Source organism: Akebia trifoliata, chromosome 9 (genome assembly GCF_017979445.1).
Source record: "Akebia trifoliata isolate Shusen 1 chromosome 9, ASM1797944v1, whole genome shotgun sequence".
Classification (NCBI taxonomy): Eukaryota; Viridiplantae; Streptophyta; class Magnoliopsida; order Ranunculales; family Lardizabalaceae; genus Akebia; species Akebia trifoliata.
This window is the reverse complement of record NC_141383.1, coordinates 796463-857410: the sequence shown is the minus strand read 5'-3', so window position 1 is coordinate 857410 and position 60948 is coordinate 796463. Positions and strand designations below refer to the sequence as shown.

The following is a 60948-nucleotide window of genomic DNA, read 5'->3' as shown; positions in this document are numbered from 1 at the left end:
GATAGTAAATTTGTGTGCAATTGTTCGCATCAATCTTACAAGAAGAAACTTTCAACCATGATTGGAACCCTAATGGATAAATCATCGAGTGAACAATTGGGGTAGTTAGAAATCCAAATTCAAATGCTACACTAAAAGGCTACTACCACATCAATGGATAGTAATATAATATTATTCAATTGCATTTTTGAGGGTATACTTGTAATTTTCAAAATTTATGAGGGGTATACTTGTCCCAAATGCTACACCAAAAGGCTACCACCACATCAATGGATAGTAATATAATATTATTGCAATTGCATTTTTTAAGGTAAATTTGTAATTTTCAAAATTTATGAGGGGTATACTTATCTCAATCCCGTCATTTTGATGGTGTTTTGTGGCTCCAAATAGTTTAGAGAAGTAGCACCATCGGTACTTCATGAAAAATCACTAAAATGACTCCAAAGTAAAGTAGTTCTCTCCATGAGTTATTTATCCAAACACCCTTAAAGTGCTTTTGACTCTCCGCAAGAGTCAAAAACACTTAGAAAAGTCCATCCACACAAGCTCTTAGATTTTTTTAAATATTTTGAGATTATCTAAAACTTTCAATGCTTTTTTTTTTTTTTTTCTAAGTCAATGTTTCTAGAAATAACTTTCTATGCAAGTATTTATCTTCAGAAGTGAATCCTTTGACGCAGGAGTTTCCTGTAGCAATGTTTGAACCGTTGTAAGTGTGCCACATCAGTGAATCAATTAAATCCAACACCTAAAAAATTTGGAGTTCAGTAACCATTCATTTTTAAAGACTTGGATCTAGCGAAAAAAGAAAAAAAAAACTTTTTTTTGAATGTTTTTTTAAATCAAATCTAAGCCATGATCACACGAGGGCTGAGATGTTTTTTTTTTTTTTTTTGTTATATATCTCTCTCTCACACACACACACACACACACACACACACACACATTAGTGGAGAGAGTGCTATAGGAAACTTCTGTTACAGAGGATCTGCTTTATACTTGTAAATAGGAGTAAATTATGCAGCTTTAATTAATGGCCCACTGTATTATGTAACAAATATTTGCATTGTAAAATTGTATACTCTTTTGCAAAAAAGTTTTGTGTGCATTTCTTAATGAAATTTGCATGGACACACAAAAATTTGTGGTGATTTATGATCCACGAAGGCAACTCGAAAAATCCATAAGTAAGAATGTATTCGAAATTTCATTTTATTCTAGAATATTTCAGCAAGGACATTTAGAATAAAAATTCCATAGGTTTATAACAATGGAAAAAAAGAGCCAATTTATTTTTAAAACTCAAAATAGGGCTATTTCCTATAGTAACTTTGACAGAAATGCCCTCACCTATAACTTCTCCAAAAAGCCCTTAATAAATAATCTTCTAAATTGTAATTTCCTCCTTCTCAACATTTTATACTATCAAATAGAAAGAGAGATTCATTCTCTATCCCAAAAAGTCATTGGAGTATACCAAAGAAGCTCTAGATTTAAGGAACTGTAGTGAATCTTGTAAATTTATACACTCTCATATTCGATCCACAATCTATTGAAGATTTTCACCAAAAGTTATCAATCTCTCCTCTATTTTTTTCATTTTTTTAAATCGTTTATATTTTCTTGATACATTTCTCTTCCATAATTATGTAAATGGAAAATGGCAAAGAGAAAAATATATATTTTACGAAAATTTTGCAATTTTGTTCATCAAATTTACTTAGTATCGACCTTGACGTTGAAATATTGTAGTATAGCATCGAGGCTCAATGGTACTTGTTGTCGAGGTTCAATGCTATGGACATTTTTCACTTATAGAAAATTTTGTTAGCTAATTTTGTCGAGATTCGACAAAGGGTACCTTGAACCTTGGCATTATAATACAGTACAGTGTTGAGATTCAACACCGGGTAAGTTTTATGAACAAAATCGCAAAACTTTCGTAAATCAATTTTTCCTATCATTTTTCATTTATATAATTATGGAACATAAATGTATCAAGTTTGTAAGAATATATAAATTATTTTAAAAATGAGAGACTAATAACTTTTGGTGAAAATCTTCAGTGAATCGTGGATCAAACACGAGAGTGCGTAGATTTATAAGATTCACTATCGTTCCTTAAATCTAAAACTTTGGTACTCCAATGACTTTTTGGTAGGTTTTAGTGGGGAGAATAGATCTCTCTCTCTCTCTCTCTCTTTCTATTTCGATGGTATAAAATGTTGGGAGTGAGGAAGTTACAATTTAGAAAATTATTTATTAAGGATTTTTTTGAAAAATTATAAGTGAGGGCATTTTTGTCCAAAAATATGATTCACTATAGTTCCTCAAATAGCCCTATCTTAAGTATTAAAACCCTTTTTTGTCATTGTCATAAACCTATGGAATTTTTATATTAAAAGTCTTTTCAGAAAATATTTGAATTTTCGTGGAAATTACAATGATTATTAACTTTAGAAAATGAAATGCTTCAAAATGTCTCCAATAGTTTCAATCAATATGTATTTCATTTTTTTTTTTTCTTGATTGAAACATTTCTTCGAAATTTTCAAACTTTGATTCCTAATTTAAAACAAAAATTACTCAAACAAATCCAAGGGTTTAGGAATTATCAATCGCGCTAATTAGGAGTAATCCATTACATTTTGCTAGGAATTATTACAAACTTGACAACCCCCCCCCCCCCCCATGTCACTATTTCACTTGATGAATATCGAAACATGAATATTAATGAATAACACCAAAATTTTCCTATTTATTGATTTTTCACAATAAAATTTATTTTTAATACATTTTTCTCCTAAATTTGGTAAGAAAACAAATATCACAATATTACATGGATCCAAACTTAATGTTGATTCTGACTTTGCCCAAACTAAATCATGGTTTCAAAAAACAATCGAGATCGAGATGAGTCGTTTACTTGAGTTATCTTGGTATCTTTCATGAACAAGATGAGATCGCCTAACCTGAGATTTACTTACTTCTTCTAATGTTTTTGTTGTTGTTTGATTCTTTGTCTATTATTTTCTGCTTTGACACTTATGGATAAAATCTCCCGTCTTGTATGAAATAATCAAGATGTCTCATCAAGTCATCTGGGCATCATTAAATAAGTAGATGAAAAATGTCATAATTTCACCTTAGTATGTTATACTTGGTGAACCTTACGGCCGAGCCATGGCTACTCGGTCGACGCCTCGGTACCACTACATCTCCCCTCGAGCAACATACCCCGGCAGTGTGCTTTAGCCAAAATCTATTCAATTTCTTCCTCATGTTCTTCTTCACAATTGTGTCACTCTCTGACGGAGACGACGATATATCCCTCCAGTGACCTCGATCTGACACACTATTATAGCCACCACTATTAGACTCGATTAAGCTATATAATTGCCTTGAAATTTCCTCGATCTCATATCGATCAAGTAAAGAATTTTCTGAATATTCTTCCATACTATCATATGTTATCCTCATCGCTTCGTGCTTGAATCGAGTGTCTTTAGAGGCTCTTTGGGTCCGTGTGAGATCAAATTCTCGTATCGACTTCCCCTCCGAACCCGATCCTTGCTGGTACCTGGCCCACGCCGTGGCTCTTACGATGGCAAGTTCATCATCTGGGCTTGATTTGTGCTTCTTCTTCTCCATGGATGGATAGGAGGGAGAGATGGGTAGAGAGAGATCTAAAGGCTTAGTAGTTAGGGAAGTTGTTGTTCTATGATACCTCCCTTTGTTTTGTACCCTTTCTCAAAGGAAGCTTGTATTCGCCAAAGATAGTTAGGCCGCTTCTTTCAATGTATTGAGATTTCGTCTTGTATTGCTGTCAACATAGCTTCAAGACTTATCAACGGTTGAAAAGTACTTAAAAGGTTATCTATTTTACAATAATCCATATTTTCCTTCTCAAAACCAATCGTCTTCAACCTCTTTGTATAAAAAATTTAACCCTTATCATCTATCTTAAGATTTTATCTTTCTCAACTCTTTAAGTTAAGTATATTTCTTGAGAAAATATAAATGATGAGATTTTGTAGATTAAGATTTTCTCTAAAAGGAAGTAAGGTATAAAACAATTTGAAGCATATCTGGACATCACCATCATAAAAGACCAATAATTATTTTTATTTTTATAAGATTTATATTTCTCATTTTAACATTTATGTAGTATTTTATGTTGTGTAATTTCTATTGTACCCTTATTAGCATGATTTATTAGTTGCTATGGGCACCCCGACTTTTACTCATTACATCCTAATTCAAATTATAAAAATAAATCAATGGATTGTGAAAAAGTAAAAATTGGGGTGCCAATAGAAGCTCTCTCTCCTTTTGTTGGATTTAGCTTGAACCAAACTGTTGTAATCTTTGAATGATGTGTGTTAATTCAAGGTGTGATAAGAGTAAATGATAATCTGACTACCCCACGTGGCATACTCACAATACTCTCCTGACGTGGGACGTGTCAGAACCATAGATATTCTTTCATCAGGATAAACAACTGCACATATTTATGGGGATGTCCCATTGTATATCCCGAGGCATAAAGTCTATGATTCCAGCACATGCCACATCAAGAGTATTTTGAGTATGCCACGTGGGGTAGTCAGATTATCAAGACTCGTGTGATAAATAAACCCCTAATGTTATATAAATGCCCTATAATTAAACTTGGTATATTTGAGCAAAAAATACAATGTAATTTACATAATTTATCACATTTTATTGGATTGGGACTTTATCAGATTAAGAGATGGTCAGTCCAAATTCGATTTAATAAATTAGCTAGCGAATCAGATCCATATCATAATTTAATCCTTAATTCAGATCCAAAGTTATTGGGATAAGATTTAAAATCTCGTCTCAAGACAATATATTAATGAAGAGAAAAGTATATATCGATTGAGACAATTTAAGATTTTTCAAAATATTTTGAGATAATCTTAAACTTTCAATGTTTTTTTTCTAAGTCAATGTTTCTATAAATAACTTTCTATGCAAGTATTTATTTTCATAAGGAATCCTCTGACGCAGCAGTTTCTGTAGCAACATTTGAACGGTTGTAAGAGTGCCACATCAGTGAATCAATAAAATCCAACACTTAAAAGATTTGGAGTTCAGTAACCATTCATTTTTAAAGATTTGGATCTAGTGTAAAAAACTTTTTTTCTTCAAATCAAATCTAAGCCAGGATCACACGAGGGTTGAGATTTTTTTTTTTTTTTTTTTTTTATGTCTCTCTCTCTCATTAGTGGAGAGAGTGCTACAGGCTTCTACAGGAAACTTCTATTATAGAGAATCCACTTTATGCTTGTAAATAGGAGTATTTTATGCAGCTTTAATTAATGGCTCATTGTGTTATGTATAACAAATATTTGCATTCAAAAAATTTATACTCTTTTGCAAGAAAGTTTTGTGTGCATTTCTTTATGAAATTTGCATGGGCACACAAAAATTTGTGGTGATTTATGATCCACGAGGCAACTCGAAAAATCAACAAGAAAAAATGCATTCAAAGTTTCATTTTATTCTAGAATATTTCAGGAAGGACATTTAATTAGAATAAAAAGTCCATACGTTTATGGCAATGGAAAAAAAAAATTTAACTCAAAATAGGGTTATTTACTATAGTAACTCATGTTTTTGATAGAAATGCCCTCACCCATAATTTTTCTTAGAAACTTTTTATAAATAATCTTCTAAATTGTAATTTCCTCCCTCCCAACATTTTATACCATCAAAATAAAAGGGAAAGATCCATTCTCTATACCAAAACCTACCAAAAAGTCATTGGTGTACACCAAAGAAGCTCTAAATTTAAGGAACTGTAATGAATCTTGTAAATTTATGAACTCTCATATTCGATCCACAGTCTATTGAAGATTTTCACCAAAAGTTATCAATCTCTCCTCTATTTCTTTCATTTTTTTTAAAAAATCGTTTATATTTTCTTAATACATTTCTCTTCCATAATTATGTAAATGGAAAATTGCAAAGAGAAAAAATTGGTTTTAGGAAAATTTTGCGATTTTGTTCGTCAAATTTACCTAATATTGAACTTTAACACTGAAATATCATATTATAGCATCAAGACTCAACGATACCTATTGTTGATCAGGTTCACGTTATGGACATTTTTCACTTATAGAAATTTTTGTTAGATAATTAATTTTTTTGAAGTTCGACAATAAGTACTGTTGAGCATCGACATTATAATACATTCTAGCATCGAGATTCATCATCGGGTAAATTTTATGAACAAAATCGCAAAATTTTTGTAAATCAAAATTTTCCTACCATTTTCCATTTATATAATTATGGAACAAAAATGTATCAAGTTTATATGAATATATAAATAATTTAAAAAAAAAATGAAAGAAATAGATGAAAGGCTGATAACTTTTGATGAAAATCTTCAATAAATCACGGATCAACCACAAGAGTATGTAGATTTATAAGATTCACTATAATTTAGAACTTTGGTACTCCAATGGCTTTTTTTATAGGTTTTGGTAGAGAGAATAGATATATATGTCTCTCTTTCTATTTCAATGGTATAAAATGTTGGGAGGGAGGAAATTACAATTTAAAAGAATATTTATTAAAGATTTTTTAGAGAAATTACATGTGAGGGCATTTCTATCCAAAACCATGACATAATGTATCAAATAGCCCAATTTTGAGTATTAAAAAAAAATGAATTTTTTTTTTGCCAATGTCATAAACCTATGGAATTTTTATATTAAAAGGTTTTTCAACAAACATTGGAATTTTCATGGAGACTATAATGAATATTAACTTTAGAAAATGAAATGCTTCAAATTGTCTCAAAATGTTTCAATCAATATTTATTTCATTTTTTTTCCTGATTGAAACATTTCATAGAAATTTTCAAACTTTGATTCCTAATCTAAAACAAAAATTACTCAAATCCAAGGGTTTAGGAATTGTCAATCATGCTGATTAGGAGCAATCCATTACATTTTGCATGGAATTATTACAACTTGACCCTACCCCCACAAGTTTTTTGAAGCTACGAAGAGACCACGTGCCACATGTCACTATTTCACTTTGAATATCGAAAGATGAATATTAATGAATATCATCAAAAACTTCCAATTTATTGATTTTTCACAATAAAATTTATTTTTAATACATTTTTCTCCTAAATTTGGTAAGAAAACAAATATCACAATATTACATGGATCCGACCTTAATGTTGATTCTAACTTTGTCCAAACTGATCAATCATTGTTTCTAAAAACAATCAAGATCGAGAAGAGTCGTTCACTTGAGTCATCTCGGTATCTTTCATGAACAAGATGAGATCACCTTACCCGAGATTTACTTACTTCTTCTAATGTTGTTGTTGTTGATTGATTCTTTGTCTAATATTTTCTACATCGATACTTAGGGATAAAATGTCCCGTCTTGTATGAATTAATCAAAATGTCTCGTCAAGTCATCTTGGTATCATTAATAAAGTAGATGAAAAATGTCATAATTTCACCTTATGTCACTTGGTGAGCCTTAGGGCCGAGCCATGGCTACTCGGTGGACGCTTCGGTACCACTACATCTCCCCTCGAGCCACATACCGCGGCAGAGTGCCTTAGCCAAAATCCATTCAATTTCTTCCTCATGATCTTCTTCACAATTGTGTCACTTTCTGACGATGATGACGTTATATCCTTCCGATGACCTCGATCTGACACACTATTATAGCCACCACTATTAGACTCGATTAAGCTATATAATTGCCTTGAAATTTTCTCGATCTCATATCGATCAAGTAAAGAATTTTCTGAATATTCTTCCATACTATCATATGTTATCCTCGTCGCTTCAAGCTTGAATCGAGTGTCTTTAGAGGCTCTTTGTGTCCGTGTGAGATCGAATTCTCGTATTGACTTCCCCTCCGAACCCGATCCTTGCTGGTACCAGGCCCACGCCGTGGCTCTTACGATGGCAAGTTCATCATCTGGGCTTGATTTGGGCTTCTTCTTGTCCATGGATGGATAGGAGGGAGAGATGGGTAGAGAGAGATCTAAAGGCTTAGTAGATAGGGAAGTTGTTGTTCTATGATACCTCCCTCTGTTTTGTACCTTTTCTCAAAGGAAGCTTGTCTTCCTTCGCCAAGGCCGCTTCTTTTAATGTATTGCTGCCATTATAGCTTTAAGACTCGGTTTTTTTTTTTTTTGGACCGGATTATCAACCATTGAATCCGGCTCTCCCAACCCGGTTCGAAGCACTTTAAAGTTTAAACGTTTATTGAAGTGAAAAGTACTTAAAAGGTCATCTATTTTACAAAATTACCGTTCCTGCCATCTTATATTATATATAATAAAAAATTAGAGAGCTGCTATTGGCACCCCAACTTTTACTTATTACACTCCAATTCAAATTATGAAAATAAATCAATGTGTTGTGAAAGTTGGGGTGCCAATAAACACACACTCACTCACTCACTCACTCAATCACACACACACACACACACACACTCTCTCTCTCTCTCTCTCTCTCTCTCTCTCTCTCTCTTAAATATATATATTTGTTATATTTAACTTGAACCAAACTTTTGTAATGTTTGAATGGTGTGTGTTAATTTAGGGCGTGATAAGAGTAATGATAATCTAGCTATCTTAGGTGGCATACTCACAGTACTCTCTTGACGTGGGACATGCCAGAACCATAGATTATCTTTCATTAGGATAAACAACTGCACATATTTATGGGGATGTGTGGTTGTATATCTCGAAGCATAAAAGTCTATGATTCTAGCACATCTCATGCTAGGAGAGTATTGTAAGTATGCCATGTGGGGTAGTCAAATTATCAAGACTCTGTGTGATAAATAAATCCTAATCTTATGATTTTAGGGGCTTATTCATCCTCCCATGGCTTCTTTTATAACTACCTCTATTTAAACACTAATATCTATTTAAGCTTTGTTTATAAATTGATAAAAGTCTACGTTTGGATCTTTTCTCTTGAAATACGATGATCACTGATCAACTTGAAGTGTTGACATAAATTCCAACAAGTTTTTTAAACCTCACAATGACTTTAAAATCGTCAAAAATGTGATGTTTGCAAATAGATTAAACTACACAAAAATAATAGAAAACAAAAAATAATTGATGTGAACATGGTTAGGGAAGAAGAAGAACGGAATATTTTTTTTCTATTATTTTTGGAGTGTTATCATCAAAGAGTAATTTTTAAGTGATGAAGTGTGATTGATAATGGTTGGTGTGCAACTAGTCGGTCTCTTTTTTTTTTTAATTGAAAACAAGGGTATGAAAGTAAATTTAGTGCAATGTTCTCATAGTGGGTATCGATTTTGGTAAAAATAAATAAATACAAATATGAGCATATGACCCCTTAGATAAATATTTAAAAAATAAAGATCAAGGATCACTAATTTGGCAAAATATATAATTATATATTTTAATTATAATTATAATTTGGATTAATGTGTCACAATCATTTAAAATATTAAAAATCATTTCTAAATACCAATTAACAAAAAAAGAGTCATGCTGGAGTGACCTCAGGGGGGACACCTTGACGTGGTGGCGCGGGTATGTCCGTAGATGCATTTTACTCGTATCTCAGAGAAAACACATCTATTGGCATGTGTGTGCCACCACATCAAGATATACCATGCGTGTCCCCCATTGAGGTCACACTAGCATTAATCACACAAAAAACCCGACTCAGCTAAGTTTTTTTCAAAACTTGCCAAGTTTTCTAAGAACTGGGATGAATGGACTCGATTATTGGACGAGTCAATGAGGCGAGATATCCAGAATGGAAAAACTCTCCGAATCCATTAGCCAAGTCACCCGGCTTTGAATAAATTTTGTGGTGACTCAGTGATAAAACACTTTTGAACAAACTACTTGAGTTGAGTCAAAATAAAAAACCTAGCCGAGTTGCTTGTAAGTCAATATATCTCTTAAGTTTTAAATTATTTAAAAATATTATTGGGATTACTAATGGGTTGGGATCCATCGACTCCTAAGAATGACTCATGAAAAAACACATGATCTCAACCCTTTAAACACAAAAGCCAAGGGTTGAGATTTATGAGTGATAACACAAATCTCAGAGATAATTATCGTGAAGATAAATCTCAATCATTGGATTTTGCATTTAAAGGGTTTGGATCATGTGGTTTTTTTCATAAGTCATTCTTCGGAGTCAAAAGACTCATTAATAATATGGATATTTTTTTGTGAAATATATTTTTTGGAAGTATACCATGAACTCTATAATTTTAAGAGGCAACATATATAAAAAGGAAAATGTTGAAGTAACATTAAAATTGGCATTGATTCTCACATTGCAGACGTGGATGTATGTACGGAACCATAGATGCTTTTCATCGAGAAACGAGTGAAAAGCATCTATGACTATGCGTGCACTTCCACATCAGAAATGTGAGAATTGATGGCAATTTTAATGTTACTCTAGCACGACTCATATAAGAATGGTTGTCCCACCCCAACCCAATACAACATGGACTAGATTTGGCTAGATTGGGTTGGATACTCCCAACTTGGGAGTTAGTAACCTATTTGGATGAAGGAGTCAGAAGTACTTAAAACAAAAGTATTGTATAAAGGAGCTGTATAAGTATTGGGGGCTTGCCTGTGGTCAATTACTTATGGGAAATGTTCAACACCTTCCACTTTACCCTACGCTTTACCAAACATGTTTTGCCCTACATGAGTTAGAAGTTTTGGAATGGGCTGATTTTTGGTAAGGATGATCTCTACGGTTAGAAGATTCTCCTCACAAAAAATCTGCCCATTCCGAAATTTCTAACCCCATGTTTACAAGTTGAAAAATCGTGGACCATCCATTTTTTGTAAATCATTTTTTATGGGGTTAGAAGTTTTAGAATGAGCTGATTTTTGGTAAGGATGATCTCCTCACCATAGAGATCATCCTCACCAAAAATCAGCCTATTCCAAAACTTCTAACCCATGTAGGATAAAACACATAGGCTAAAGTGTAGGATAAAGCGTAGGGTGTTGAACGGGACCCATTACTTATATTCTACTCTTTTATATATAATATTTTTATGAAAGTTGTGGGTCCAACTTGACATATAAATAAGCTCAAATACTTATAGGTCGGACAAGTTTTCAGCAAAGGTTTAAGGCCCGATTAACACCGACCCAAATCCAACTAGGTCCATTGATAGCTATGAGCAACATTTGGTGAAATATTGCTAAATGATGTCTCTAAAGTGTGGACTTAAAGGTTATCATAATGGTTGTATGAAAAAAACTGTTTTATTCTATTTTGAAATATTTCAATTAAGAATGAAGTTTTCGTTAATGTTTAAGATTTTCTTGGAATGTTTCAAGAGAGATTGTATCGAACATTTTTTTTTTCCTTCATAGAAACATTGGCTCTAAACGAAAATGTTGCTCACAAATACTTAATTTACCAATGGATATGGAGGGGATTTTGTAGCATATAGTTTACGAAAAAAGTTTTATCCACACTTTTGGAAAAAATAACTCATGGATTACCAAAATTTTGTGGGTTCTACCATATATGATTAAAACAAATTTTCTTTTTCAAATCATCCATGTTTGCTTGCATGTTCTTATGAAGTTCAAAGAACTTCTAAAGCTATGTTCGGATTGAGAGAAGAGAAACTCATTAAGAAGAGAAAGGAAGAGAAGAGAAGAGACACTCAATTTCTCTCCACCATGCTTGGATTAACAAGAGAGTACTGGAGATAATTTTGGAATTTTAAAATATCTTAAAAGAGATCTAGGGGCAGAGTTGAAATTATAAAATATTATAAAAAGCTTTCTCTAAACTTCTCTCAACTAACTTTTGGAGAGAAAGATAACTCACCTATTTTTTCTCCTCTCCTCTCCAATTCTTTTCTCTTCTCTCTCCACTTAACAATCTAAACAAGAGAAATGGAGAGATACTTATTTATTTTCTCTTCTCTTCTCTCCATTTCTCTCAATCCCAACTCTATATGTAAAATACATTGGAGGAGGTTGACTTGGACTAAATCAAAGGATTAGTTTTGAATGTCATATTAAGTCTACGCTTGAAGATATTAGATTTGTGACAATGAATTTATAAATCAAATATAGACTTATTCATTAACCTCATCTTGAAAGGAAATAGTCAAATTAGATAATCTAATCACCAATTTTATTGATTTTTGTAAGTTTATCTAGGGGTGGGCAAACATTCATGAACTAGGAGGCAAAATAGTGTGCCAAGACCACATCTTAAGGAAGTAGAGGTCTTGAGTTCGGATACCCCCTTAGGGGCCAACCTCAAGGCTTTATCCCATAAATTACCTAGTCCGTGTGGGGGAGGGGACATTACACGTGTCCTTACGCTTAGTCCAGTGCTTTAAGAGGCCTGGATACCTTGATTTCAAAATATATATAGTGTACTATGTCGATGTAAAAAGGATGAGCATTAGGTCTACTAAATTGAGTATGTTACATTGATTTGGTGGAGAAATGATAAAAAAGGATTGTTATTAGATCGAATCAAATGCCTTAAATTTGATCAATTATAGTTTGAGAATTATATTTAATCGTTGTAAATGGGCAAGCTCGAGTTGCGACTGTTCTTGAATCCAACCTTAAATAGACGGGCTTTCACCCTAAATTTCTAATGGGTTTGAATTGATCAAACCCCTAACATTAAGCACACGACTTTGGGTTAAATTCGCACGTTTGAATCAGGTTGAATAAAACCTATATGATAAGACACAACGATAGACTCCCATTCCTTGGTCTCAAGATTTATACCCATAAAACAACATATCTCAAGGATAATTGTCTCTCTTCTTTTGTCTTCTCTCTTCTTCCTCTTCTAAGTAATACCCTCAATTTTATTATCTTTTTTTTTTCTAGTCCCTTTTTGGAAACACTTTTACTATATTTTTTTTCTCTTTTTCAATAATATCCATTTAAATTTATTATTTTTTCTCTTTCACCCCCTAAACTTTGAAGGTATTCACCCCTTAAACTCCGAAGGGATGCCTGTGCCGTATGGTAAACCTAATTGATTAATAAGAGAACAAGAAAGTAAAATATATTTTTATTATAGATTTTGTTTGATTGGTATCCAAATGTTTATATATTTGTCTTTTTTTTCTTTTTTTAATAATAGAATAGAGATTTGGCCTTTTGGAAAAAGCCCAATTTTGCGTCACATTCTACACTACTGTAATCTAGAGTGCAAAAGATCACCTTGTCGAGAACAACATAAAACATATCGGATCGGTTTTGGATTTAAAATAGCAGAATCCAATCGTGTACATATTGGCTTCAGAGCTAATACTTTTTTTTATTGGACCAATTTGATACTAAATATGATCCAAAATAGGCCCAAAGCCCTATTAATGTTTATTATCAGGTGATTTAAATATGCCCCTCCACATTTTGATCAATATTACAGATACCCCTTTGTGTTTTCAAACTGCACATGACCCCTTGAGGTAGGTCTTCTTTTCTTAGACTAATGTAAATGACCTAATTGCCCTCATCTTCAATTTCTACTTTTAAAATCCATTGTAAAACACTTATCTTCATCTTTACCTTCATTTTTAACCTTAAGATTCTACTTTCTTCAACTTTCAAACCTCAAGAACAAGATACAAATTTGAGAAGTAGCAGGATGAATCTCTAGATTTAAAAATCAAGAATTTCACCATGATATTTTTGAACAATAGTTTACCTTAAATTGAAAATGACAGATTTTTGGAAAAAGTCGTATTCAATCTTAATATTTTATCTCCAACCTCAAATCTCAAGAACAAGATATGATTTTTGGTGAAGTTAGACTCTGGACTTTTTAGGTAAAAAAGAAAATCAAGGATTTTCTACAAGACATTGAATGTGATGTACTAAAGACAAGATTGAATAGGATAAAAAATAATTTACCCTATAAGTTAACAACTTGAAGATGAAATATTTCCTAAGAGAAGATAAGGGCATTCAGGTCATTTTATATTATATTATTGGAAAGAACCTAGGTCAAGGGAGCAGGTCATCAGTTTGAAAAAGACAAGGGTAATGTAATCTAATATTTTGCAAAAGATGAAGGGGCTTTTCAAATTTGTTTAAAATTGTGGAGGCATTTCAAATAATCCTAATTATCTAAGGAGGTGTTATTTTATCTATCTACCTTTCAAATGCCGCAAAGGGACACAGAGACAGAGAGATACCTAAAAAACAACGAGAATGGTATTATTAGCTTTCACTCTTTCTTCTTCATCTTCTTCTCTCAATTTTCTTCTCTGCAACATTCGGTACTATTAATGGAGGAAACATCAATTACTGTCTCCGACTCTTCAGCGCCTCTGCTTCGACCGAGGCAGGAACCGACCGCCCGGTCCAACACACTCGCTCTTTTACTGAACCGGGCGTCGGGCCGTCGTGGACCGTCTACTCTGGTTCGTGAAACGGCGGCTCTTCAGCTAGAAGAGCGGCGCGCCGATTGGGGATACTCGAAGCCGGTTGTAGCCCTAGATATCGCTTGGAACCTCTCGTTCACTGTTGTCTCTATTGTTATGCTTGCTTCCACATTGAAAGAGCGACCTAATACTCCAATTAGGGTTTGGATTTGTGGTTACGCGCTTCAATGTGTGGTTCATGTGATCTTGGTTTGGTTGGAGTATCGAAAGAGGAATTCGCGGAGGAATCGAAGTATGGAAGATGGAACTCGAACTTCTGATTCGGATTTGAATGATAGTGAGGATGAGAGTGGGGATTCTGGGGGATATGGAATTGGGAATCGATCGAGGTAAGTTAATTTGACTTTGAGTGAAATTTTGTATTTCGAATTCTCAATTTTATTTCGATTGTGCCGAATATTTGAGTGATTTTGCATCAATTGTGTGGAAGAAGTTTATAATCTTCATTCCATGAAGTAATTGAATTGATTTTGATTTCAATTCATGAAGAACTTTATAATATTTGAATGATGGTAGACTTGACTTCTCAATTGTTCCTCAAAACCTAATTCCTAACTACAATTGGTATACCAAAAAAAAAACTACAATTGGTATACAGAGATATGCTTTGATCACTTGGAATTTTGCGAACGACTTAATGGATTCCTTGGCTTGAAGTAGTTAAATTGATCTTTGAGCATTTGTTATAGATGTAATCATAGAAGAACCAATAAGATACAAAATAATTCAATGAGGATAATGAGGTCTTATTTGAAACAAAACTCCTCTAAAAACAAATCATTACAATAATACATAGGAGCTTTGATGTCAATGGTAGTGTCGTGAAGCTCCTTTTTCTTGCCATTGAATATTGATACAAGACCATACAACTAACCTAGAATGACGAGTTTGAATCTGAATTAATTACAAAGAACAAGGAAAATCATAAAAGAAGCTAATTTTACCATAAATTAAGGAGAAAATCTAATAAGTAATTAAGAAATAATTCTAGGTTAAGTATAGTCCTACATGGTTAATCCCTAAAGTATGAAAAGAGAAGTTAGAATGATCATTAAATAATTCCATAGCTCAGGAGAACAAATTCACAATCCAATAGCCTACTTGAATTCTCTTGATCCTTTCAATGATTTCAAGAATTAGTTTAAGCCCAAAAGGTTTATTATTGGCTATTGCAAAGGTTCAGCAATCCCAATTGGCCAAATATTGAAGGAATATATGCAGAATTTGCAATAGGGGCATGATTTAAACATTTGAAAACGAATCCAACAATAATATCTTCAACAAAAAGGATGTAATCGGCTTAATGGGAAGGGTTTGGAGTATTTAGGTTAGGTTATATGGGTCTGTATTAACAACAAGGTATCGCTCAAGAAAATAGGGATAGTAGGGCTAGGTGATGGATTAAACAATGTTTATAAGGACTGCATTTTGTCCAGAAGGGTTTAGGATAGGAATATAGGGTCGGTTAGGATAATATAAGTTGCAGGAATGGTATGACTGTAGCACTATTGCAGTAGAACTAATTTTTCTCGCTGCAAGAGTTCTTGCGTAGTTCAGTTGGATTTTAAGGCATCAATGGGGCTTGGCTGGGTTGATTTGAAGGGCTGATAGTTCTTGGGGCTGAAACTTTGGTGTGGGTGGCGTTATTTTGCAATAAGAAAGGGGCAATTGGTTTAAAAGATGGGGGTTGCTATTTGGCTGCACAATCTGGGCAGCAGGAACAGTTCATCCAGGGTGTGTGTAGTTCAAGAAAGATGAAAAAAAAAAAAATGAAAAAAACTTGGAGAATGAGAAGGTTAAGATGGATAATTATTACTTTGAAGAAGTTGATAGAGGAGTTGTACATTACCTTGGAATCACACCAAGATGTCCTCACACCGCACCAATCATTGGAAAAGAGAAACTCAAAAAATTTCTCTAGAAAATAAGCATTCATTGATTTCAGCCCACATATTTTGTTCAATGTTGTCTCCCGCTTAAACCCTAATTAAAATCCTATAAGACACAAACAAACCTGGAATAGAAACAATCTAAAAGGAAGCCCATCATGGGACTCCTCTTTATCCAATCTTGGGGCTCTATTGAAGGGCTAACAACATATATAATAAAATTAAACATGCCCCCCCCCCCCCCCCCCAACAACCAACCAACCAACTTAAGAACGTGAACCATTCTAATAACTAAATAAAATAAAGCATAAACACCCTAAAAACTAGCCTCTACTGTCCCCATCTCTCTCTCTCTCTCTCTCTCTCTTTTCTAAATACTTTCTTTGAGCATTTGGAATCCACTTTTGTAACCTTTGGTTATCATTATTATAGTTTCCCATAAAAAAAAATGAAGGCAAAAAAATAGAAGAAAAGGTAAAAAATTCTTAGCTAGCCATACATTTTTTTTTGTTATTTAGAAAAATTACAAATGGTTCTTTATAGTAGTATATATGATGAGGTGCTAGTGTGTGTTCACTCTTGTTTTGTCATTCGTTAAAAGCTTATGTATAGTGACATTTGTAAGGCATAGTTTCATTTCTTAGACTACCAGATATGTAAGTTATCTATTTACCTTTTTTTTTCCGAAGTTAAATTTTGTTGTAGTACTATGTGGTTTTTAGTGTGTTTTCACATTAAATTTTTTTTTTTTTCCGTAGATTATCAGCACATTAATCCTATTGTTTTCACGATCTTACTTCTCATCATTGAGGGACCAAACATAGTTTGATACCGACTTTTAAACCATGCTATCCATTGCGTCAAGTAATTGACCTTTTTTGCTATATTACTTTATTATGGTAGTTAATGATTTATATTATCCTATACTGTTTCCGAGTGGTTCTGACTTAAGTTGTGATGATTGGTTCAGTATTGCAAAGCGTAGTGAAACTATTAATACAATGGCATCCTTCCTTTGGTGGATAGTTGGATTCTATTGGGTAGTCTCTGGTGGGGAAATCCTGTTGCATAGAGCTCCACGTTTGTACTGGTATGGTTAACTTATATATTCTTTAGAAATGTCAGTTGATTCATATGGTTTGAGATGAGTGAAATTCATTACTCTGCTGGCATTTAACTTCCCATTTAAAAATTCTTGGATTTGGGCTACTTTCCATCCTAATATACTTTCTTTATATGTTTTTTGAATTAATCAAATGCTTGAATCTTTTCTAAAACTGGATAAAATCCTCAATTTCAAAGTGGCGTAGTAATTTGTTGAGTTGGCCTATTGTATCGGATTTCCGAAGATGAACAATGTCTCTTTTGATCCGTTAGGAATGTCATTGATATTTCAAAGACTCAGTGCTGCCACTGTTCTTTGATGTCATATATGAGTAAAATAACATTTTTTATTTTATGGATGGTGAAATATTATCCATGTTTTGAAGAGAAAAAATATATTGTTAAAATTGTCCAAATAAATACACAAAAAATGTATTCACTTCCCAATTTTACTGATCCTTGGTTATGACTTGATTTTTTTCCCCCAGAATAACATAATACCTCAGTTTCCTAGAAGGATTGGCAGAAATTTTGTTTGTTTCTTAATTCCAATTAAAGCACAAGGATTTAAGTGCTCACCTAGGCTAGGCATAAAATCAATGTTCCATGTGCAATCCTTATATGTACACATATCATTGTCATTGATGTCTTATCCCAAAGATTTGGGTTCAGATGAACGAATCATGTTTTTTCCATTAAATTCTGGTCAGAGCCACATTTTCTGTTATTCAAAGCTTATTAATAGCCACTTACATGTTCAAACCATCACGATCATCTTTATTTTATTTTATTTGAGCTACTCGTACATTTTCTCAAATGCGTTCATTTCTGTCTTTCTTCTCGTCCATTTCAATATCCTCATCTCTACTAGGCTGAATCTATTAACATGATGCTTCTCAACCGCCCAACATTGAGCTCCATAAAGCAAAGCTAGTCTTCCGTCATCTTGGAAAATTTTCCTTTTAATTTGATTAGAATTGGCCAGTCACGTAGAATTCCAGAAATGCACCTCCGTTTTAACCACCCAACTCTGATTTTGTGGGCAACATCTTTCTCTCTCTCTCCATCCTTATGTATAATAGACCTGAGATAATGAAAATTGTTGCTTTGAGGATATTTTCAGATCCTCAGTCTATTGGACATTCCAATTCATGGTTGTTTGTACTGAACTTACACCACACATGCGATCTTTGTTTTACTTGTTTTGAAGCCCTTGAACCAATACAGATACATAGAAATATACTCGGAAAAAAAAAAAAACTTTTTTTTTATGGGTAAACTAGACTTGATTCCATGACCTCAAAGTTGTTTTGCAATGTGTCAAACCAACTGAGCTATAGGTCTAAGCCTGACTCGAAGAAAAAAAACTTGTATTCTTCTTCTCCACCTATGCCCTCCCTTCTCCCCATTTCTCTCTTCCCCGCTTTTCATTGTTATTGTTGATATTATTATTGCTGTACTACGTTGCTTCCTCTCTATTTCTTTATTTTTTGTAGACTTCACTACCTGTGAAGACTGTAGACATGGCCGATCAATTTGAGTCATTTTCAATTTTCTGATTTTTTTATATTTGAAAGTATTAAGATTTACATTTATAAACATTTGTCAAAACATAGAAGATTAGGTTGTAAACATTGGTATTTAAAGTCGATACTTTTGAAAGTTCTGCACTTTTCAAATTAATTAATAAATAAATTTCTTTTGTAAGATTATTTGTTAATTAACTTATATATATTCAAATAAATTATTATTGCCTGGGTGGATTGGCCCCTCAAGGTCACCTAGGTGTTAATTCTCTTGATTTTGTTCTTTTTGGCGGGTCTCCTTGACCTCCTTAGTCCATCATATCCTTTTCTCAAATAACGAAATTTATACTTTGGTAACCTAATTTCCACTGATTTCCAAGAAGCAGAGAACAATTTATGCTTACATTTGTCGCTAACACTGCTTGTCGCACAAATCCTTTTTAGTTCCCAACTAATGATAAATCTGTTTATCTTTTAACACAATACAGTGCAACAAATTTTGAGTCTCAGTGTAGCTCTTTCATAACAAATTTGTGCAGGTTGGCTGTAATATTTCTGGCATTCGATGTATTCTTTGCCATCTTTTGTGTTGCTTTGGCATGTATGATTGGGGTTGCTCTCTGCTGCTGCTTGCCCTGCATTATTGCAATTCTTTATGCCGTAGCAGGCCAGGTATGAAAGAAAAAAATGTCCATTTATGGATTTCACCCCCTACTAAGGGTCCTTCGGCTCACCTTGTGACATCAAAAAACATGATCCGATGCTTCAGGGTTGTAGAGGACAAAATTCTATGAATTTTGAAAAAAAAAAGTTATTTTTCTCTGTCAGGTTTTCAATTTTGGAGTTAGGTTGAAGTTTAGAGGGCTGTGGTGTTGGATTGCTAATGTGGTAATCCATTTGAGCAAAACAACCCTTAGTAAGGCTTAAAATCTTTACTAAGTTAGTAAGGAAATTTTTTCTCTTTATAATATAAACAGGGCATCTGTGGGGTTTTGTAACAGCTAACCTTTACCCCATTCCTGTCCTGAATAAACAGGAAGGTGCAACAGAATCAGATCTCAGCGTCCTTCCGAAATACAGATACCAAATCAGTGGCAATCAGGAAAAGTCTAGTGCAGGGGCAGGGTCAATGATTCCCATAACAATGGGCAGTGGAGACTTGGCTGGTGAACGTGTTCTTTTACCGGAGGATGCGGTAATTTTCTTCTATCACAGGGAGTGAAATCTGTTTTTTCTTTTGTTAACTTCCATTATTCAATTAGTTCACATATTTTCCCTCAAAGAAAGTTACGTTAGTAGTAAGATACAGGTTATAGGGTGCGGTAATTTTTTACCGGAGGATGCGGTAATTTTTCTTCTATCACAGGAGTGAAATCTGTTCTTTCTTTTGTTAACTTCCATTATTTAATTAGTTCACATATTTTCCCTCAAAGAAAGTTACGTTAGTAGTAAGATGCAGGTTATAGGCATGAAATGGGAACTATTCACATGGTCAATTCATATGGAAGGTTGAATTGGCTACACCAACCTTCCTTGTGGAAAGGAAAACCTACATTGGTCTCATGCTCCAAAATACCTTTTCATCATCATTATCAAATCCTATTTGAATTTTCAAACAATATGTGGTGAGTTGCATAGATGTTTCGCCATTCATTTCTATCTAGAGCAATTTTTCTGTTGGAGCATGCGTTTTAAAAGCTCTTCTTTCTATCTCAAGTCTTGTCTCGTTAGTACTTCAATTAGTAAGAAAGCCTTCATATTCAGTGTGCCATCATTATACTTTGTGGCAAGGTTTAAAATGTCGTATCGATTGAATATTTTGGTCAATGAAAAAACTGATACGGTATTGACCGATACATTCAATACAATCTGATACATTCAATATTTTGGGGTCATTATATTGTATCGGTCTTGGGCTGAAATTGATGCGTATCGGCCAATACATTCTGATACTTTAAACCTTGCGTTGTATTACATTCAAGAGGTGATTGATTAATGAATAACCTATTAAAATCAAGTCAATCAACAAAGCAACAAGCCAACAACTAACTATAGCTCATTGCTCATAATCCATAAAACCAATCTACCTTCGTAGTAATACACTCCTTAATTCCACACAACCATAGACTGGAGTGGAATGTGATCTAGATTCTAAGATCCAGAAGTTACCACAACATCTTTCGTGCCCTTATTACTTGTGAAATCACTCAGTAAGACATTGTGGTAGAATTCCTTTATCATCATAGTGTTATCTCTCTATATCATTCCATTTTCCCTCTTCATCCACAAACGGCATTGGTGCCTTTCCTTTATGTAGTTAAGATAACAATAAAAATAATTATTATGAAAATGAATTGAATAAATATTTATAACCTTACTACAACAGTGGCATTGGATGTGCACATATGACCCTTGTTAGTAATCTCCCATTTAATTCTTGAAAATTTGCGAATTTTTTGTTTTTTTCAATGAAAGTATTATTCTCTGGAGGATTGAATTATTTTGAATAATTCACGAATGTTAAGTTAAAAAAGAATAAAACACGTTTTATTTTATACAAATTTTATGACTTTTACGAATTTTTAGAAACTCGGTAAAAAAATGCTATTGTAACTAGTTGTATGTTGTAAATTGTAAACTTTTAAGTTGTGACATGTAACACAAGTCAACTTTGAAGCGGCCAAATTTTGGAGGAATTCATTTTTTTAGGTTACAAATGTCTCTTTTATCTTTAAAAAAAAATGATGACATGGCCCTCTACATTTATTTGAGATTATACCATAATTTTTCAAATTGATGATTTATCCCTTAACTTTGGTCTTCTTTTATAAACCAATGGAACAATAACCTCAATGCCTTCATGATCACCACCATCATCATTACCATCACCACTATATCATCACCTTCACCATTAACATCACCAATTTCATCATCACCATCACTATCATATTACCAAATTTTTGGTTTTTGAATTTTTGAAATGAGATAGATGATACACGTATAAAGCATATGCTGCATATTTTCCATTTATCAAATTTTACCGAATTTTAAACCGGTTTTTTATGATCCAAAATCGAAAATAACTCGAATTTTTCACGTACCGAATTTTTGCCGCATTCCGAATTGCTAACATGGCATATGACTTCCCAACCCTACATTATGTTTTCCAACCTGAATTGCATGCTTCCATGTGGGCTGTTTCCTTTTTCCTCCACTTCTTTGTTGTCTACTTGTTCCTTTTTTCATTTAATAACAGATACCAATAAAAAATAAATGAAGAATAAAGTGAAGATAATGAAACAAAAAAGATTTTGAAAATTTATGCAAAGAAAAAGAAATATGAGTATGACTTCTGCAAATGGTTCCCTCAACCAAATTAAACATTGGTTTATAATACGTGTTTGGACTAAATTTGTTGCAACAAATGTATAGAAAGTGGGGAAACTAAAATCAGATAAGAAATGAGGGGCATTCACAAAATTTGTCAAATTTGGAAAACTAAGGAAGAAAAGGTTAAGATAGTCTAGGGTTTAGGCAATTTCTCTAAATACGTTTTTTGTTTTTGTTTTTTTTTTTTTTGAGTTTGACTGCCTATCATTGTGTATGGCAACCAAGAACCAACTTCAGGAGTGACTATTGAGTACGGCTTTGATGATGATGATGACCTAACTAGGTTAGATGCACCTTTTTGTGTTATCTGAGAGATATTTCAATCAATGGATTTTTGTTCCAACTTGCTATGTTGGTGAAGTTTGAGTGGCAATACCATAGACCTGGGGATTGAAACCCCATCTTCACTCTTTTGCCTATAAAAAAAAACTATATTTTTTCTCGGGAAGGAGAAGGATTCTTTGTACTTATCTCTTTTGCCATCTGCTGGGGAACTTGGAAGGAGAGGAATAGGAGTCTTCCAAGGGTTGGAGATTGATTTCTAGGGTTTGATTTTGCAAATACTAGGGTTTCTCTATTATTGGTGCAAATTAACTCCTGAGTTTAAAGGAGTAGTCTTTGAGGAATTTGTATTTAGATTGGGAGTCTTTGTGTGCAATGTAAGGTGTCCGTTGTATGTTCTTGTTTGTAGGTTGGTTATCTCAACCACCTTTTGATCTACTATTAATACATAACTTTTAACTTATTAAAAAAGAAATTAAATTCTTTCTCTACTTAAGATTTTTTGTTGTGACCTTATTTCATGTTAGAGTTTGATTCTCTATCATTTCCTACTGGTTTCTTGCAACCGAACTCATTAAATATGATGAATTTCATGTTTGTTAGCTTTTTAAAGTGCTTAACTTTGACATGTTATTTGGTTTACAAGTTTGAATCATGCTTGTGATGCATTGATGATAGAATAGATCAGGTGTTTGATTCAAAAATATCACTTTATATTGTGAATCATAACAAACGATGAGCTAACACGCTTATTTTATTTGTTTCGTTTTTTTACCCGGATGCGTAAAGCTGGACTTGAATTCACGACCTCAAAATTGGATTGCTATATGTCAACCAATTAAGCTATGGATTCAATCTCTTTTATTCTTTTCTTTCTAACCTCAAAATTGGATTGCTATATGTCAACCAATTAAGCAATGGGTTCAATCTGTTTTATTCATTTCTTTCTATATCTATGATGGTCCATTTTTTTATTATTTAGAATTTATAGTTTATTTTTTTTATTTATTTTAATTGAGGCGTACACCTGGCCTCATTAAGAGGATCCTCCCTGAGTATGCCTCCCTGAGTATGCCTCATGACTTCTTAAACCTTGCACCTAACTTTGAAGCAAGCACTAATCCTTTATGGTCTTTCCTATCCTTCCATCTTCTTTTGACTCATCTCTTTGCTACAAATGATACAAAAATTTTGGTTCTTGATTGTCCAACATTCTACTTTATAAAGCATAATTGGTTTTTTGCTATCTCATGACAATGTTTTTTATTTGTGTTATTTCCCTTATTTTGATTAGTATGCTTCAGTCTACTTTTTTTTTTGCTTGGTAGTCACATAGTACTTTGGAAGCACATATCTATTTTAATTGACTAGGTCTAATTTTATTGGCAACATCATCCTCAATTTCTCCATCTTTAAGGACGATTGAACATATTGTGATGTCTAGTAACTTTTGGCTTCACAAAGACTTTTAAAATAGAAACCTTGTTTCTCCGAAAATCTTTGACCACTTACACTACAAAACTTTAATCATAAGAACTCAAGGTAGTATCCTCTTTTTTCTGTCAAAGACTTTGATTTCCTTCTTCAGGTTCGTATAACATTAAAATGATACCTATAGGTTAGTTTTAATGGAACAATAGATGATTCACACAGACTTTTAAAATAGAAACCTTGTAACTCTGAAAATCTTTGACCACTTACACTACAAAACTTTAATCATAAGAAATCGAGGTAGAATCCTCTTTTTTTTCAGTCAAAGACTTTGATTTCCTTCTTCAGGTTCGTATAACATTAAAATGAGACCTATAGGTTAGTTTTAATGGAACAATAGATGATGCACTTGGAGTGGAAATTGACTGTACTCTTTTTGTCGTTAATCAAACTGACTGTACTAGCTTAAGAAAGCTAAGTTCAAAGCAGATCTTGGGGGTTCGATACCAGCCCCACAATTTCTTGTCTCTGTTAGATGGGGAAGTAGTCACATTTTGGATACACTAAGGAAGGTTATCTACCAAGTCAATCTCCCAATCATTTAGATTTCTCCCAAAACAAAATTTTTAGGCGATGTTCTCTCTTTCCTAGATAATGAAATTTTAGAAAGGCTCATCTTTTTCTTTCCCCATTAGAAGAGGTATAGCAAAACAAGAATGACTTCTTTGATGGGAGAAATTCCTAAAACTAATTATATTATTACCTCTCCCAACCCTAAACATAATACCTTAAAAAAACAATCAGGATCACTTTGGATATTGAGATTGACTTTCCAAACACTACAGCTTTACAAAAGATCAATACTAACATTATCCTAACATAGATTCCTAAGATACTATTTTATGACAACTCTCCTCCAAATACTCAGATTCTCATCACTCACCTCTGCAACATTTCGCAGGAAGATCTCATATTAATATTATATTATATATAGGGGAATGCTAACGTCTAAGACCTCATGGGGACGTTAGTGTTTTCCACCACATTCCCTTTCCAATAATACCTATACCCATTTTGTTTTTTAGTGAAAAAGACAAGGGTCTGTTGGTTTTTTGTATAATAAATACTTGTTTATATAATAAATGTTTAGGGCATTTTAATCCTTGGATTTAAATGTCTTGCAAAGGGCATTTGTTGTTCCCTCTCTCTCTCTCTCTTACACACACACATGTACACACACAAAAAAAAAAGGTAACAGGGAGCTTTGTTTTGTTCTCAACTAACTTCTCTTTTGTTGGTTTAGGAATGTTGTATCTGTCTGAGCTCCTATGAGGACGGTGCAGAGCTCCATGCCCTTTCATGCAGTCATCACTTCCATGCACCATGCATTGTAAAATGGCTTAAAATTAACGCATCTTGCCCTCTCTGCAAGTACAATATTCTCAAGGGAAACATTGAATAGGTTTGAAGACGGACAAAAAAAGAAGAAAATAGTCGCCTCAAATCAGTTGTCCACTCCACGTGCAGTGTGTATATTAAAGAAAAAACTCAGTTACAACAGTGTTTGGACAATTGGGCATTTTCAGCTCTGTTGGATGTGCTGTGTGAGACTCTGAAGGGATTCATGAAGGAGCGATCTACTTGCAGGTTTACTTATTTGTTTTATTTCATGAATCTGTAGAGTAATACATGTTTTTTGTTTTGTATTTTCATAGTATGGGCTATTCTGCTTAGTATCGTTGGACGGATGTATATGATGGTGTGTTGCCTTGTATGTGATTTTTGTTTGATGCAATATTTTAAAACTCGAAAACTCAACCCGACTCAATCTTAATCAAGATTGCTGATTTTGTAACTCAACCTGACAGCGTAACTCAAAAACTCACTGACGTAACAGGTTTAATAACCTTAGATTTTTTCCCTTGGGATACACAACTGCACATGTTTTATAGGGATGTGCAGTTGTGTATCCCAAGGGAAAGATCTATGGTCCTTGCAGGGTACACGGCAGTTCAGTTGTTGAGTGGGTTGAGTTACAAAATCACTACACATGTTTTATAGGGATGTGCAGTTGTGTATCCCAAGGGAAAGATCTATGGTCCTTGCAGGGTACACGGCAGTTCAGTTGTTGAGTGGGTTGAGTTACAAAATCACTACACATGTATTAAAGTTTTAATACTTATATTGCCACACCAGCTTTTACTAATAACACACCAAAGCACGGATTACAGATTATATTCCGACATCAATTCTCTCTTTTCCTTTCTCTTGGGTCTTCTGAGAATCCTTAGAAGAAGAAACTTATAAGAGTGAAGAGAGGGATTTCACTTTGACATACTCTTTGGAGAAGTAAGAACACTTTTGATAGAGAAAATGAGGATTCTGTCTAGATATTCTGAAAGAACAAATAGGGATACTATTTATTTTAAAATAAGGGATATTGCTATCTGCATCTAGGTCTAGATTCTTTGTTTCGGTAGATTGGTGTGGCAATATAAATTTTTCTAAAAGTATTAATAGATAAAAAATATGTAAACATTTAAAATTGAAAAAAAAAAAAAAATCTATTTTCAATATTTTTTAGAAAAATACCATAGTAACATACCTTACCAAATGCATGTTAAAGTGTACGATAGACCTGGGTTTGATTCCCGCCAGCACAGAGTTACTGAACTCTTTAAAAGCAGGACTCTTGACTAAGAATTTCTTAGTTGACTCAGTGTATCCACCTTTACACAGGTTTGTATACCTGGTCACCTCGAAATCCAATCAGATTTCGAGTTGATTTGGCTGAGTTTAGCTTCAAGATGATTCATGAAGTTTTAAAAATATGGTTCGATGCAATGTTGATGTGTTCATCTAGGGCTGTCAATGGATATCTATCCGTTTGGATATAGGAATATCCGAATTCAAATCCGAAAAAATTCACTACTATTTGAATTCGAATCCAATGAAAGTTATATAACAACATCCAAAATTGAATCTGATTTACTAATAGAATATCCGATTCAAATTGAGCTCAAACCTAAATTCATCTCTGGGAATTTTTTTTTTTTTTTTTTTTTTTTAGAGATAAAAGGTGTACTGCTCTTCAATTTGTAACTAAAAAAATCCTTATTTATTTATTTATTTTTTTCAAAATTGATATCTTCCCCTTTACATGATGCGTGCTTGTTTTCAAAAGGAGGACGTCCTCTCCTATGTTGACATTGACCTTGGTCTTTTTTATGGATTAATAAAAAAATGACCTCAATGCCCTCATCATCATTGTATTCAAGTAAAAAAATGACTAATTCGGGAAGAAAAATTCAAGGAAGCTAGATCATTTTTTATTAGTTGATAAGAGAAATTGAGGTTAAGGGGCAAGTCACTAATTTGAAAAGATAGGGATATCTCAAATATTCACCAAAATGGAGTGGCCGGCCATATATCAGATAAATGGAAGGATTGATAAGACAAATCATTCAACCGGTTGGATCATCAAGAAGGAGCTTTTACTTATAACACACCACTCCATATATGATCTACTACTAAATTTCAAAAGGATTGGGCTGTTGTAAGTAAAATTTGGCGTGGCAATAGAATTTCTCTTAATTTAAACCCTCCCCCACCCCCAATTTTCTGAAGCCAAATTCCTTGTCCAGAATAATTGTCACTTTCTTTGTACAAATAATCCATTTTGCCTTTTTTTTTCTTCCAAAAATTACATATAAAACAAACTAATCCTACCAGTAGTCTCCACAAGAACAAACTCCATTTTCAAAATGGTGAAACCTATTGGTATCCCTGACAATGATTTTTCGACCCGTTATCTTGGAAATGAATTTTGTTGTAGTATGGCAATCACCACATATACGAAGATTCTTGAAAACTCGGATCGTAGACTTCTCAGGCAAGCTAATAAGTCCCAAAGAAATTGCCAATCTCTCACTATGTTGAAGCAAGTATTCTTCCTCTTCCAAGTCATCAACATTCCTAAGTACAAATTTGTTGTCTGGAACATATCCCAATTCCTTCATTTGCAAAGATAAATTCCTCAAATTAGCGTAAATCTCTTTGGTTTTATCATGTGATTGTGCCCCGGCATGAAATGTCTGCATCTCATTATCAATCTCAATCCAACTAATTCCAGGATCCTTAATTACTCCTCGTTCTCTCATCAAATTTCTTATCCCTTCAACTTCATTCCATCTTCCCATTACAGCGTAAATGTTGGACATAAGAACATAATGCCCGGGATTTTGTGGGTCCAATTCAAAGAGGCGATCCGCTGCAAGCCTCCCCAAATCAACGTTCCGGTGAATCCTACAAGCTCCTAGCAATGCTCCCCATGTAGAAACCCCCGGCTTTACTGGCATCTTATTGATAACGTCCTTGGCATCCTCTAGTCGTCCTGCACGACCAAGAAGATCGACCATGCAAGTATAATGCTCCGCCTTTGCTTCAAATCGATGGTCCTCTAACATGGAGATGAAAATCCTTACACCTTCTTCTATCTGTCCGGTGTGGCTACAAGCTGAAAGAACCGAAAGGAACGTAACATCATTCGGGCATATCTCTTCCTTTTGCATTTGTTGATAAAGATAAAGGACTTCTTCACTACATCCATGCTTTGCGTAACCAGTAATCATCACGTTCCACGAGACAACGTTTCTTTCGTTCATCTTATCGAATACTCTTCTTGCTCGTTCAATGGCCCCGCCTTTGGCATACATATCAACCAATGTGGAGTCAATAACTACGGAACTATTATGCATGAAACCCTTCTTGATCGCGAGGGTGTGCAGTTGTTCCCCTTGTGCAAGAGCCGGTAAACTTGCACAAAAGTTGAATAGGGTTACCATCGTTTGAGAGTTCAATTCTACGCTTTCTTCCTGCATTCTTCGGAAGAGTTTGAAGCTTTCGTCCTTTGACTCACTTTTTGTGTACCCCACAAGAATAGTGTTCCATGAGATCGTGTTCTTCTCTTCCATTTGGTTAAACAAACTCCTTGCATCATCCATCCTACCACATCCAACAAATGCAGAAACCATCACGTTTTGGAAGATAACATCCTTTTCACTTGTGAGGTCGTAAGCCTTACATGCATAGTCCATGACCCCACACTTCGCGTACATATCAACAAGAACATATCGTAGAATCCCTTGTTTCTCAAGGGCGTTTCTTACAATGAAGCCATGAATTTCCTTCCCCATTTTAGTGTTGGAAAGATTTATACAGACAGAAAGTATGCTAACTAGAGAAAAACAATCGGGTTTGATTCCTGTGAGCTGCATTTGTTGGAAAAGTTCTAATGCCTTCTCAGCTTCGCCATTTTGCTCGTAACCCTCAATCAATGAGTTCCATGAGTAGGAATTCCGCTCTCCCATCCGTGTAAACATTTCTTGAGCATAGTTCAATCTTCCACACTTTGAATACATGTGAACCAACTCAGTTTCTACGATCATATTCTGTACACCAATGGTTCTAATAACACGAGCATGGATTTGCTTCCCTTGATCTTCATTTCCTTGATCAGCACAAAGGGTCAGAAGGGTAGTAAACGTAAATTCATCAGGCTGTATGTTTTTTGCTAATTTCATTTCATGGTAAAGTACAAGAGCTTCCTTGAATTTCCCTTCCTGAACATACCCGGCTAATAAAGCATTCCAAGACACTTCATTCCTCTCTGCCAACCTCTCAAAAGCTCGGTGAGCTTTTTCTATATGGCCAGACTTTGAGTACATATCTACCAATGCACTCCCCAAAATAATATCGGAATCCAAAAAATGCCTAACCAAACATCCATGCAATTCTTGACCCATTTCAACATTGGCCAAACTAGCACACGCTACAAGAATGCTTCCTAAATTGTATCGATCACTCTTATAACCCAACATGTGCATTCTTGAAAATAGAATTAGTGCCTTTGAAAAATGTCCAAATTGAACTTCCCCGGATATCATTGAGTTCCAAGTAACTTGATTTCTTTCTTTCATCCGTTCAAAAATTTGCAAACAACTCTCTTCATCCCCACATTTTGCATACATATCGATGAGAGAATTTCCCATAAAAACATCACTCTCACAACCATGGATGATCAATTTAGCATGCATTTGCTTCCCTCTATCCAAAGATCTCAAAGAACCACAAACCCTTAACATCGTGGCAAAAGTGAAATTGTCGGGGACCACACCGAACTTACCCATTTTATGAAAAAATCCCCAAGCCTCCACCCATTTCATCACCCTCGCATAACCACCAATAATCACATTCCAAGCAACAACATTCTGATCATCGATCTCCTCAAATGCAGAAACCGCATCACTCATTGATCCAATTCTAGCATACCCATCAACCAGAGACCCACCTACAACCGAATTACAATTCAAACCAGTCTTAAAAATCAAACCTTGAACTTGCCTAACTCCATCACAATCTTCTACCGCTACACAAGCCTTAACTACACTCGGGAACGTAAATTTGTCGGGTAAAATTCCCGAACCCCGCATTCTACAAAATAGCTCCAACACTTCTTCATGATCATCCACACGTGCGTAGGCAAGGATCATGGTGTTCCATGTTGTCGAGTTTCTTTCGGACATTTCATCAAACAATTCCTGTGCGACACGTAAATCCGATAACCCACCAGCTCTGGCATAGAGCATAAGGATTTTGGTTTGAAGGAAGGTGTCGGGCGTAAACCCGTTGGAAACCATTTGAGCGTGGATGGATTTTCCAAGTTCAAACGAGTTAGAATCGATGCAATCTTGGATGAGAGAAGAATATGATGAAAGGTTGGAGGGAATATGAAGATGGGTTGGAGTAGATTTTGAGGATTCTTCTCCATGGGTTTTGAGATCAGTGAGGGTAGAGTTGGTCTTGTTGAGATTTGCTGAAAAAGATATGAATTTTGGTTTTGGCGGGAATGAGAGGTGGTGACGGATATAGTGACCGTTAATGTCGTTGAGATGACAGTTTAAGGGAAGTGTTTGGAACATTTCTCCGCTTTGAGTCTACAGTTGCTATTGGTAGGCCTGATTAATAGTAGACGGGTGTTCAACTACACTCTGCGCATTGTAGATACTATAGGTTCTTTTGGCTAACATGCGCTACAACTGCAGACCCATGGTTTTATAGCTAGACTGAGTCTCAAGACCGAGTTTTCAAATATTTATTGACCTCCTTTGACTCGCCTAACTGAAATTTTTTTAGAGCTGCTATTGACAGACCAAATTTTACTTATTACACCCCAATTTCTTAAATTATTTTTTATGCGTTTGAACACATTATAATAGAATGGTTTAAGTTATTTCCTCAACATTACAAAGAATTATAACACATTCAAACAACATCAACAGTTTACAATTAGGATTTGAATCATGTAGAATCCTGAATCTAACAAATAGAGATCTACAAAGAGAGAGTTTCTATTGGCACCCCAACTTTTACTATTTCTACTTTTTTTTTTTTTTTTTTTAATTTTAATTAGAGTGTAATAAGTAAAAGTTGGAGGGCACTAGCAACTCTATTTTTTCCTAAATGATTTTTAAGAATAAATTTAGGATATGTTGGATTGCACATAGAAAATAGGTAGAAAAGGAAAGGGATAAGTAGACAAAATCTCATACCAACATCTATACAAAATATCGTGATCGTTGGATCACGATAGATCTAACGAAATCCGGCCGTAGAATTTGACAAAAACAACACGTGCTGTTTATTCACTTAAAACTTTCATTATTTAGAAATACCTCCCCGCATTTATAACTACTCAAATCAAATTTCTCTCTTCCCCATCGTCTTCTCTTCTCTTCTCTTCTGCGACTCAAACCCTAACCATCTCCATTCATTTAAGACGGCATAGATCAGGTGAAGACGCCAGGCGAGAAAATTTTGTGGCCCAAGGGGCATATGATATGCGCAACATCTTCCAGTCGCTTGATTTGGCATGGACACTACTTCGTATTTTCCCCGGTGAGCTCTTCCACCGCATACCAGCAAAGACCTTAGATGAGTTCTACAGTCGAGACATAGTTAACTGACCAACTCTTGATTCTAGTCTTTGCTTAAAATCTGTAGCCTTAGTCTGTTTTTTTTTTTTTCTTCCTTCATCCCCAATAGGCCACATAGTTTGTCAGATTCAGCATAAATAAAATGTGGGTTTTTTTGTTTTTCTGCTTAGAATCGTTGAGTTTTCTATAATCTATACTTAATAGTTCTTTGAGTTAACTAGGAATAGCATGGGTAAGAAACAATTAGGGCTTTTGTGATATTCCGGGTATAATGCACTTTTGTGTGTCTTGCTTGTTGTTGGTTTGCCTTTCTTGAACGTATTGAGATCTTTGGAAATAATTTTTGTTTAAAAAATCAAAGATTTATTTGGATGCAATAGATCTTTTACTTGTACATTAAAGGTGGTTGCTGCTATTTTACAATTTATTTGCAATAACTCTGTTTCTTTGAGATAATTTTTTTTTTTTTTTTGTAATTGTATACATGTACATCTTTTAAAAAAAAAAAAATAAAGTAATAATCAATGCGTTTCAAGTTAGGTTCTCAATCTTTATGTGGGGGTGTTTTAATTTGTTTTTTGTTAGACCCCTCTGAATAAGGTTTAAGCCTTTCAAAGTATTTAGATCCTCTTCTCATGCTGGAAAGATTGATAAAATAGAGTGTTTTCTAATTTTTTCTTGATTTATTAATTTATCTATGATGTCAAATTTAATTTCATTTTTTTCCTAGGTTTTATGACCGTTTTGTGTTCTATCAGTGTGATGCACAAAATAAAAAGGGATCGGTAGCAGCTCTATGGTATGGCATGCATGTGCGTTGCACGTGTAGGACTCACTAGTAACTATTGATAAGATCTCACTTAAACGAGAAATTTAAAGTACGTAGGTGAGGTAGCATCATATCTCTTTGTGGGTCTTTAATTGATGTGTCGTGCTGGAGTGACCTTAGGATTGTACCTCGTATCTGACGGGGAAGTGAGCAGAGATGCTTTTTCACTCGTTGAGCATCTACAATTTATGCACACTTCCCCGTTAGGGATGTGCGATATGAGGTACAATCTTAAGAGTTGTGACTTTCTGACTCCCTATATTACATATTTTATATTGATATTTTTATCAGTTCATATTGGTACTGTAGAACCTCATCTTAATAGGGCATGTATTCCTTGATTCTTCAATTTTTTTTGGTTTACTCAAGTTCAATTTCCCTTGGATACTCAAGTTCAATGTTGCTCAACTCCTGATGTTACTCATTATTGCTTGCTCTGTAGCTTTCTTTTCAAATGTGGACAGACCAAATGCAGGAGACCTTGAATTCTAAGAAACATGGAGACACTGCTTTTCGAGCAGAAGATTTTGCGACTGCCATCGATTGCTACACTCATGTAAGTCCTTAGCAGGAGAACCCACCAAGCTGTATAAATGATTATTAGCCATAGTTAGTGTTTGGCTTTGCATTTTAAGAATGTAGATAAGAGATGAGCTGCTGGACATATTGATCTTGGTTGAAATGTGACATTTCTATATATTTACATGAAAATTTAGATAGTAACATCTTGTGTGGATATTATTAAATATGCCTTTTAGCCTAGACCAATAGAAATGCATTTGTAAATATGTACCATATACTTAATGCTAAAGGACATCAAACGATGAAATGAAATCTTGTCTGTAGCTTTATTTACATCCTTTATGTTCTTGACAATGAAACATTTTCAGGAAATAGTTTCCGTGTCACATAGTTGTCTAGAACTGAATTAGATTGACTACTTGAGGAATTCTCCAAATAGGTGCCACTTAATCATGATTAAGGTTGAGTTGAAGGGGTACCTCAGCCCTTATAACATTAAAAATCACAAGACTTATTTCTTTTAATATAATAAGACTCCCGTTAGTTTGAACTAATAAGTCATGGTTTTCTAGCTTAGAATCCTGGGCTAAGTTTCAAGTTGCAACAGCTTAAGCAGCCCCCCTAGAGTTTGATCTGTTCATTCATCATGTAATGATACAAACTATTTTTTGCATGTCTTTTGTACAGTTCATTGATGGTGGAACCATGGTATCCCGACGACATTTGCTTGGCGCTGCTTGTCTTACTTGATGAGTGGCATGCCACGAGAAGCCCTTGGGGATGTAATGCAAGCCCAAGTCCTATCCCCTGAGTGACCCACAGCCTCCTATCTGCATGCTCCTGCCCTTTTCAGCCTCGGGAGGGAAATTGATGCCCAAGAGGCTCTTAAAAATGTCACAGCCTGAGAGGCCAAGAAGAATAGCTGAACCTGAAGGTGTATAGTATTTTTTATTTATTTTGTAGTCTTGTGTTTTGGCCCCTTTTTTTCCGTATCTATTTTTTTTTAAAAACCTTTGTATTCAAGTTTTTGTCAATGTAAATGATTCTTTTGATCATTTATTATTGATGTTCATGTTTATGGAATCTTGGAGGAGCTTCAATTGAATTCTTCATGCCAGGGATGGGGAATAATCAAAATTCTGACTTATGTTAGCAATCGAAAAACAGTGATCATAAGGACAAATGAGTTTGTCAATGAAATTATACAATTTTCCTCATGTTTGTATGCAGACTTTGTTTGTTGTGCCATGAAAAGCATTCAATTTAATGTCCCCACCAGATAGTATGAATGAATGTTCTTAATCACCAAGTTGCTTTAGTTCCAGTTTAATCACTCTCTGTAAGTCCGTTGAGAGTGTACTTGCACCCGCAAACCAAACGTTAACTGGCTTGACAGGGAAATAAGGCTCCGACCATCCTCCAAAGTCCCAGAATTCCAGATTGCCATAAAATAAAATAAATCCACTTTCGGATTTATTTTTTCTTCCCTTTTTGGTAAACATCAAGCATGCTTTGCTGTAGTAGTGTAAGTTGGCAACTCTCGTTCGTACCACCATATGTTCAGTCTCTAACTTTGTCCAACGATTTAGTATTTACACAGTCACTGATTGGTTGTGCTCTATGAATGTGTTTCACACTGTCGTTATATATCAAGAAAGAAGATTTTCCATTTTTGGATCAGCACAATTCTCAAGTACCGCACATATTAGGCAACAGTGTGGTAAACTGGAGATGGAGCATCCCATATCTTCCTTGTCATAGACTACAACCTTTCAAATGTACATATTACCAAAAGAAATCACCAAAAATAATAAATAAATAAATAAAAATCACCAAAAGAAATGCTGAGAAAGTTAAATCAGACATAGAATTGATTTCATTAGAATAGGTAAATTTCAGTCTAGTACAATATCCAACTACAAGATGAATGATATAATCATAAATTCAATTCATTTATATTGGTAATGATTTCATAGCACGATCTTCCCCGCAGCAGAATCAAAAATATCTCTCAGATTCTTCTTCACAACTTCATCTACTGCAAATTATTTGCTGAAATTTCTTAAGAATTTAAGTGATCCATGCAAATTGTTTGCAATACAAAGGCTTATCCAAGAAACAATAGCTACAATGGGAAGCAAACTTTTGTGACAGAGGAATGGAATTATGTTTTTCATCTTAACGTTAGATATGACAACTCTATTTCCACACCAAGAAGAATTAAAACATAGAAATTACTCTGTTTTTCTCATTCATTGGGTATGAAGAAATCAAAGATAACATCAACAGAGCCAGACCTTTCACCAGTATCTTTGTACTCGATATTTGTTATCCCCCCAAATTCATCCTGGTCTTGATATTTAGGTTTCACCCACCAAACAGAAACTGTGAGAGTACATGGTCCCAAGACTCGGATCTGTCGAGACACTGAGTTGGACCTTATCTTGTGACTCTTATCTCCACAACATCTGATAAAGCACTCACTATGTTGCTTACAATCTTTTGCTTTGCCTCGTCACTAACAACACATCGATCAGAGTAGAGGATCATCTTCAGGCGTTGCTTGGCGATATTCACATTTGAGCTTCTTTTCGTTGCTAGTGATGGGAATAGAATCTTCCACGCCAAGTTTAAATTCTCGAAGAAACTCATATTTATGGCATTGAGGAGCAAACCCTCGACCTCCTTATTTATGGCTTTGGGAGAGAGACTATTCTCACTTGTAATCACAAAAGACTTGTGAAAATGATATTGCATGTTATGGGATTCAACTTCATTTCGAGGCCAATTGGATGTAAACTCAGAAATGCTAGATACTCCAGTAAGGAAACCATTGAATCTAATCTGCAAGGTAACAAGAAAAAAGAAAGAAAATATGGGTTCTGTAGTACCAATATGAACTGATAAAAATATCAATATAAAATATGTAATATGGGGAGTCATAAAGTCACGACTCTTAAGATTGTACCTCATATCGCACATCCCTAACGGGGAAGTGTGCATAAATTGTAGATGCTTAACGAGTGAAAAAGCATCTCTGCACACTTCCCCCGTCAGATACGAGGTACAATCCTGAGGTCACTCCAGCACCACTCATCAATTAAAAACCCACAAAGAAATAAGATGCTACCTCACCTATGTGCTTTAAATTTCTTGTTTAAGTGAGATCTTATCAATAGTTACTAGTGGACCCTACACGTGCGATGCACATGCATGCCATACCATAGAGCTGCTACCGATCCCTTTTTATTTTGTGCATCACACTGATAGAACACAAAACGGTCATAAAACCTAGGAAAAAAAATGAAACTAAATTTGATATCATAGATAAATTAATAAATCAAGACAAAATTAGAAAACACTCTATTTTATCAATCTTTCCAGCATGAGAAAAGGATCTAAATACTTTGAAAGGCTTAAACCTTATTCAGAGGGGTCTAACAAAAAACAAATTAAAACAGCCCCACATAAAGATTGAGAACCTAACTTGAAACGCATTGATTATTACTTCATTATTATTTTTTTTAAAGATGTACATGTATACAATTACAAAAAAAAGAAAAATTATCTCAAAGAAACAGAGTTATTGCAAATAAATTGTAAAATAGCAGCAACCACCTTTAATGTACAAGTAAAAGATCTATTGCATCCAAATAAATCTTTGATTTTTTAAACAAAAATAATTTCCAAAGATCTCAATACATTCAAGAAAGGCAAACCAACAACAAGCAAGACACACAAAAGTGCATTATACCCGGAATATCACAAAAGCCCTAATTGTTTCTTACCCATGCCATTCCTAGTTAACTCAAAGAAATATTAAGTATAGATTATAGAAAACTCAACGATTCTAAGCAGAAAAACAAAAAAAACCCACATTTATTTATGCTGAATCTGACAAACTATGTGGCCTATTGGGGATGAAGGAAGAAAAAAAAAAACAGACTAAGGCTACAGATTTTAAGCAAAGACTAGAATCAAGAGTTGGTCAGTTAACTATGTCTCGACTGTAGAACTCATCTAAGGTCTTTGCTGGTATGCGGTGGAAGAGCTCACCGGGGAAAATACGAAGTAGTGTCCATGCCAAATCAAGCGACTGGAAGATGTTGCGCATATCATATGCCCCTTGGGCCACAAAATTTTCTCGCCTGGCGTCTTCACCTGATCTATGCCGTCTTAAATGAATGGAGATGGTTAGGGTTTGAGTCGCAGAAGAGAAGAGAAGAGAAGACGATGGGGAAGAGAGAAATTTGATTTGAGTAGTTATAAATGCGGGGAGGTATTTCTAAATAATGAAAGTTTTAAGTGAATAAACAGCACGTGTTGTTTTTGTCAAATTCTACGGCCGGATTTCGTTAGATCTATCGTGATCCAACGATCACGATATTTTGTATAGATATTGGTTTGAGATTTTGTCTACTGATCCCTTCCCGGTAGAAAATTGATTATCCATAGAAAATTCATCTTTTAGAAGTTTTATTTCTAATTTTCCTTGGAATTCGATTGTATCCTTCCCACTTTAGGAGGGAAATTGGATTCCCTTTCTCCCAATCCTCAAAAATCATAGGTAGACTCAAAAGTTCAATGAGTTGAGTCAAGTCAACAACTTTCAAGTGGACTCAAATGAGTCAAATAAAATATATTAAAATTTTAACATTTAAAAAAAGATTTTAATATTTTAAAATAAAATATCCTCTTTTTTTTTTTGGTACAAAATAGTATACATAAGCATTGAGTCAACTCAACAATAGCCGATTATGGTATCATAGAAGACCATGGTCAATAGTCACCAAAAGATCTAAATTACTCTACTATGGTATTAACACGCATATTTTGAAGGAAAATGCTGGAATGACACAAACGGAGGCACAAATGTGACAAAAATGATGTGGTGGCACGCACATAACTGTAGATGCATTTTACTCGTATCTTGCGGAAAAGCATCTACAGTAATGTGCACGACATCAAATCATTTTGTCACCCCTGTGTCTCCGTTTGTGTCACCGCAGCACGACTCTATTTTTAAAGTTGAGAAAACTCTCTTCAAATCCAATTTTTATCAACTTTATTATGGGACAACATTGACAAAATTTACCCAACTTCTCGAAATAATCTTGGGGTTTCCAAAAGCTTTCTTGGTGGTCAAATTGCTACCACCTTCTTCTTTTAATACCACCATTATTTTAGGATATGTTCTCGTTCAAAAGAGGCAATATCCAATAATAAGGTTGCCTATATTTCCTTCCAAACTTCAACAATCCCTTCTAGATTCACCTTTTTATCTACAATTTATCTGATGGGTCAATGTATTGTGCTTGAACGACTCTGTCGCCATGTAGGCTAAATCGTGTGTGATGGTTTGTTGTAAAACTTAAATCGTGCATAGACGTGTTTCTCATCTGTATTCAAACATGAGTTGTGTTGGGGTGACACAAGGGTGACAAAAACTGCTCGTGGTGGTGTGCACATAACCGTAGATGCTTTTCCACGAGATACAAGTAAAAAGCATCTACGGTTATGTGCGTGCCACCACTTCATTTTTGTCACCTTTGTGTTTCCGTTTGTGTCATTCCAGCATTTTCCTTCAAACATATGTCCCTTTTGAGCAGGTTACCTAGAATTAAATTTTTCTATAAATCCAGAACATACAGTCACCTAAATGCCTAATGATAAAAAAGAGAACCATCACAATTCCCCATTATCAAGCTACTGAGTCATTTTTTTTAATGGGTACAAGTAATAGAATTTACTTGTTTTTTTTGTTATTGTGGGTCGAAGTACATAGAATTTCTCAATAAAATACATTGGTCATTCACAACTTGGTTCACACAAATGTTGCATTCCATGGGTCCAAAGTGAACCTCCCAAGAATTGGTTTACTTTGTACTGGTTCACAATTTGGTGTAAGAGACAATCTGGTGAGCCTATATCAAACCAACCAAAACCAGTGACTCATCTGTCTAGTAAGTCGAACTTGGGAGCAAGCCCCAGATCTTAAAGTTGGGTCTATAAGTTGTTGAGTCTGTACTATCCTTAATTTTAAATCTAGAACACGACATTGTAATTGTTCCTCTTAAGAGAAAAAAAAAATATTCAAATATACATGCAGCATCATTCAATGTCTTTAATTTTTAAATCACAAGTGACCATGTTTCACAAATCACCAGCACATTTCTATCTATCCATCCATTTCTTTTTAAAACACAAGAGTAGTTAAATCTCAAGCATCTTGTTAGATTCCTTTACTCTCTCTTCCAAAAGCCTTTCCAATCTTGTCCGAGGGATGGAAGGATTCCCATTGTACTTATTCCCAGGCATTCTCTGAAACTGCAAACCAACACCATAGTAAGCCATTAGAAAGAGTCAGATTTATATGCCAAGTTACCTATGAAATTAACAATGTACAAAACATCATGTGATTTACATGGCCTTACTGAGTTACCTGTTAAGACTAAATATCCAAAACATCTGTCTGACCCTTGCAAATTGCAACCGGCACAGAAAGGATTAAAATGTACTGACCATGACATTCTTTTTAATAAATAGAAATTGTGTGTACTTTCTCTAGTTGACCATGTCAAATTCCAGTAAGAAAGAGGTGGTCTGAGAACCAAAATTAACCATTGTGTTAGAAAGATATCACCAATAAGAGTTAATTAGATGATTTACAATAATTCTACTATGTAGATAAAAATAATTCCACTAACATATATGAATGAGAGAGAGAGAGAGAGAGAGAGAGAGAGAGAGAGATATGAATGAGTTAAGGGGAGAGCAGTTGTTGTTAAAACAAATTGTGACAGAGGGTTACTTTAATTTCAAAACTTTGTATCAGCAAAATGTTTTCCAGTTGTTTTCTCTTGATCTCATCCATCAGATCACGTGATATCTAATGGTCTTTAAAACTTGGTACGATCCTTGGTTAACATTAGGGCCTCCCAACGACTCCCTCTATTTATATATTATGCATCATATTTTTATTTTTGGATTGATAATTAGCTGGGGTTGAAGGGTCCCCTCCTTTAGAACAATATCTCAACGATAATAGTTACAACATAAATCTTCAATCAATATTCTCATTAGATCTTGAGGTATACTAGAAGTAACCTCAATTACAAAAAAAAAAATCATCCCCAAAAGCCCCAAGCTTTGCTAAGTAATCGGGAGCTTTGTTTACTTCGCGGCAAAGAAATTCAAATCCACATGTTAAGAAAGAAGTTTCCAACATCTGAGTATTGAGTTTTACATGAAGATAGTAAAATGGAAAGGGAGATTCTATAAATTTAAATTGCATAGACATAAAGCAAGAAAGGAAAAACCTAAACTAGTGTTCTCGAAGAGTTTATTGAGGGCATATAGGAAGAGATTGCCTCTAGGAAGTCTTACTCTCTACCTCCTAGCCCCCACAAAACAAATCTAAGATCTACATTATTGTAAAGGAGGCAAATATGAAATAAACTTGTTAGAATGTAAAGAGAGAGGGAGGAGGGGGGGGGGGGGGGGGTTAGATAGAAGGGGGTAGTTTAGAAAGGGAGAAATGAGGGTTAAACCCACCTTGGTTTTCTTCTTCTTCTCCCTTTCTCCTTCTTCTTTCTCATTGGTTTGAATTTCTTAGAGGTTTGGAGAGAATAAGGAGGCTTAGAGATTTTTGGGAGAATTTAGGCAGAATTTTTTATCACATTTTTCTCCTTCTCTTTGCCTTAAATAGTCCTATTTATATGAGTTTGGGAGACCCTTGGGAATAAATTTGTCTAAAATATTGGAGTTCTTAATATTTGCAACAAAACCTCCATGTAAAGAGCCATTTCTAACTTTTAACATTGGCCTTAATTGTCATTACTTTTTTGTTGAGTCTTACTAATCTTGATCATCAATGGGTATGATGGTAATCATCCTAAAAGTTCTAGAGAATTCTTAATGAATGTTAAAAGGATCCTAAGACCTTGATCTTGAGTTAATTGAAAAAACCCAAATAACATGTAATTAGGTGGTAGGATTTTGACTTCTTTAGACATTTTCCTTGAGAGAATCTCTAACAAATTAGGGATAGATTGGTCATTAGACATAAGTTCTAGAGAGTTTTTTTGAGTGGACAAATTAGTCAAAAGATTTGGAATTTGATTATTTTACATTGAATGCTATAGGAGTTCTTTGAATTGTGAGAAATGAATAAGGGGGTGAAAGGGGGGTTTGTTTATAATGTGTCTCAAAAAACCAATGTTAGTAGGGTAATTGACTTCAAGTGGGGACCAACTTGACCAAAGGCCTTTATTAGAGGACTTGTTGAATTACTACAAAAAAAAACAAAAACATTGTTTAGGCAAATAAAATAAGGATAAAAAGGTAAAATAACAAGGTTTTCTTGAGGAATAAGCAATTAACATGAGACTTAAAGGGTAATTAACCCTTAACAAATTCGAATGCACATGGGCCTCCTAACTGTTTAACATAATTGGTCTTAGGTGACCAATGGCCAGTACAAAATTTCCTTTTGGTAGTTGGTCACCTCCATACTGTTTGAAATTCCTTTTGGCCATTGGTAACCTATGACCAGGTTAAAAATTAAGCCTGGCCGTAGGTTACCTCTATACTGTGTAAATTTATCTTCTGTCCATTGATAATCTATGGCCAGGCTAAAAAATAAGCTTAGCCGTTAGTTACCTCTATACCAGGCTAAAATCACAAATTTGGTTAGTTTGTTGGCTCAACTTTGGGTTCTCGCGATCATTTGAAAATTGATTCGAGTCGAATCCTTACTTGGAAAGCTTTTGGATGCCTTCGGGTTCGGTTTAGGCAAAAAATGAGATGTCTACAGAAGCCACTGTAGACACCCCAATTTGAATGGGCACCTACTCGAAAGGGCAAAAAAAAAAAACCGATTTTTTAACAAAATTTGCCAACAGGCCTCAAAGGCCCAAATCATAAAAAAACGATATTTTGATCGAACCGAGGTCCCCAAGACCCCTTGATGGTCTAGTGGGCGCACCCAAAAAGATTTGGTGTACTCCCACCTTCATCGCTCTGCTTTTGAAACCAAAATACCAGATTTCAATAAAAGTTGTCAACGGGCCTAAAAAGCGCAATTTGGCAACACGTGGCATTTTGATCAATCCAATGATTTCAAAAATCCCTAAAAAGATTAAAAAAAATTAATGTAAAAGGAGACTTGGGACTCCCACTACCCTCCACCGTTCTACCACCAAATCCGAAAAGACCTTAAACCAGTCTAAAGCCCACAAACCCTCATCACTCATAAAATGCATTTCTCACCTTAACCTCCTAACTTAAATTCAATCCCATATCACTTAAACTCTAAAACCTACCCACTCTCAAAAACCCATTCCTAGAACAACTCTACCCAATCCCAAAATCTTTCACAACCCAAACCCAATACACTAAAAAACCCACAAACCCTTATCCATATCCAATTCATATCTAACTCATGGCCCTAATCCAAAAATCACTATCCACATCAATCAATCACTAGTTTGATCACCAAAGATGACACAGGTCATCACCCCCTATTACCTCCCTCATCTAACCACCTACCTCCATCACTTTTTTTTAACATTCATCTACCTACATTATCTCTCTCTCTAAAAATCATCTTAACCCATACCCTTTCCTAACCTACCCATTTCACATTCTCTAACACAATCAAATACCCACATCACAACCCATATTCCTTACCCATCACCTTTTTCTAATCACTCCACCAACTCACATTACCACCCACACCTCCCCTCATCATTTCTTACAAAACCATTATCACAAACCTAACCAACACTCCTCTTCTCCAATCAAACACCTACTCTAACCAATCAATTCATCTAATCACCCCATCTTCCCATCCTTTTAACACATGTCATAATCTCATTAATCCTCTAAAAAATCCAATCACTTAATCCCTTACACAACCCATTATCCTAAATATAAACACCTTTCATCTTCAATCAATCTAACACTCAATCAAATACTAAACACCTAACACCTTACATCTCTATTTTCTCCATCACACATCACTCATCTCACCTCACCTCACCAAACACTCCACCCAAATGGATTGGGTAAGATCCAAACCATTTGGATCTAAACACTATCAATTTATCCTCATTACATAATTACCTTCATTTTAATCATAAATTTCATACCCCTCACCTTTAAAACCTATGTCATTCTTTACTCTCTTAAATAATTTACCACATTATACCCCTAAAATATCCTCCTAACACCTATAAATACCCCTCATTCCCTTTCAAAAATGGTGACCAATTCTCCCTACCAAGTCTCTCATAAAAAAAATACTATATTTAACTCAATTATCTCATCATCTCTTCCTACTCCTTCAATTACACAAAAAAAAGTGACATTCTCCTAAATTAATAAGGATTCAAGAAGACATAAAAGAAGGAAGAAAAAAAAAACTAAAGCTTTAAGGTGAGTCAAAGGAATACACCTCCCCTCCCCCCTCTCTTTCTCTCTCTCTCTCCATATCCCTCTTCTATTATCCCCATTATCTCTTTATTTTATTTTTAGAAGGACTTAGGATGTAATGTTCCCCTTCCCTTATCTCCAGTAGATCAGGCTTCGGTCTGGTCGAAAGTATAAGGGTTGTAATAACTTTCAAAATAAAATCGATTTTAATCCCTAAACTATTTTGAGACAATTGGAATTCAGGTCCTTTTCAACCCATGAGAATGGATCCGAGACCTTAGCCAATACTTTTCAAACATCGGTTGTGTCCAAAGCTAATGCCCTCTAGGATCATCTCCTTCAATGAGATAATCCTTACAAGTTAAAGCCGAAAATGAATCCCTATGTAGGGTACAAGTCACCTACACATGGTATTTTTCTTTGTTTTATATTTTAATAAAAAATGATCGAGTTGTGCTGAGGTTACCGTCACTTGGCGGGGAGAAAAGGATGCCTAACACCTTCCCTTTTCTCCAATTGAGTCGCTTACCCCAATCTTAAGGTTAGATTGGTATATTATCCATCAAGAGTCACTTAACGTAAAAAATGACATTATTTAAAAAAAAAATATACATTTTAGGTGATCATTCACACCCACTTACAATATTAATGGTGGCGACTCCAAACCTTAGTAGATGTGGCACTCGTAATCGAGAATCATGCATCTACAGCCACAAAGGATTTCGATTACAAATATTGAATCGGGGTGGGAGGTCATGGACAAGTTTACAAGGCAGAGTTATCAAGTCATGTTTTAGCTATAAAGAAGCTTTGTATGCAAGAAGATGAGGAGTCAGATGATATGAAGAGTTTTGCGAATGAAATATTAGTTTTAATAGAAATTTGATATCGAAACATTGTGATACTTTACGGGTTTTGCTCTTACAAACAACACACGTTTTTTTATTTACGAATATATGGAAAAGGGTAGTCTATATTTATCATAAATATAGTTTGGTTGGATCGGCCCAATTCTTTGCTTTACAAAAGTTAGAAAGGTATTTTAGTAAAAAAAAGCACACAAGAAGCCAAGATTAACATGTTATACGTTTAATATATATACACACATGCAGTGGCTTGGAGAGGTTTTGAGTTCAACCCTCCTCTTTGTGACGCTTCTAGGGACAACAATTGTGACAATGAATTTTGTTTTATATGTATTAGAAATTTTGGAATGGGCTGATTGTCGGCAAGGATGATCTTTTCACCATAGAGATCATCCTCACAAAAAATCAGCCTATTTAGAAACTTCTAATTCCATCAAAAGAGATTTACAAAAAAATTGACGGTCCACGATTCTTCAACTTGTAAAATGAGGTTAGAAGTTTCGTAATGAGCTGATTTTTGGTGGGGATGATTTCCTCACAAAAAATGGCCCATTATGAAACTTCTAATCCCATCAAAAGTAATTTACAAAAAACCATTGTCACAATTGTCGTCCCATGTGTGTATATATAGGGTCAGCATCCGTTGACTCCTAAGAATGACTCATGAAAAAAACACATGATCCCAACCCTTCAAATGAAAAATCCAATGGTTTAGACTAATCTTCTGGATATATATATATATATATATATATATATATATATATATATATATATATATATATGGGGTTATATGGACCGAAGAACCATCAATCACTATAGGCCACAAGCCAATGTGATGCCCAAAACCACCATCAAGTGCCACATGTATGTAAAGCATGAAATTTTATAAACTTCCAAAAGAAAAAAAAATTGAAAAAAGAGATTTTTTTTTTTTTTACTGTTGGATTTAAATTTTAAATCTAGAAGTTCAGCGGTTGTCCATTTTCAAACTCAACATCATGCCCAATTGTTTTATAAGATTTTCGTTTTCAAACCCAATCTAGATCACAAATGAAGAGGGATGAGGTGTCATTTGTACTAATATGGGCCGAGGGACCATATAGACCTCGGTCCATCCAACCTTCTCCCATATATATATATGATTGAGGGACAACTACTTGTTACAATGTGTTTTACAATACCACCGGATGCTGTTGGATCTTATAAAATAAACAACATCTGAGATATGTAAGAAAAGTTATAACAAATAGTTGTCCTCCAATCCCAATCTTATATATATATATAGGGGAAATGTTCAACACCCTAAGCTTTACCCTACACTTTAACAAACGTGTTTTGTCCTACATGGGTTAGAAGTTTTGGAATGGGCTGATTTTTGGTGAGGATGATCTATATGATTAGAAGATTGTCCTCACCAAAAATCAGCCCATTCCGAAATTTTTAGCCCCATGTTTACAAGTTGAAAAATCGTGGACCGTCCATTTTTTGTAAACCATTTTTGATGGGGTTAGAAGTTTTGGAATGAGCTGATTTTGGGTGTGGATGATCTCCTCACCATATAGATCTTCCTCACCAAAAATCAGTCCATTCCAAAATTTCTAACCCATGGAGAACAAAACACGTTTGTTAAAGTGTAGGGTAAAGCTTAGGGTGGGGAACGGGACCCATATATATATAGGCTGTGATTGAGAGACATTTACAAATGACAACTATTTTTACATCTCTCGGATGCCATATGTATACGTACAAAAGTTGTAAAAGGTAATTTTAAACAAATCAAGTACACCTAATACCTTTTTTTTTTTTTTTTGTAAAAGAGATTCATTACCATATAGGGGACCCCAATCTTCTAAATATTTTGAAAACAAGTGGTAACTTTAGATCCATGTTTTAATTGTAAATTAAATACATATCCCTGGTTTTTAAAATTAATGATACATAACCATTGACTTCAGTCTTCCATTAGAGATTGGGAAAATTTCTTCGAAAAACGCTTGCCTTCAACCTCTTTCCAAAAACCCTTGATTTTCTCAAAAGTCAAGAATTCACCACTTTTTCAGACCAACAAATTAACTACTTTTTTCTTATTTTTATAAAAAGGGTTTATATCTGATTTTGTAAAATTTTAAAAGTTTAAACCAAACACCCTTATTTATTTCATTTAAATACATTTAGTTTTTCTGTGTAGAGCTTGCAAATACAATGGTCGTGATTGAAAAATGTAATGTTTATAGCTTTGGTGTATTGGCCATAGAAGTGATCATGGGGAGGCATCCCAGGCAACTTATATCGTCTTTATGGTCTTCAAGTAATCCAACAATAATGCTAAAGGATGTGTTAGAATCGCGCCTTTCACCTCCTATCGATCAATAATTTGAAGACAAAATTGCTTCTTTACTGATGTTGGCTCTTGCTTGTATAAATGCTAATCTACAATCTCGGCCAACCATGCATTCGATGTCGCAAAATCTACTTTCTATGAACTAAGTTTTTCATAGTTTCTTCTTGTAATTGAAAGGATCACCAAATAAAGTTGAATGGGCAAAAACTTTGTTCATTAAATGTTATTATTTTTGTTGTTATTTAAGGAATATGATGTTATTAATAATGTGAGGAGAATGGCCAATATTGTGGGTCCTAGAAGGATATTTATATGAATGGTTATAATATTGTTTCCTCCTAATCATATGTGGTACTTTCTGTTTGCAATATAAATTGTAGACACCCCAATTTGTACGAACGCATTAGGAATTTCCAAAAATCTCAAGTTGATTTCGATTAAAAAATCCAAAAACCTTCAACGGGCCCATGTTGCATAAAAATTGTCCTTTGGCACATTTCTTCATGTATACATGCATCCATGCATCATTTCATATCGTTTTACATACTCAAACCTTATCCCTAGCCCATCCATACAAGCCCAACCAATTACATACCTAATTCCCTAACCCATGAACCAATCTATTATCCATCTCCTAACCCAACACCAAGCCCATTTTCAAACCTAGTCCAAATATCCTAATCCAAGTCCATATCAAGTCCATTCTCTCAAAGATGACACATGTTGGTCTCTCATAAACCTCCAATATTTAATGTTTTAACCTAATTGGAGGGTCAACTTCTTTGATAAATCCCAAGAATGCCTCCTCAAAAATTGTGGTCAAATCAAAAAGACACTTTTGTTTTTGGTAAAAATTTTTAAAGTGGAGAAAATTTCGAATCCTACCCTCAAAAGGTGAGAATCTTCAAGTACATACATGGAGCTCTCCCATGTAATAAATAGAAATCCAAAACTTAAAATCAATTGGTAATAAATAAAACCCAAAATCGAAAAGTGAAATTGATTTGGTAATGAAACCCAAAATAAAAAACTGAATCTAGAAACAAAAATGGAAAATGATAACCCTTTTGATAATAAATCCAAAATAAAAAATTGAAACTGCGTTGGTAATGAAACCCAAAATCGAGTTGGACTAGAATCCTAAATTGAAAATTGATTTGATTTGAATATCTATTTGATCACACTATTCACAAAATTGAAATTGATTGAGATCAAATCTATCTTAGGGTGTAAGATAGATTTGATCACAATCTTAAATTGAAGTTAATGGGGGATCGATTTTATGCAAATCAAGAGCTTAATTTGAAACTCAAAACTCGATTTACATCAACTAAAAACGTCATCAATTAAATCGAATAATCTACATCAATCTCACAATTATTTTCATCAACAATAAACCATTATCATTGTAAAAAGGATAACCCAAGCTATATAGGTTTGGAACCTCTCTTTGATACCACATGTAAGAGCAACTCTAATGCATCACCTATCCCACTTTCCATCCCCTCTCAACATCATGAAATTCAAAATAGGAGTCTTCAATGCCCTACAACTTTCTTTATGTATTAATTTTGGGGATTATGCAAATGATGTTTTGGGGCTGGGTTTTTTCTTCATATCCATCATCTTTAAACTTGTTAAAGTAAATAGAATTTTGAAGATAAAAGAGAAAAAATGTTATATATTTAGTAATTAATTGATAAATTATTGATTAATTCATCAATTCACTCATTTAATCAATTAATCCTTTATTTGAAGAATTTTATGAACTTTAGGAGAAGAAAAAAATAAAAACGATTTGTGACTATGACCACAATGACTTGCTCAAGTCGTCTCAGATAAAAAAAAGTTGATGTGATGGATGTTCAAATTGATTGTCTTGCCTCTGTGGGATACGACTTACTCGAGTCGACTCCACTAGTTTTAAAATCATGGTGAACTTCCATCACATCAACTTTTTCTTTATATGAGACGACTTGAGCAAGTAATTGTGGTCATAGTCACAATTTTTTCTTCTTCTGAAGTTCATGAAATATTCCAGATAAAGGATTAACAAATTAAATTAGTGAGTTGACAAATTAATCAGTAATCTCTCAGTTAATCACTAAATATATAACATTTTTACCTTTTATCTTCAATATTCTATTTACTTCACTCATAAAGGACTAACTTAAATATATAACATTTTTACATTTTAGTTCTACTTATTTTATCACATAATGAGTGTGTTGAGCATAGGAAGTTGTGGTTTAAGTTTTTGTATTAATTTATGTATAAAATTTATATAATAATCATTATTTTCTCATATTAAATGGATTAGTAGATGCTCATCTTCAAAATCTTATTTTTGTACAATATCATAAAAATTTAACTCATCAAAATTTGATCATTTTATCTTGGAAAACATTGAAGACAATTTGATATAAAAAAAAACGCAAACCAAGGAGTGGAAGCCCAAAAAAAATCTCCACAAGATCTATTTGATGGAAGTTCAATTGTTCCGAAAAGTTTCATTAAAAATTTGAGAACATTTTTGGTTGATACAAATGATATTTTGGATTTCTTATCCAAATCCACCTTCAAACAAGCTTATATTTTTCTTGAGAATTAAATGTTGAAGAAAATAAAATTTTAAAGTTGAAAGATAAAAAATCGATATAATAAAGCATAACGGTTTTCTTCCCAACGTATATCCCTCATAAGTAGGGTTGGGATTTAATTTCTTCACGAATCTTGGAGAATAATTTTAACTTTATTGCCTCTTTTCTCTTATCTTCATAAAAATACCCTTCCAACTTTTTTGCCTTTACCTTTGAAGATGGAAATGCAGTGCATAGACAAGCTTAGTTGACTAGTTTTGAACCTTTTTCTATTTCTAGTGATAATAAAATCATGTTATGGAATTTTAGATTAGGGCATCCAAATTTCCAGTATTTGAAACAATTATTTCCAAGTTTATTTCATTATAAAGACCTATCTTCTTTTCATTGTGATGTCTGTCAAATTACTAAGTATAAGTGTGCATCTTTTCCTATTCAACTATATAAACTGTCAAAGCCATTTACACTAATTCATAGTGATGTCTGGGGTCCTTCTTGCATATCCACAATTTCGAAAAAAAATGGGTTTTTACAGTCATTGATGATCACACAAAAATCTGTTGGGTCTACTTGATTAAAGAAAAACTGATGTTGAATAGATTTTTTTAAAAATTTATGTTATGCAGTTTCAAGAATGAATTCAGGTCTTTAGAAGTGACAACGGAAAAGAATACTTTAACAAAGTGTTGGGCATTTTTTTCAAACTAAAGTATCTTACATCAAAGTTCATGCATAGACACACCTCAACAAAATGGGATAGCTGAACGAAAAAATAAACATCTCCTCGAAGTAGCTAGGTCCCTTATGTTTACTACTAAAGTACCTAAATACTTATGGGGAGAAGCTATACGCACTGCTACATACCTAATCAATTGAATGCCTTCAAGACTATTAAAGTTTCAAACACCATTGCAAAAATTTCAAAGTCTCTTTCCTACATCAAGACTTATTTCTGACATTCCACTTAAAATATTTGGCTATGTTGCTTTTGTGCATATTAATGATCATAAGAAAGACAAGTTAGATCTGAAAGCTTTAAAATGTGTTTTTGTTGGTTATTCACCAACACAAAAAGGGTACAGGTGTTTTGATCCTCAATAAAAAAAAAATTGTTAGCATGGATGTCACATACATTGAGTCACAAAGTTTTTTTGATACCACTCCTCTTCGGCGGGGGGGGGGGGGGAAGAGATTTCTTGTGAAGACTTGATATTTGATCTTGAACCTAGAAATACTAGAAATAATACATTTTTCATAAGTTCTAATGAGAAAGGGAACAATTTTGCTACTAATTTCATGGAACCAGAAACTTCAACTCTTGAGTTGGTTCCATCTTCTTTAATGCCAACAACAAGTGATTTTAATACTAGAACAAAACTAGATTTGAGACCTTGATTTGAGCTATAGTCTATTCATGGCACAAACAGAAACAAGGTGGAGAAAAAATTGTTCATTTGCAAAGTCAATCATCTGACCAAATTACAGATCCAGAAAATATAGTCCCGTCAAGTCAAGGTAATAAATTCGAGCCAAACTCATCTACTCCTAATTCTGATGATCTCAATGTACCAATTGCCTTTAGAAAAAAAAAAAAAAAAAAGATCATGTACCAAGTGTCCATTGTATCCTATGTCAAAGTATGTGTCGTATGAAAATCTTTCTTTTTCATTTCTTTCATTCACCTCACAAGTGTCAAGTGTGGATGTTCCTAAGAATATATAGGAAGCTTTAGGTGTTCCTGAATGGAAGAAAGCAGTCTTTAAAAAAATGGAGGCACTAGAGAAGAATGGTACATAGGAGAAAGCTAACTTACCAAGAAGGAAAATACCGATTGGATGTAAATGGGTATTCATAGTGAAATTCAACTCAGGTGAGTCCTTAGAACACTTAAGGCACGGCTAGTCGCAAAGGGCTTCACTCAAACATATGGGATCGATTATCAAGAGACCTTTGCACTAGTAGCAAAATTGAATACGACACGAGTTCTCTTATCTGTTGCTGCGAACTTGGAGTGTCTTTTACATCTATTAGATGTAAAAAATGCCTTTCTCAATGGAAATTTAGAGGAAGAAGTATATATGAAGGCTCCACCAGGTTTTGAAGATAAATTTGGAACCAAGGTATGTAGATTGAAGAAGTCTTTATATGGCTGAAATAATCCCCAAGTGTTTGGTTTAAGAGGTCTACAAAGTCTGTGAAGAACCAAGGATACAGCCAGGGACAATCCGATCATACAATGTTCATTAAGCATTCTTGTGATGGTAAGATAGCAATTCTAATTGTCTATGTGGATGAAATTATTTTAACAGGAGATGATGAGACAAAGATAGTCCGATTGAAGTAAGGTCTTGTAGCTGAATTTGAAATTAAAGGTTTGGGACAACTAAGATATTTCTTAGGGATGGAAGTTGCTAGATCAAAGAATGAAATAATAATATCCCAAAGAAAATGCGTCATGGATTTATTCCAAGAAATCGGGATGACTGGATGTAAGCCGAGACACTCCTATGAATCTAAATTAGAAGTTGGTAGAGAAAATAAGAGGTGCTCTAGTGGATGTATGAAGATATCAACATCTTGTTGAGAAGTTGATCTATCTTTCCCACACAAGACCAGATATAGCCTTCGTAGTGAGTATAGTAAGTCAGTTCATGCACTCGCCTTGTAAGGAACATTTGGAAGCAGTCTATCACATTTTGAGGTACCTTAAAGGCACTCAAGGAAAATATCTCTTGTTCAAAAAGGGTGGAAAAAGAAGTAAAGAGGTGTATACAGACGCAAATTGGATTGGTTTAGTGACAGACAGAAGATCTACCTCAGGCTATTACATGTTTCTTTGAGGGAATTTAGTTACTTGGAGGAGCAAAAAACATAATGTTATGGTTCAAAGTAATACAGAGGCAAAATATTGAGCTATGGCACATGAAGTTTGTGAAATACTTTGGCTGCAACGGGTTCTAGAGGAATTAAGATTGAATGTGGACTCACCTATAAAACTATTTTGTGACAACAAGGCATCAATTAGTATAGCACACAACCCAGCTCAACATGATCGCGCAAATCATGTTGAAATTGATCGACACTTTATCAAGGAGAAATTGGACAATGGCATAATTTGCACACAAGCTTCCTACAACACAACAAAAAACTGACGTCTTAACCAAAAGATTGCCTTGACCTAAGTTCGAATCTCTTATAGACAAGTTGGGCATGACTAACATCTATGCTCCAACTTGAGGGGGTGTCGAAATATTGGGAATTAGTTAGGATGTTTTTCTATTCAATAAAGCAACCGAATAATCGAGAATAAAATCTCCAAATTCAATTGGTTAATTAGGTCCTAGATTTTTGGATTTTGTTATGTTTGTTAGGAGGTTGAGATTTTCTGCTCAACCTCTTGCTTATATATTTTAATGTATCTGTTTCATTTTATATTAATAAAAAAAAAATAGTATCTTTTCTTCTCTCTATTACTACGCTCAGTTGGACGATCAATATTGATCATCTTGCCTTCGAGACTTGGATAATTAACTTGTATAAATCATGCCCATGTGGACCCTCCACCCAACAACACGGCTAATGAGAAATTGTGAGTCAGTAGTGCTCAACGTGATGGTTACGACTTTAATTGTAGATTCCAAATCTTACTAAGGGTCGTTGGACTCACATGGATTATCAAATTGGCAATCCTACACGACAGCCTTCTAGATTTCATGGAAAAATTAATATTAAAAAAAAATGGGGATAGTGTTGATATTTATTTTTTAAATCTAATTTAGACCATGAGTTCAAGAGGATTAAGTTGTTTTTTAAATGTGATGTTTAATGGACTGTAGATCAAGGCTATAAAGAGCTTCAGGGATAATGGGCTACAGATGTTCCTCCCCAATGTTCAATAAGTTGAAAATGACAGATTTTCTAGAAATACTTTTTGGTCATTTTCTATTAGTCTCTCATACACCACCTAGGTCAAAGAGCGTGTCAATAGTTTGAAAACCCAAGGGTATCTATAATATTAACCAAAACATAGGGTCACGGTTATTTTTTTTCAAAAGTAAAGTGGGCAAGAATTGGACTCTAGAATCATATATAACCAAATGCCCCTTGGTTTAAGTTAGCCATACGAGGCTGTGGTTATAATCGATTGATCCAAAACTCATCTCATCATGGACTGTGTAAATTGTTAAACCTGATCTAAGCTTTTAATAAATTTTTGTGTCAGTTTAAATCATAATCATTATTTTTCTACCATTAGATGGGTTAGTAGATGCTCTTATTTTTATACAAAATCATAAACATTTAAATCATTAAAAATTAATTATTTTATCTTGAAAAACATTGAAGACAATTTGATTGAAAACTCAGGAAGAGATTTCCAAAATATTGAACAAGTCAATGTGATTGATGATTCACATTGATTATCAGAATCATAGTAATCAAGTTTGGATTTAGCAACTCTATGACAGAGTATTGAGTTTGATTTGTTCGTATAGGTTCATGAAAGTTTCATAAAAAAAATTAAGAAAAAATTGGGTTTCTTCACAAAAAAAAAAACAAAAAAAAAACTCTTATCTTTTTCTTGAGAATTAATGAATGTCGAGGTAAATAAAATTTTGAAGTTGAAAAGTAAAAAATACTATTTATTCAATGAATAATTGATAAATTATCGATTAATTCATTGATTTATTATGTTAATCCTTTATTTGGAGAATTTTACAAATTGTTTTTTTTTAATATAAAATTTTTGTGACTATTACCAAGATGACTTGCCCAAGTTGTCTCAGAAAGCGAAAAAGTCGATCTGATGGATGATTCATATGCCTTCATGACGGGGGAAACTTATTAGACTCGACTTGACTAGTCTTGAAACTGTAGTTAGCATGTCTAAATCATCCCATGTGATGGTCCTGACTTGACACATGATTTAAGATTTTATTTTCAATTTCTTATCTTTTATTTTATTTTCTATATATTATCTAATTTCCCGCACCACCAATTATGCAGTAATCTATGAATATCACTCCAATTAATCAAGAATTAGGCTCCAAAATGGTGTCCCATGCACACAGCCCAATGTGTTTGAACTCCAATAAAAATGTGTCACATAGACACCTAACATTTATTAAAGGAATGGGGCACCGTTCCGGATAAGGACTCATTACTTTAGAGTAGGGATCCAGAAGGGTGTTCCATACCTAACCAAGGTCAGGTGGCACCCCATTTTATGCCACATGAAATTTTTGGGGACCGACTAATGTTATGGATATGTGGTCCATCCCTTGGTGAATTTACACACAAAAGATCAGTTTGATTGGTGATGTGCATCCACTGATTTTAGCATTGTATTAAGAAAATTTCTAATCGTTGGATTTAAACTCTTTTTCAAGAGCTTAGATATAGTAGATACAAGTCAAGATCTTTTAAGTTCATGGACAATAGGTCATAATAGTACTACTGTGCCAAGTCCATGCAAATGGCTCGGGATAGCTTGTAACAATTCTTGAAGCGTAATTGAAATAAACCTTTCGAACATGGGTTTACAAGATAAGCTTGACCACTTAAATTTCTCTTCTTTCCTAAATCTTGTCTATCTAAATCTAAGTAAGAATGGACTCATGGGTACCATCCTCATACACATTGGTACACTTTCAAAAGTCACTATCCTTGATGTTTATGATAAGCAATTATCTGGTCTAATCCCTCCATCTTTTTTGTAATTTGAGCAAGCTTACCATTGTCTACCTTTTTGAAATTTTTTCTCTGGACGAATATGTTCTGGCATTTCTACTTTGAGCAACTTAGTAGAAGTAGACGTTTATCAAAATTCTCTTTCTAGACCAATCCCTCCAAACATTGGTGTTTTGAAGAACTTAACGCCTTTATGATAATCGATTATCTGGTCTGAGCCCTACATCTTTTGGTAATTTGAGCAAGCTTACCATTGTCTACCTTTATAAAAATTCTCTTTCTAGACCAATCCCTCAAACATTGGTGCTTTGAGGAACTTAGTGGAACTGTACCTTTCTAAAATTCTCTTTCTAGACCAATCCCTCAAACATTGGTGCTTTAAAGAACGTAGTCGATTTGCGCCTTTTTGAAAATCGATTAACCGGTCCCATCCTTCTATCTTTCGGTAATTTGAGTAAGCTTACCATAGTATACATCAACAATAATGCTCTCTCTGGACCAATCCCTCCTAACATTGGTTCATCGACGAACTTAGTCGATCTGCGCCTTTATGAAAATCAAATATCTGGTTCCATCCCTCCATCTTTTGGTAATTTAAGCAAACTTACCATTGTCGACGTTTCTTGAAATTCTCTCTTTAGACGAATCCTTTTTGACATTTCTACTTTGAGCAACTTAGTAGAATTTGACCTTTCTAAAAATTCTCTTTTTGGATCAATCCCTCCAAACATTAGTGTTTTAAGGAACTTAGTCTACTTGAGAATTTTTGAAAATCAATTATTTTGTCCCATCCCACTATCTTTTGGTAATTTGAGCATGCTTACCACATTATACATTACTACGAGTTCTCTCTCTAGACCAATCCCTCCTAACATTGGTGCTTTGAGGAACTTAGTCGATTTGCGCTTTTTAGAAAATCAAATATCTGATTCCATCCCTCCATCTTTTGGTAATTTGAGCAAACTTTCCATCTTATACCTTTATCAAAATTCTCTTTCTAGACCAATCCTTGCTAACATTGGTGTTTTAAGGAACTAAGTGGATTCACACTTTTTTCAAAATCAATTATTTGGTTCATTACATCAAGATGTTAGAAATCTTTCATCTCTCTCTAATCTCGATTGTCTTATAACAAATTATCAGGCTACTTACCACAACAAATGAGTAAAAGTGGATCATTAAAATTTTAGGTGCATTTAACAACTACTTCATGGGTATGATTCATAAAAGCTTGGTAAATTGCACAAGCTTATTTCGAGTTCGACTTGAAGGGAACCAACTCAATGAAAGTTTATACCTAGACTTTGGATTGTATCCAAATTGGAGAAATGCCAAAATTTGACAGCTTTGAAAATCCATGGTAACAGGATCATCCTCACAAAAAATCAGTCAAATCAGAAACTTCTAAGTCTATCAAAAGTGATTTACAAATTATTGGTAAAAAATCGACGGTCCACATTCTCAATCACTTTTGATGGGGTTAGAAGTTTCAAATTGGGCTGAATTTTTATAGGATGATCTTCTCATCATAAAGATCATCTTCACAAAAAATCAACTCAATCTGAAACTTCTAACCCATATTTGAAAAATGATTGTTATTACATTGTTTACTAATACATATATAGCCCTTCAAGTTGCTTCACCAATGTATTAGCTCATTTACTCTACTATTAGTAAAGTATGTATATATATATATATATATGAGAGTCGTTTAGTGCCATACTATTTACCAGAAAGAATAACAAACATATTGAAACCGTTGGATAAGACGCAAACGGATGGCCTAGATTCAGAGTTACAGCGATCTACGTTTAAGTTATAAATTAACGGTTATTTATAGCACCGTCCCTCAATTTTTAAATATTTAGTGCTACCTCCCTAAGTGGAATTAATACCCAAAAGAAACATAGACAGAGAATTTTGTCTTATTATCTCTCACTTGAAACCCTCTCAACCCTCTCTCATACTTTCTCGTTGCAACTACCTCCCTTGATCATGGTCTAGAAAGTCATTTCTAAAGCCCTTATTACATGAACTTTATGGATAAATTGTATACTAAATCCTCTCATTATACATAATGCATGTTTAGTCCATATTTATCATTGATTTTAATTAAATTATATAATTCAGAATTAATTACTGTTATTTACGTGTAACATGAATTATTCGCAAAGTTTCAAGGCGAATCGAAAAAATCAGAAGTTACGACTATGACCTAAGATCCAAAATAAGACTGTGGATAAAAAGTCAAGTCAATTGACTAAAACTTTACCTTGATGCCATGGTCAACAGCGGCGACGCAGTCAATGAAGAAGGTCAAGCTTCGAATTTCGTACTAAAGCTTGACGACTGAACACCATTCGTAATAAACTACTTTTAGTATTTTTTGTAAACACGGAATGTTTCTGAAACCCTAATTTTTACAGGAAACCCCAATTTGGTCTCTTTATAAATAGAAGACCAGACCAAGAGTTGAGTTATTTAGATTTTTAAAGAATTAGTTTTAGTTTTTATTTTCTTTCTTTCTTAGTTTTATGAAAGTTGTAAAGAGGCTCTGTTGGTTTCAAGTCAAAAATCAATAAATATAATTTTATTTTCTCATCTCTTTTCCTTTCCATGATTTCTTTATTTTATTTTTGCTTTATTGTTCTTGTGATGACTATTGGCTAAATCTCCATTAGATTGGTTGAGGAAGCCTGAGAAAGATTTGTCAGTGTTTTACTATTTTTGTAATAACTTAATAGTTTTATTGTGATAGCGTAGGTATTTATTCTTAGGTTGAATATTAAATGTTTTTAAAGTTTTGATGGTCTTTTTCTTTGATAAGTTCAAGAAGAACCATACTCTACAAAGAATAGTTAATGTTTACCTAATAATCTCGGCCTAAATTATTGCATACTTTTGATCTCTTTTATATTTTAACTACTTGATTTTCTGATCCACAAATATTAACTTTGTTTAGTGGATTGAGATAAATAGAGAACTTGAATTCACTGATAAAGCTTGTGAACGTGGATCCAATTGATCTACACTTATCTTTCGTATTCTTAAGTTTTTATTTTAGTAGTTTATTTTAGATAAATCATCTCTTGCAAATTGTTTTTAAATCACTTGTTAAAATTGAATTGAATTAGAAGTAAAAAAAAAATACTTTGGATTAACGTTGTCTCTGTCGTTCGACCCTTGGTTGCCAATGTTTTTTTTTATTTTTTATTTTATCATCATTTACAGCTCGAACACCTCTCGACCCTTTCTCTCACTCTCTCCCTATTCTCTCTCACTCTCTCTGAAATCTTGTTCAAACGGCTTACAAGTCGACCTCTTCTCTTTTCGTGATTTTTCTCTATGAACCCTAAGGAAAGCTCAACGGTAGGTAAACTCTCTTTTCTCTCTCTCTTGCAATTTTCTCTCTTCTCCTTCTCTTTTTTGGTCAAAGAACCCTAATATTTGTTATCAACTCGACCTCTTATATGCAACTTTAGGGATTTTTCCTTCCATTCGTACTTGCGTAATGGATGAGTTGTTTGAGATGAAAGACGACGAAAAACCTTGTTTGATTTCTTGCAATTTGGGTGTTTAGGGGGTTATTTTAGTGGGTCTACAAATTTTGAATCATTTGTAAAATGGACAATTTACTTATAATTTTGAAAATTTCATTTCAAATGCAAGAAAGCCAAAATATATTGAGGATTCACAACCATAAATATGTAAAAAGCCGATTGTGTTGCATGAAGAATTGCATACACAACTTTTAGCTATTTTATTTGGAATTATTTCAAGCTTTGATTTTGGAGTTTATGTTACTCGAAGGGACTTGTTTTCCAATGTATGTAAGTTGTACATCACGTAAAAGTTCCTCACCAATTGAACGTTTTTACCTATTCACTATGTCCAATTTTATATAATCTGGGTACTCTCAAGTATTTTGTTGATAAAGATGGCTTAACTATGTTTATTCAAAACTACATGGTTCAATCAGGTGAGGAGATTTCTAAGGATTTTGATTTTAGAATAGATGTTAAAACTGGGAGATCAACCCTATCTTAGTCTTCTTAATCGGTTATCTGAAATCCCAATTCACCTTCTGAAGAGGATATCTGGGTGTGGACTAAAATCCATAATGACATTCTCTTCGTTAGATATTTCTATTAATCTCCAGTTGTTTTAATCATATCAAAGTCACCAGCTCCGATTATTTGGGGTTCTAAAATTCCCTCCAAGGTAGCATTTTTTATTTGGTCAGTTGCTTTTGATAGAATTATTAACATGAATAAACTTATTTCTCATGGGATCAATATTTTGAAAGTTGCCTCTGCATAGCTAGCAATGAGCCTATTAATCATCTTATTATTCATTCAATTTTTCTCATGCTATTTGGAAGCATTTTATTTAGTATACAAATATTTTTTGGGTGTTTCCATCCTCAATGTTCTCTCTTTTCTAAAGTTGGAGTTCTTTTTTATTCTAAAAATGCTTGTTAGGAATCCGAAGGAAAGACTGACTATTCATGAAGTTCTGTTTATCTTGGAAATTTCTTTTTAGTTTTATAATTTTTGTTTTAATGTCCATGGTTGGTTTTAGGATTTTATATGAGCCTAATCCTAATTGTAAACAACTACAGGAGTTGTTTGAAGGTGTCGTAATCCTTTTTAATGTCAAGGTAATAACTTTTTTTTTTTGCTCATATTTGTTGCTTTTGCCAACTTTAATATCAGAAACAAGAAGCTAAGATGACGGTCTTTTGGATATGAGTGAGGATGATTTCTTCTCGACTGGAAGCTAAAGTGATGAAGCAGATGTTGATGATGAATGGATAGATATAAGTACGAGGTATGGCATTTCATTTATGAAGGGAGGTGTTAAATTCCCAAATCCCATTGGTTGGTTTTTGGATTTTATATGAGCCTAATCCTAACTGTAAACAACTGCGAAAGTTGTTTGAAGGTGTTATAATCCTTTTTAATGTCAAGGTAATAACTTGAACCAAACTTTTGTAATGCTTGAATTGTGTGTTTTAATATCTTTAATTGGGCCGTGATAAGTAAAAATTGGGGTGCCAATAGTAGCTCTCCAATTTTATAGTCATCTGTTTTGCAGAGAATAAGCTTCAAGTACCTCTGGCAAAGTAGTGTCTGGCATGTCTAGTGATGAAAATAATCAAGTTTTAAGTGTAATTTGAATTTATTGCTTGTTATTAGAAGATATTCATTATCAACAATATTTACCTATTATTCACCTAATTATGTAAAGGAATGTGTTTGCTTGAACTCTAATGCCTCCTCTTCGGCCATTAATATATTCATTCCAAATATATATATATATATATATATATATATTACATATGCATCCTAGAAATAAGTGAAATTAATGCTTGAATTGTACGTGATACTTTAATAAAATAGGCAAGGACAGTAATGGAATGTGCAAATGTATTGAAGAATTGTTATTGAATCTTATGATAATATTTTATCGTGCCTCTTCTGAGACTTAATGAAACCTATTATTTATAATCATTTTGTATCTGCAGCAGGAGCCTTTTGTGAATGTTCCAAATTCAATTATCATGGAGGC

The 60948-nt window shown here is 34.1% G+C and overlaps 3 protein-coding genes and 2 pseudogenes across 15 annotated transcripts; 2 read left to right on the top strand and 3 right to left on the bottom strand.

Moving 5' to 3' along the window:
* Positions 1 to 7519: 7519 nt before the first annotated feature.
* On the bottom strand, positions 7520 to 8014 carry LOC147393977 (uncharacterized). The gene has a single exon (XM_086454517.1). The coding sequence runs from the start codon at positions 8012 to 8014 to the stop codon at positions 7520 to 7522; it is 495 nt and encodes a 164-aa protein (XP_086310643.1).
* A 6194-nt stretch (positions 8015 to 14208) lies between these two features.
* On the top strand, positions 14209 to 25921 carry LOC147393976 (Zinc finger, C3HC4 type (RING finger) family protein). 2 transcript variants are annotated; one of them, XM_086454211.1, is made up of 5 exons: positions 14212 to 14810; positions 17341 to 17460; positions 19540 to 19672; positions 20037 to 20195; positions 25407 to 25921. In XM_086454211.1, the coding sequence occupies exons 1-5, from the start codon at positions 14326 to 14328 to the stop codon at positions 25563 to 25565; spliced, it is 1056 nt and encodes a 351-aa protein (XP_086310337.1). In that variant the 5' UTR covers positions 14212 to 14325; the 3' UTR covers positions 25566 to 25921. The 2 variants fall into 2 exon arrangements, with proteins under 2 accessions (XP_086310338.1, XP_086310337.1); XM_086454212.1 differs by lacking the exons at positions 20037 to 20195; positions 25407 to 25921 and having other exon boundaries at positions 14209 to 14810; positions 19540 to 19678.
* Positions 25922 to 27727: 1806 nt separating this feature from the next.
* On the bottom strand, positions 27728 to 30803 carry LOC147393975 (putative pentatricopeptide repeat-containing protein At3g15130 pseudogene; annotated as a pseudogene).
* Positions 30804 to 31558: 755 nt separating this feature from the next.
* Positions 31559 to 34721, top strand: LOC147393974 (putative serine/threonine-protein kinase BSK3). 11 transcript variants are annotated; one of them, XR_015181522.1, is made up of 4 exons: positions 31559 to 32059; positions 32828 to 32988; positions 33369 to 33482; positions 34136 to 34721. XR_015181522.1 is itself a non-coding variant. In XM_086454216.1 (3 exons), exons 1-3 carry the CDS (start codon positions 32002 to 32004, stop codon positions 34196 to 34198), a joined length of 294 nt encoding a protein of 97 aa, XP_086310342.1. In that variant the 5' UTR covers positions 31575 to 32001; the 3' UTR covers positions 34199 to 34721. The 11 variants fall into 11 exon arrangements, 1 of the variants encoding a protein (XP_086310342.1); XR_015181524.1 differs by having other exon boundaries at positions 31560 to 32059; positions 32828 to 32979; XR_015181519.1 differs by having other exon boundaries at positions 31561 to 32059; positions 32828 to 32983.
* A 575-nt stretch (positions 34722 to 35296) lies between these two features.
* LOC147393973 (cell division topological specificity factor homolog, chloroplastic-like) lies at positions 35297 to 37847 on the bottom strand (annotated as a pseudogene). The gene is made up of 2 exons (XR_015181517.1): positions 37505 to 37847; positions 35297 to 36292 (listed from the first exon to the last, which is right to left on the bottom strand). The product of XR_015181517.1 is annotated as a cell division topological specificity factor homolog, chloroplastic-like (transcript).
* Between the last annotated feature and the right edge of the window lie 23101 nt (positions 37848 to 60948).

What these genes read in the sequence shown, in the direction of transcription:
- LOC147393977 (XM_086454517.1), bottom strand. Translation starts at nt 8,014, where the DNA reads ATGGACAAGAAGAAGCCCAAATCAAGCCCAGATGATGAACTTGCCATC.
- LOC147393976 (XM_086454211.1), top strand. Translation starts at nt 14,326, where the DNA reads ATGGAGGAAACATCAATTACTGTCTCCGACTCTTCAGCGCCTCTGCTT. An exon ending in AGAGCTCCACGTTTGTACTG is followed by an intron (nt 17,461 to 19,539) that starts GTATGGTTAACT and finishes AAATTTGTGCAG; the next exon opens with GTTGGCTGTAATATTTCTGG. An exon ending in TTTATGCCGTAGCAGGCCAG is followed by an intron (nt 19,673 to 20,036) that starts GTATGAAAGAAA and finishes CTGAATAAACAG; the next exon opens with GAAGGTGCAACAGAATCAGA.
- LOC147393974 (XM_086454216.1), top strand. Translation starts at nt 32,002, where the DNA reads ATGCGCAACATCTTCCAGTCGCTTGATTTGGCATGGACACTACTTCGT. An exon ending in AGTTCTACAGTCGAGACATA is followed by an intron (nt 32,119 to 33,368) that starts GTTAACTGACCA and finishes CTTGCTCTGTAG; the next exon opens with CTTTCTTTTCAAATGTGGAC. An exon ending in CCATCGATTGCTACACTCAT is followed by an intron (nt 33,483 to 34,135) that starts GTAAGTCCTTAG and finishes TCTTTTGTACAG; the next exon opens with TTCATTGATGGTGGAACCAT.